Source organism: Panicum virgatum, chromosome 1K (genome assembly GCF_016808335.1).
Source record: "Panicum virgatum strain AP13 chromosome 1K, P.virgatum_v5, whole genome shotgun sequence".
In the NCBI taxonomy this organism is placed as follows: domain Eukaryota; kingdom Viridiplantae; phylum Streptophyta; class Magnoliopsida; order Poales; family Poaceae; genus Panicum; species Panicum virgatum.
Window position 1 is genome coordinate 10,032,182 of NC_053136.1, and position 71,559 is coordinate 10,103,740.

At 49.7% G+C, this 71,559-nt stretch overlaps 2 protein-coding genes and 2 long non-coding RNA genes across 5 annotated transcripts; 1 reads left to right on the top strand and 3 right to left on the bottom strand.

Moving 5' to 3' along the window:
• Window positions 1-14,456: 14,456 nt before the first annotated feature.
• On the top strand, window positions 14,457-18,557 carry LOC120690965 (probable LRR receptor-like serine/threonine-protein kinase At3g47570). 2 transcript variants are annotated; one of them, XM_039974008.1, is made up of 3 exons: window positions 14,457-16,221; window positions 16,525-17,667; window positions 17,911-18,557. In XM_039974008.1, the coding sequence occupies exons 1-3, from the start codon at window positions 14,472-14,474 to the stop codon at window positions 18,306-18,308; spliced, it is 3,291 nt and encodes a 1,096-aa protein (XP_039829942.1). In that variant the 5' UTR covers window positions 14,457-14,471; the 3' UTR covers window positions 18,309-18,557. The 2 variants fall into 2 exon arrangements, with proteins under 2 accessions (XP_039829942.1, XP_039829872.1); XM_039973938.1 differs by having other exon boundaries at window positions 14,457-17,667.
• On the bottom strand, window positions 17,988-18,824 carry LOC120691105. The gene is made up of 2 exons (XR_005682113.1): window positions 18,641-18,824; window positions 17,988-18,419 (listed from the first exon to the last, which is right to left on the bottom strand). It is a non-coding gene; the product is annotated as an uncharacterized LOC120691105 (long non-coding RNA).
• Window positions 18,825-29,121: 10,297 nt separating this feature from the next.
• LOC120652432 (non-specific lipid transfer protein GPI-anchored 2-like) lies at window positions 29,122-29,648 on the bottom strand. The gene is made up of 2 exons (XM_039930249.1): window positions 29,249-29,648; window positions 29,122-29,159 (listed from the first exon to the last, which is right to left on the bottom strand). Exons 1-2 carry the CDS (start codon window positions 29,646-29,648, stop codon window positions 29,122-29,124), a joined length of 438 nt encoding a protein of 145 aa, XP_039786183.1.
• A 1,759-nt stretch (window positions 29,649-31,407) lies between these two features.
• Window positions 31,408-32,996, bottom strand: LOC120691154. Its single transcript, XR_005682129.1, has 2 exons — window positions 32,663-32,996; window positions 31,408-31,992 (listed from the first exon to the last, which is right to left on the bottom strand). It is a non-coding gene; the product is annotated as an uncharacterized LOC120691154 (long non-coding RNA).
• Between the last annotated feature and the right edge of the window lie 38,563 nt (window positions 32,997-71,559).

The following is a 71,559-nucleotide window of genomic DNA, read 5'->3' on the forward strand; positions in this document are numbered from 1 at the left end:
AAATCCACCAGCGTAGTGGCACTAGTGGCTAGGACCAAAAACCTTAGTCGTTGATAGGCGACCAATAATGCACGGCACGAACAGGATTTTCCATGTAAAGTCTCAAAGGGTTGGCAAGCAATAGACGACTAACCTTTGATCTTCCTGCTGCCACGCTAGCTCTCAGTGGCTACATATGTATGCATGGAAGAAAACTGTCACACCCAAAATCTATTATATCTAAATAGGTGAACCCCACTATCTATTTTTCTTGACATGTATGAAGCCACATCATCACAAAATCCCACTATGTTACATGCCACGTCATCATCCACTCACCATCCACTAAGACTTATATCTTCCATCGATCTTCTGCGGGTTTATGCATGCAATGTCTTTTTATGGCACGCGCAGGGCATCACTCGAATTCCCGCAGCAACTTGCGGGAAATTCATCTAGTATGTATTAACTTGTCTACCATAGAAGTACCATAGAAGTTTAAAGCCATTTTTACTGCTAATGACTCCGTAGAGCGCTCCTATCATACCTTTTGGATAAAAGGATTATCGTAGTAAATTTATATTCTTCATTGTAATGACAGTCTAGCTTGGTATCTTTTCTGTTTTTCTTAACACACACACACATGTGCGCAACTGGGCAGCGAATCTTCAGTCTGGGGTCAACGGGTCAAGTCTTTCTCAACTGTTTCGACCACTATTGCAGACAATTGTGGGACCGAAGCCGGCGACCAGAGGGGGGTGAATGGGAGCCGATCAAAATTTCTTCCGAAATTCAAACCGTCGGCCTATATCCCGAAAATCACCCGAGCCCTCAAGCATTCTGGCCAAAGTTTGGAATAGCTATGGAAAAGCTAAACCAACACAAAAGACCTCGAACGAGCGAGCGAAACCACAAAGCAAATCGGAAGCGAATCGAGAAAACTGCAGAACTGATCTGCCTGGACCGGTCTGACCGGTGCGCTCGACCGGTCTGACCGGTGCGCTGGACCGGTCTAACCGGTAGTGCCTACCGGTCTGACCGGTAGCACCCAGAAAACCCCCGAGAAATTGGATTCAAACGTTGAATCCCAAGCAAACGACCACGAAAACTGATGAAACTTGGGGGATTGCTTCGCCCCTACCCCGTGAACATATCCCCAAAAGATCTCGTCCCAAAGATCAACGAAACGTGAGAATTATGGGGGAGATCAAAAGGGATTGGGGTTTTCTCAAACACTTAAGAACTCGAATTCGAACACGCCAGTGATTCCAGAGGGTTTAGGTCAGAGTTGGGAGCACGGGAATCACAGCAAAGAACTCATGGACTCCTCGCAATCAAGTGCACCAAAAACGAAATTGAAATTTCATCAAACAAGGCACAAAACGAGGAGATGGATTGATTCAAATCGCCCAGAGGGCACGAGGAGGTTAGGGCCTCCTTTCCCAATCAAATCCACAAGAGTTCTCACACAAACAACATTCAAATCTACCCTAAAGAGATGAACTGAGGAAGAGGAACACAGGGGCGGCGGCCTGGGGAAACAGAGAGTCCACGAACAGATTACAAAAGCCGCTATTAACCTAACACAAGTGAATGGGTATTTATACCCGCGGGACCGGTCAGACCGGTGCGCTGGACCGGTCAGACCGGTTGGCCTGCAGCACCCCCTGTACATGATCTCATCCGACGGCCGAGGTTCTTTCTTCGAAACGAAGTCTTCTCCGCGATGCCGCCGTCTTGATGAAGATCCAGTCCGCGGTTTTGGAGGGTCCGCGAAACCTGGGTAGATGGCCGGTTTTGAGAAAACCGCCAAAACCTCACGCGCGGGAAGATTCCCGCCTCCACGCCGTGGCCCTAGACGCCGTTCCCGCCTCGGCCTTCTGACGGCCCTAGACGCCGCCCGACGCCCGTCACCTCCTCGCCCGCAGCGAGGCCCTAGACGCCGTCGACGCCCGTCGCCTCCGTCAGTCCCGAGACCGACGCCCGTGCCTCCACGACTTGGCGTCTTCAACCGCCGTCTGCCTCCTTGGTTTTGTGGCGCAAACCAAGAAACCCGCCTTCCGTCGCCGCTTGCGCCCTCGATCCAGGAGTGGACGCCACAGCTGCCGCCCGGTCCGAGCTCCGGTCCCGGCTGCCCTTCACCGCCGTCCACCGCACGGTCCATCGGCCACAGCACCTCCACGGCAGCTCCCCGCCGACACTCGACGCCCGTGTACCTGCAATCCAAAGACCAAGCGCACAATCACACCGCACGGTTGACAATTCACTCATCACAAGCAGGATAGAGTACTCAACATTCCTCAATCTCCCCCTTGATGAGTGCATTGTCAACACACCACCTGAAAGCAGAGAAGTGATAAAAAGAGAAGCAAAAAAGTGAAGAACTCAAGCAAGTGACACAAAGCTCAGAGAAGCAAGACCAGTCACTTACTCAAGCAAAGATCGATCCCCTAAGACAAGGGCAACGGCTCGACGCAATCGATCAAAAGCCAAAACATGACTCCTCAAAGACAGAGGTAACGCTCGACGCAGTCATGCAAGCAGCAGAGGGAAAACGAGAAAACCAGGAGCCAAAACCAAAGCAGAAACTCCCCAAGCAAAGTTTTTCCCTCTCACAAGTGCAACTCTCCCAAAATGATGCACTCTCAAAGCCATGTGCACAACAAGTTTTTCAAAAATCAAACAAGTCTCCCCCTTGTTTGATCACTTCTCTCAAAATTCTCCCCCTTGTTGGCACATGCACACATCAAGTCTAAAAAGACCTAAAGCTCCCCCTGAAGCAAAAACTCGCCCTGAACAAATGCTATGCCATGAATGCAATGCAGGAGGTGTAAGTGAAAACATTCAGGGATACAAAGATATGAGCAACATCTAGTCTCAAGCACGTGTGCTCCATAAACCAGACCTGCATCTAGCTCAACAGGGTATATCAAATCAGTCTAGAGCTAGGCAAGTTCAGTTTAGGAGAAATAAAAGCATCACCCATGATCTAGCACTAACAAGTAGGAAATGTAAATCAGTGCTCCTCAAACTCATACAGGTGAGCCAAAACAGCCAAAACAAGTTGCCAACATTCATTTTTCAATCAATTTTTATATCAAGCAATTCTAAGTGCCAGGGGTTGAAAGCTTGTTATGCTTTACTTAGCAACGAGGCCAAGCCTATGCCAAAAGACAATCAGAAGCTTAAAGCACTCGTTTCAGTCATGCACAGCCTTGCCTGGGTTCTCACAAGTGCAAAGTGAGCCGTCCCGAAAGCTCGATCAGTGCGACAAGCAATCCCACCTGGATCTTTTCAATCCATTTCAAGAACAGTTCAAGCAATTTTATCAGATTTAGATCATTTCAAGTATGAATTGCTGAACGAAAAGTCACACTAGCATGAATAAGATAGCAAAGCATATCAACACGCCCTAACATGCTAGTAGCCAAGACAGGGTGATCATGTTTTCAGATTTTCAAATCAAAATAGCTTAACTCAGATGATGTCATATACACAATGGAGCAAGCTATACATGATCAAGTTTATCAACTCACACTAGCAAGCACTAGAAGATCATAGCAATGTATTCAAGAATGCTAGTGCAAGTGAGACAATGCAAGATGCAAACATGTACAATGCAACTACCAAACCTAGAAAAACAAAGAGAAGCAAAACAAAGACCTACCAAGCTAACCAAAACAAAAGTCAACAATCAAAAGGGGTAGCAAACCCCAAGCTCCCCTCGCAAGCGAGCAAAGGTGTCCTGCTCTAGCGGTTTGGTGAGAATATCTGCAGTTTGCCTCTCTGAAGGGACATGGATTAGATCTATCTGTCCTCTCTCACGGTTGTCTCGCAGGAAATGGAATCGGATGTCTATGTGCTTGGTTCTGGAGTGTAGGACAGGGTTCTTTGCAATGCTAATGGCTGATATGTTGTCTACAAAAATGGGAACCCTACCGAAACTCAAGCCATAATCCTGCAAGGTTTGTTTCATCCAAAGTATCTGGGAGCAGCAGCTAGCAGCGGCAACATACTCAGCTTCTGTGGAAGAAAGCGCTACGCTAGCCTGCTTGCGAGAGGACCAAGACACCAAAGATGTACCAAGAAATTGACAAGTGCCGGATGTCGACTTGCGATCCAACCGACACCCACCGAAATCGGCATCAGAAAAGCCCACCAAAACCAGAGAAGAATCCGCAGAATACCAAAGACCAAATTCAGGGGTGAATTTTAGATACCTGAAGATGCGTTTCACCACCTGCCTGTGGGAGGTGCGCGGAGAAGCCTGGTAGCGCGCACAAAGGCAGACGCCGAACTGGATGTCCGGTCGCGTCGCCGTCAGGTACAGGAGCGAGCCGATCATGCTCCTGTACTCCTTCTGGTCCACCGCCTCGCCGTCCAAGTCCTCATCAAGCGCCGTCGATGTGCTGATCGGAGTCAGCTGAGGAGACAAGTCGCTCATGTCAAACTTCCGCAGCAAGTCTCTAGTGTACTTGGCTTGATGGACAAAAGTGGCCTGAGGAGTTTGCTTGATCTGCAGCCCGAGGAAGAACTGCAACTCACCCATCATGCTCATCTCGAACTCCCTGGACATCTGCTCAGAAAACTTGGACACAAGAGCGTGAGAAGAGCCACCAAAGATAATATCATCCACGTATATCTGAACTAAAAGAAAATCAGTGCCGGATCGCATGAGGAACAAAGTTTTATCAACACATCCCATTATAAAGCCCTGAGCCAGCAAAAAGGTTTTCAATCTATCATACCAAGCTCTAGGTGCCTGTTTCAAACCGTAAAGAGCTTTCTGAAGTTTATAAACACGGTTTGGAAACTTGGGATTTTCGAAACCAGGGGGTTGCTTCACATAAACCTCTTCTTCGATAAAACCATTCAAGAAGGCAGATTTAACATCCATTTGGAAAACTTTAAAACCCTTGGAAGCAGCAAATGCAAGAAAGATTCGAATAGCTTCCAAACGAGCAACAGGGGCAAAAGTTTCCTCAAAATCAATATCCTCTTTTTGGCAAAACCCCTGGGCAACAAGACGAGCCTTGTTTCGAACAACCAAACCATCCTCACCCTGCTTGTTTTTGAAAATCCACTTCGTTCCGATGGGATTACAAGCAGGTGGAGGCTCGACCAAAACCCAAACTTGGTTTCTTTCAAAATTTTCAAGTTCCTCATGCATGGCATTGACCCAATTAGAATCAGAAAGAGCGTGTCCAATATCTTTGGGCTCAAAAGAGGCAACAAACGCTGAATGAGCAAAGCCAGCGATACTTGTTACCTTGGACCTGGTGACTCGCTCGTTGAGATCACCTAGCATCTGTTGATGTGGATGGCGACGCTGAATGTGTCGCGGTGCTTCCCGTGTCGAAGTCGCCTCCTCCTCAACCAAAGCTGGTGCCTCCTCAGGTGCAGCTGGTGTAGCCTGAGTCACCTCCTCGAACAGCCCCCGGGAAGTAGAGGTAGTCGGGTCGGGGCCGTCGTCATCATCCGAGCTCGTGGCAGAAATAGCTGGGTCCACAGCACGCGTGGTAGCCTCAGCCTCGCCATCTGCAGCTTCTTCCTCCTCATCTTCAAAGATGGAGGTGCCGAGCTCATCATCTCCTACAACTTCAAAGACAGAAGAATTGCACGGTGCAGTCTCGTCGAAAGTGACTTCACAAGTCTCTCTGACGATGTTAGTATCAATAATCAACACACGGTACGCTCTAGAGTGAGAAGCATAACCGAGAAAAACACCGTCAGAAGAGCGAGACTCAAACTTATCAAGATTTCCATCTTTCAGCACAAAGCACCGGCAACCGAAAACTCTGAGGTGGTCAACACGGGGCTGGCGTCCAAATCGCAACTCATAAGAAGTCCTGTGCATGAAAGCACGCAAGAAAATGCGGTTGGACACGTAACAAGCGGTGTTAACCGCCTCAGCCCAGTATTTGCGAGGAGTCCTATGCTCATCGAGCATCGTCCTCGCCATCTCAACCAGCGTCCGATTCTTCCGCTCTACAACTCCATTCTACTGTGGAGTGTAGGGAGAAGAATACTGGTGTTCAAGCCCTTGATCACTGCAAAAGGCATCAAAACGAGCGTTTTTGAATTCTGTGCCATTGTCACTGCGGATCGCTCGCATGGCCTGGGGTAGCTCGTTTTTCAACCTCAAGATCAAGTCTCGAACAAATTCGAAAGCCTCATCCTTGGTTCTCATGAAAAAGACCCAAGAATAGCGAGAAAAGTCGTCCACAATCACAAGCACATACCACTTCCCACCAACAGACATCACCCTGGAAGGACCGACAGTGTCCATGTGTAGCAACTCTCCAGGGTGAGATGTCATAACCTGATTAACAGGCGGATGTGAAGCGGCAATCATCTTACCGTGACGACAAGGATGGCAAACAAGGTTCTTCTCAAACTTCAATTTGGGCAATCCTCGGATCAGGCCAAGTGAGCTCAGTCTCGACAACAAATCGAAGCTCAAATGTCCTAGTCTCCTATGCCACTTCCATAAATCAGAAGGACCAGCCATCAAGCAATGAGAAGGGCCAAAAGGAGTTCCAGAGAAGTCAACCAAGAAAACTCGATCGCAAGGTGTAATCCGGCAAACCAAATCTCCCCTGGAATCCAAAACACGCGAACAGCCCTCCTTGAAGCAAACCTCAAACCCCTCATCAAGAAGTTGCGAGACAGAGAGCAAATTAAAACCAAGATTCGAAACCAAAGCAACTTCTCTCAGGGTAAAGCGATCAGAAACTCGAACAGCGCCAAGTCCACGTACCTTTCCTCTTCCATTATCCCCGAACACAATGTACTCCTTTGAGCGCGTCGGGGTGAGGCTGGAGAACCATTTGTCATTTCCGGTCATGTGGCGCGAACAACCGGAGTCCATGATCCACCTGTTCTCCAAGCCTCCGACCTGCACATCAGTAGTGAGACAAAGGGTGAGCAAATGTCTCAACACTGGGGTTAGCAAAGTGAGAAGCAAACCAGTGTCGAGCCATTTGCTCTACAGATGGGTTAGCAAAACCAGACAAAGCGTATCCCCCGTCCCGTCTACCGCGTGACTGACGAACACTACCGCGAGGAAAGCATGGATCCTCAAAACCTCCTCCAAAGCCTCGGTCTCGTGGTCCATAGCCGTACTGAAAACGACCAGGAGCACGGCCGGCAAAGCGACCAACCGCTGGAGCACGGTAACCACCACCGTCTCCCTGACCTCCACCTACACGGCGCGCCCTAGCATCTCGCCTATCACAACGCCGAGAAGGATCATGCACCCGAGCAGAGTACATGTCCGCGTTCAGTCTCTCCTGCTCTCTCCTCACAGCCCGCTTCCTTCTGAATCAAAACTCCTCCAGGTGACCTTCCCTGTCACAGAACTCGCAGTGGTACCTCACCTCACGCTTGGGAGGAGGAGGCCTAGCCTGCAGACGGGGAGGAGCAGCCCTCTTCTTCTGGGCAACCTGGGCTGTGGCAGCAGGGAGCGTGTCGAGGGAGTTCCTCAGCTCATTGGGCTTTGGAACCCAAACCTGCTTCTGCGGAGGTGCTTTCGGTGGTTCTTTAAGCACACCATCCGCGGGGTCAACAAGCGAAGGCTGCGTGCTCGTGCTAGCAGTGTTTCCAGCAGCCTTGCCAATCTTACCATACCACTTGTCAAAGTCTGACTTCGTGTACGTGTAACCGACCCCAAAGCCATCACCACGCTTGAACTGCTTGATCATCATACCCAACTGCGGCTCACTAGCAGAAACCCAACTAAGAATCGCCCTAAGATAGGTATTCTCATTCTCCAGGTTGGCTTTCTCTACCGCAAGATTATCCAAATCAGAGATCAAACCAGGGCAAACAGAGCAGTCAATAGGTGGGCTAGACTCTATGACCTTGGTCTTTCCAAAAGACTTGATCAAAGCGTTCTTCTCCTCTAGCTCCGACCTAAGCGTGGGACAAAGCTTACAAGCACCAAGCAAAACTGGCCTAGACTTCATCTCCTCTAGCTCGCACACAACAGTAGCAAACTTGGACTGCAACGAAGCTAGATCGGACTTAAAGATAGGACACTCCTCGCATTCAAGCACATCGCTAACAATAGGAGCATCCTTAACCAGTTCTAGTTCATGCCTGGCCTTAGCGAGCTCATGAGAAATGTCAGCAAGCGAAATCTTAGCAACATCTAAGTCCGCGATGTTCTCATCATGATTGGCACGGAGAGCAACAAGATCATTCATGTGAGATATGCAGCCAGCGCACTCATCCTCACTAGACTTCTCCCTAGCACAAGCCAGCTCAGCCCTAAGCTTTCTACGCTCTCTAGCTGCTTCCTTAAGCAGCCACTTCTGGTTGTCGAGAGCGGCGTACAACTCCCTAACCTCTGTATCAAGCAGGTCGATCATGGAGTTTACCTCTGAATCGCTCTCGGATCCAGGAGAAGAGCCGGAGTGCGTCGGTGTAGCGTGTCCACCCGAAGACGCACGAGCACCATTGGCTTCGCCCGCCATGGTGCAGAAGCTCTTGCGCCGACCGGCCGCCAAGCAAAGGCCGATGAAGCCGGTGGCTTCCTTGTCCCACTTCTTCTTCTTATTGTCGTCGTCGTCGGAGGTCGGTGAAGAAGAGCGGTCGGTGTCGGAGCTCTTGTCGAGGTCGCTGAGCTGCGCCAGGAAGGCCTTCTCCCGCTTCTTGGCCTTGTACTGGAAGCGCTTCTTGAGCGACTCCTTGTCGAAGCGTCCTCCCCGGTCACGACTGCGGTGCTTGTGGCGCCGACGCTCCTTGTTGGAGCCTCCCTCGTCGCGGTCGCGGTGGCGGTAGTAGTCGAAGGAGTTGTTCTGGCCACCGCCGGACTTCTTGGGGCAATCGGCGATGAAGTGGTTCAGATCGCCGTAGTTGTAGCACCCGGGGTTCTTCTTTCTCTGCCTGTTGTGGTAGACGCGCTGGAACTTGCTGATGAGAAGGCACAAGTCGTCGTCGCCCAACGTCTCCAGCTGCTCATCTAAAACAGAAGGCAAAGAGGCAATAGAAAAGCCAAGAGCAGAGTTAGCGTTAGAGCTCGATCCACCTGGGCCAGTCACAAGAGCGATGCTCTTGGAAGGAGGGGCACCATTGAGCTTGGCTCGTGTCTGGTTATCCACCTCCGTGGCCTTGAGCTTGCTAAAAAGCTCGTTCACCGTCAGAGTCTCATAGCCAGCAGACTCAATGATGGTGTTCACCTTGAGATCCCACACAGAGCGATCAAGTGCGTAAAGCAACTTGAGGGCCTTCTCGTGCTCTGTGTACTCAAGGGCACCAGCAGATCTGTTCGCATTGACCTTGTTCACAATCGACTGAAAACGACTGAACATCAGGTCAATGCTCTCACCCGGCTCCTGTGTGAAGTTCTCGTACTCACACCGGTGAGTCTCGAACAGTCTGGCCTTCACCTGAGGTGTACCCTCGTGGTAGTTCTCAAGGCACGTCCAAATCTTGTGGGCTTCCTGAAAACCCTGGACGCGTGAGAACTCCGCACGAGAAATGCCAGCGAACAAGGCATTGACGGCCTTGGCATTAGCCTCGTGCTGGGTCACCTGAAGAGGCGTGGTCCGAACAGCCAGCACCTCGTAAAGCTGGTTCTTGGTAATCTCCAAGACCTCGGCTCCCATGCTCTGCAGGAAGGCTCTCATGCGAACCTTCCAGTAGGCATAACCCTCGTCGGAAAACACCGGGATCTTACCAAGACTCGCCATGGTCGCCGAGTGGTTTTCGAACCGGTTAAGGTACTGAAAACATCAACCGAGCTCTGATACCAATTGTGGGACCGAAGCCGGCGACCAGAGGGGGGGGTGAATGGGAGCCGATCAAAATTTCTTCCAAAATTCAAACCGTCGGCCTATATCCCGAAAATCACCCGAGCCCTCAAGCGTTCTGGCCAAAGTTTGGAATAGCTATGGAAAAGCTAAACCAACACAAAAGACCTCGAACGAGCGAGCGAAACCACAAAGCAAATCGGAAGCGAATCGGGAAAACTGCAGAACTGATCTGCCTGGACCGGTCTGACCGGTGCGCTCGACCGGTCTGACCGGTGCGCTGGACCGGTCTAACCGGTAGTGCCTACCGGTCTGACAGGTAGCACCCAGAAAACCCCCGAGAAATTGGATTCAAACGTTGAATCCCAAGCAAACGACCACGAAAACTGATGAAACTTGGGGGATTGCTTCGCCCCTACCCCGTGAACATATCCCCAAAAGATCTCGTCCCAAAGATCAACGAAACGTGAGAATTATGGGGGAGATCAAAAGGGATTGGGGTTTTCTCAAACACTTAAGAACTCGAATTCGAACACGCCAGTGATTCCAGAGGGTTTAGGTCAGAGTTGGGAGCACGGGAATCACAGCAAAGAACTCATGGACTCCTCGCAATCAAGTGCACCAAAAACGAAATTGAAATTTCATCAAACAAGGCACAAAATGAGGAGATGGATTGATTCAAATCGCCCAGAGGGCACGAGGAGGTTAGGGCCTCCTTTCCCAATCAAATCCACAAGAGTTCTCACACAAACAACATTCAAATCTACCCTAAAGAGATGAACTGAGGAAGAGGAACACAGGGGCGGCGGCCTGGGGAAACAGAGAGTCCACGAACAGATTACAAAAGCCGCTATTAACCTAACACAAGTGAAGGGGTATTTATACCCGCGGGACCGGTCAGACCAGTGCGCTGGACCGGTCAGACCGGTTGGCCTGCAGCACCCCCTGTACATGATCTCATCCGACGGCCGAGGTTCTTTCTTCGAAACAAAGTCTTCTCCGCGATGCCGCCGTCTTGATGAAGATCCAGTCCGCAGTTTTGGAGGGTCCGCGAAACCCGGGTAGATGGCCGGTTTTGAGAAAACCGCCAAAACCTCACGCGCGGGAAGATTCCCGCCTCCACGCCGTGGCCCTAGACGCCGTTCCCGCCTCGGCCTTCTGACGGCCCTAGACGCTGCCCGACGCCCGTCACCTCCTCGCCCGCAGCGAGGCCCTAGATGCCGTCGACGCCCGTCGCCTCCGTCAGTCCCGAGACCGACGCCCGTGCCTCCACGACTTGGCGTCTTCAACCGCCGTCCGCCTCCTTGGTTTTGTGGCGCAAACCAAGAAACCCGCCTTCCGTCGCCGCTTGCTCCCTCGATCCAGGAGTGGACGCCACAGCTGCCGCCCGGTCCGAGCTCCGGTCCCGGCTGCCCTTCACCGCCGTCCACCGCACGGTCCATCGGCCACAGCACCTCCACGGCAGCTCCCCGTCGACACTCGACGCCCGTGTACCTGCAATCCAAAGACCAAGCGCACGATCACACCGCACGGTTGACAATTCACTCATCACAAGCAGGATAGAGTACTCAACATTCCTCAACAATGGGTAAAGGCCAGCAGACAACTGAAGAAGACCAGCAGTTGACCCTAGATGGGTTGCCTGCACCATCGGGCAATTGCCTGTACGTGAAAGTGGCACGACTTGCAGTTGCAGAGACCAAGTGGACGATGTAAGTGCGATCTACAGATTTTTTTGGTTCAAATTTTCTTGTACCCAATGTCTCATTTGTACCTCAGTTATCTATGAACCTCCTTTCAGTTGGTCAAGTCACCGACCATAAATTGTTTTGTTGAATTTGATAACACGTCATGTTTTATTCAGGATAGTCAAATCGGAACTGTGATTGGGACTGGCCATCATCGCAGAGGTTCTCCTGGCCTCTATATTTCGGACACTTTGCGCCTTCCTTCATCTACTGCCTCCACCGCTCGTGTGCCATCCGTTGCTTCGTCATCCACATCATCCTTTGCGAAAGTGGCATCATCGACTTGGTCATCTATGTGGCTCTAGCATGTCTACATTAATCAATATTGGTTGCTTAGGCCATACATCAATAGAGTCTAGTTTTCACTATAGGGGATGTAACATGGAAAACAGATCCAACTTCCATATTCCTCTAGTGTGTCACATTCTGCTAGCTCCTTTGTAATAATACCGGAGCCATATAGATTGATAATGATTCTGCGAAGCATGAACTCACAAAACATATCTGTGTTGGTGCCTCTTTTACTCGGTCTCATTGTCATCAATAGATAATTGCTCTTCAGTATATGTCATCAAAGTTGCAAGTAGCAGATTTCTTCACCAAAGCACAAACTCGAGAGCAACAACTTCATTTGCTCAAACTTAATGCTTCAAATCCTCCATCTCCGCCTTGAGTTTGAAGGTGGGTGTTAAGTATGGCCTATATACTCTCAAGGGCCAGGAGGCCCTGACTGCCATTGTGCTCTCTCTCTCTCTCTTGGTTCATTCATCGTAAGGTCACAAAAACCATATAGAAGAAGAAATTTTACCGGACGACGACGTTGCTATGGCGCATGAGCAGGCCATGGCTACGACATGGTGACACTAGGCACCGCCTAGATCGCCTCATTCGGATGTTGCGGCTATGGAGGTCAAGGTGTGGGCCAGCGAGCGTGTAGGTGGTGTTGGGGGAAGCAGTGTGCGTTGGGATCTCGTGGAGCACCCTGCGGCGGAAAGGGTCGATGCGGCAGCAGTGCTCAGCGACAAGTTCCTTTGCCGAGAAGGGTCCCCGGGGGGGGATATGACCTATGAACTTTGATATTGCATCTACTTAGTTTGGATGTTGGTATTACTTTTTTCTCACTGTTGCATTAAGCGAGTTTGCATGTAGATATTACGTTATTTTCATTTACAACTGTTCAAATTTGATGTTGCAATTACTTTGTTGGAATGTGTTGTTGCCGTGAGAATCTTTTCAGTTGAAATGTTGCATAAAACATTTGTATACATATTGAATTTGTGTATTTTTTTTCAGTTGAGTACGTTGTTATGAGAATCTTTTCAATTGAATGTGTATTTTTTATGTGTTCACAGCTTATACAACTTGAATGTTGAATACAACATGAGGCACATGTTGCAGCAGAAATTTTTTCACTGAACTTAAACTGCAACGGTATTTTCTGTAGTGAGTTTACATTTGTTGAATGTTGCGGTGGGAATTTTTCTACTAATTTACCGTCCGATGTCTAGTGCTCGGATTGGATGTCCAGGCACTAGCAGGTCTGTTAGATAATTTGCTTAATGGCCGTGCTGACTTGCTCCCTCTTTCTTAAAAAAAGATAAATTTGCTTAAACTAACGAAAGAATACAGTAATTTAAATGATTCGCTTCAATTGCTTGTGATTTATGTCAGAGCCCTTTGACTTTTTTGACTGAATGTGTATTCGAAAAGTTTTTACACATTATGCGTCATGTTGAATGAAAAAATATTTTCACGAATAGGCTATCAAAAATATTTTTTTTACCTTTCGAAATTTCAAATACACATTATGCAAGTCCCGGGCCGCCCTGCTCGTTTGTTATCCCCTCTAGTCCGGACGTGAACTTTTCACGACCAAGAGGAGTCTAATACAAGAATGTTCAAAACGTTCTAAATGTTCCCGATTAATGAATAAATATTTTTTTTCTGCAACACAGTACAAACATAGGCACTTATATACACGCATATATGTACTTATCCATATGAATACTTGCACACGTAACATAACATTATCTCTATGAGCAACTTCGAAAAACTAAGCCGATAGATCTCAAGATTGATAAAATCATCACGGACATCTTACTACCGACGGTCATATCGTCTAGCACTAAAAAAATAGTGTGGGCTAAATAATAAAATAAATTTAGAAAATACAAGTATTCGTAGGTATTCATGCCGAATTGAGGACTTGAAGCACGTTCCACTACAAGCCTAGCTCAGTTCGCGGAGAGTGTTCTGTGAATCGGTCAAGTCAACATAGAGGAATAGGAGAACCTTGACTGGCTAACTCACTATCATGCAGGAACAGGTTTCTTGACCAAAATACAGAGGGTTCACACTTCAATATTACCAAGAGACGACTAACTTTTGGTCGTCTTGTCGATATACATGGAAGAAGAGGATCACACAAAATATACATTATCGTCTTTTGCATAAAAGTCTTACCCCATCATATCTTCTTCCACAGAAAACATCATATTTTGTTAATTGATGAAGCTGTATTCTTTCCTATGGCAAATTGGCAACTCTATAAGATTGTCATGTCTTTTCCTTAGTGACAATACTAGATCAGCTGCCAAAAGTTTTTACATAGTACATAGATTTATTAACTTTAAGAAAAATGCATAGACATATTAAAAAGTTATGACAAGTTATGCATAAAATGCAACTGATATGTCTGGAACTTGAATTTAAGGTGATTTTTTTTCTCCTAGCATAATGGTGACACCAAGATAAATCATATTAAATATAGTGACCAACCCGTGCCCAGAAAGCTATTTTGTTGACCGGGTGACAGACTTCACAACAGGACACAATATGGATGCACGAAAGGACGAAAGGTTAAAGGCAATCTGTATTTATTATATAGTTGATGAATAATCGAGATGGTCTTTGCTGTTGTTGACGACTTGACTACAGATCCCTTTCTATGAAACTTCGTGTGAAGACCATTATTGAGCATCATGCGTCCATGCCTCTTATTATATATGTAAAGAGGAACACAGATATACATGAATCAGAAGATAACAGAACCTTCTCAGCAATGGTGGGCGCAGAGTCTTTCATGCTCGTTCCCCTTTTCCTTTTACTTGTTCTTGCCAGCACCACCTCAGCCTCGATATCTGGAATTGCTACAAGTAACGCCAGCGACCATCTTGCCCTCCTATCCTTCAAGTCTCTCATAAGGACTGATCCATCACAAGCTCTGGAGTCATGGGGAAACCAGTTCATCCCTCTGTGCCAATGGTACGGTGTCACGTGCGGCATACGAGGACGCCGTCGTGGCCGTGTTACGGCATTGGATCTCGAGAATCTCAGCCTTGTAGGCACCATCTCCTCTTCAGTAGCCAACCTTACATTCTTGAAGAGGCTCTACCTCAATAGTAATCGCTTCAGCGGTACTGTGCCAACAGTTCTTGGGCACCTACTGAACCTAAGGCAGCTGAACCTGACAGATAATTCTCTTGATGGTATGATTCCAGCATCACTTTCAAACTGCAGTCATCTTGAGGACATCAGCCTCGAATTCAACAACCTGAAAGGGAAGATACCGGGAGAGCTTGGCGCCTTGCCAAACTTAAGATCAATTCTGCTCTTCCAAAATGAGCTTGAGGGGGAGATGCCTCATGAGCTTGGTTCCTTGCACAATCTCGAGGCACTAAATCTTGGCCACAACAAGATTACAGGAATCATCCCTCAGGAGATCTGCAACCTTGTGAACCTCAGGTTTCTGCACATTGGAAACAACAAGCTAACAGGAGAGATTCCAACTGGGATAGGTAACCTTTTTAAATTAAGTAAGTTATCACTAAGTACAAATCAACTGACTGGTTCTATCCCAAGTTCTCTAGGAAACCTCTCAGCATTGACTGTTCTTACTCTCCATACAAATAATCTAACAGGGAGCATTCCACCGTTGCAAAGTCTTTCATCTCTAAGAGTACTTGAATTAGGAGTTAATGACCTTTCAGGATGCATCCCTTCTCAGTTAGGAAATCTTACATCACTAGTATTTATAGATCTTCAGGAAAACCATCTGACTGGAGGCATTCCAGAATCACTTGGTAACCTAAACTTGCTTGAAACTCTTGACCTGTCGTTCAACAACCTTACCGGTTCCATACCTAATTCCATCGGAAACCTGCTTTCTCTCTCTGAACTTGACCTAAACAATAACCAATTAGAAGGTGCAGTACCTCCTCTTCTGTTCAACCTTTCCTATCTGGAGGTTTTCGATGTACAAAGTAATTATTACCTTAATGGTTCTTTTCCAGTTGACATGGGGAACAACCTTCCAAATCTAGAGCTCTTTCTCATCGATTATAATCAATTCCATGGCCTTATTCCTCCCTCCTTATGCAATTCCTCTATGCTTCAAAGGATTGAAACTGTGGATAACTTATTAACAGGAACAATTCCCAATTGTCTAGGAATTCACTTAAAGAGATTGTCTTCATTAACCTTTGCAAAAAATCAGATTCAGGCAACACAAGATGCTGACTGGGATTTCTTAGCTAGCCTGACTAATTGTAGTGAGTTGCAGCAGTTGGATTTGGGTGATAACTTGTTTGCAGGTGAGATACCATGTTCAATAGGCAATCTCTCCAGAAGTCTGGAATATCTTAATATGGAATACAACAGCATAACTGGAATAGTCCCTGAAGAAATATCAAATTTGGTCAATCTGAGCACACTTCACCTATATGGCAATCATCTGCAAGGTACTATTCCCAACTCTTTTGGCATACTAAAGGGACTGAATGGGTTATTCCTAGGAATGAATGACCTATCAGGACCAATACCTCCAGCTATTGGCAATCTTACTAAATTAAGCAGACTTCATCTTGATGGTAACACACTTAACGGAAGCATACCTTCTAGTCTTTTTGGTTGTCCTTTAGAAAAATTAGACCTTTCACACAATAGCCTTGTTGGTCCAATACCTCAAGAACTTTTCCTTATCAGTACATTGTCTGATTACATGCACATCCAAAACAATCAGTTAACTGGGACATTGCCTATAGAACTTGGGAACCTCAAGAATCTTGGGACACTTGATTTTTCTGGTAATCAAATATCTGGAGAGATTCCGATCTCCCTTGGGGAGTGCCACATGCTGCAGTATCTCAACGCATCTCATAACAACCTTCAAGGGACAATTCCGCTATCAGTAGAGCAGATGAAAGGCCTTTTGGTGATTGATCTTTCTTACAACAATTTGTCTGGGGACATCCCTGAATTTCTTGCTAACATGAATGATCTTTCTGCCTTTAATCTCTCGTTCAACAACTTCAAAGGTCAAGTTCCAAAAGATGGAATTTTCAGAAATGCATCTTCTGCCATGATCATAGGAAATAATGGCTTGTGTGGCGGTATCCCTCAGTTAAAGTTGCCACCTTGCTCCAGCAAAAATGCAAAGAAGCCATCTTTTAGGCTCATTATAGCAATGTCTATAGGCAGTGTATGTCTATTTGGCATGTTTACAATGTTTGTATCCTTCATTTGGAAAAAGAAGACAAAGATGAACCTCCAAACATCAACAATTAGTGAGCAACATATGAGGATTTCATATGCTGAATTGGCCCATGCAACAGATAGTTTCTCATCAGGGAACCTCATTGGAGTAGGGAATTTTGGCTCGGTGTTCAAAGGGCAACTTATGATTAATGAACTACACATGACAGTTGCTGTCAAAGTGCTCAACCTCCAACAACATGGGGCATCTCAAAGTTTCGCTGCAGAATGTGAGACTTTGAGATGTGCCAGACATCGTAATCTCGTGAAGATCTTAACAGTCTGCTCAAGTGTGGACTTTAGAGGCATTGATTTCAAAGCCCTCGTGTTTGAGTTCTTACCGAATGGAAATCTAGATCACTGGTTGCACCAGCCAATTGAGGGAGATGGTGAACACAAAATGCTTGACCTCGTTCAAAGACTAGGCATTTCTATTGATGTGGCTTCTGCACTCGAATATCTACACCAACACAAGCCATTGCCAATTATCCACGGTGACCTCAAGCCTAGCAATATTCTCCTTGATGATGACTTGGTTGCTCATATTGGGGATTTCGGGCTGGCAAGGTTCTACCACCAGGACTCCATGGACAGTCCTGAGGTATCTAGTGCTTGGGCTAGAATGAGAGGAACAACTGGCTATGCTGCTCCAGGTGCATTTTCAATTACTCTACTTTATTACTAGCTTGGTATGAGTATCCAGTAAATAGGCTTTCTCGTTATTTTCACGTGTTGGTTATATTAGTGGGTAGTGTTTAGATGTTCCCGAAATGGCAAAAAAGTGCAACATATCCATTGATTCCATATGCTGCGGAAATGAGTTATGTATAAATATCATCAAATGGACATAACTGAACACATTGTGTTGTTTTGTTGCAATTTCATGTAAAATTCAGAGTATGGATTGGGAAACAAGGTTTCAGCCCAAGGTGATGTCTATAGCTATGGTATACTACTGCTGGAGATGTTTACAAGAAAAAAACCAACAGACAGTGAATTTGGTGAAGATTTCAGTCTTCATACATATGTAAAGATGGCAGTGCCAGACCAAGTGGCTAATATTGTCGACACCTACTTGCTACAAGAAGAAGATGGTGATGAAGGATTAACATCTGACTGTGACAGAACAAAAGATATAAGGAATGCTTGCATAACATCTATTCTGCGTGTTGGAATTTCCTGTTCAAAGGAAACACCAACAAATCGCGTGCAAATTGGAGATGCTCTAAAAGAGTTGCAAAGAATAAGGGACAGGTTTCTCAGGGATTCAAATCAAGGAGCTCCGGGACACTGAAGAATTCCAAGGTTATTCCAGAGTATCATACCTCGATGCGACGTGTGTTACAATAAATCAGGTTGAAGAGGTGTACAGCTTGTTAGCTTTTTAATCAAGGATTCCTCTCGTCTGAAATAAGAAACTATTATGCCCAAGTAAAATGTGGAGGATTATATTCTTTCTTTTGCCATATGAGCATAAATGTATGCCAACTTAGTACATTTCGAGTCCCATAATCTGTCCATTTAATCCTCAATTGGTTTCATATACGGCCTCCCAAAACTAATGAATCCGACACACCCAAGAAAAAAAAAACTACAGAGATCGCTTTGAATGGAAGAGACGCTTACCTTTCATCGCTGACGACGAGACAAAACGCCAATGATAGAACCCGGCCGCCGCCGGCCGCGCGGAGAGGTGCGGCGCACGAACTGGCTCCAGATTCTGAGGACGGGAGGGGAGAGACAAGGGGCCCTGGATGGCTCTGGCCAGAGGCGTTCGCCGGAGCCGGGTGGAGAGGAAAGACCGCGAGCATCGGCGGGTGTGTGTGTGTGTGTGGGGGGGGGGGGGGACTTTTTTATGTTTAATATCTTTTTCTTTTTTACAGAAAAAATATTCAAATTTTTTTTTACAGAAATAGCTCTGGCGCGAAAACTAAAAAAATTACATCTCGGTCCAGATGTTAAAAAAAATTGCATCTAGACCCTGGCGCCCCAGACCTATGTTATTGTTTAGATGTTGTATGGTTCCCTCATCTGATGTTTAGTTTCTTTAACATTCAATGAAGCAGGAAATGAAAAGAAATCATCAATACACATTAATGGAAATTTTAGCGATGGTACCACGCAATTTACATTAACGTCAAACGAAATATTATGCAAGTTAAGTTCATGTGTTCCATACAATTACTCAAACACATAGCCAAACTAGTCTACTCTCCCCTGCGACGATGAGTCCTCCTTGACCGACGGACGAGGACACGGCACCGATAGGTGTCTGTGCTCAACCGCCATCGCGAAAGAGCGGTGATCCGAGTCTACAACCGGGTCGAGCAACTCAGGAGTCGGTGGAAAACCTTGCGCCATACCTGCAATTCAAAACAAAGAAATGCATAAGTGACATCATAAAACAATAGATGCGGTACAAAATAAAACACATAACAAAATTAATAAAAATGTGAAATTAAACGAAACTGGAAGCAAATTGGAAATAGAACTTGTTCATTACCGTCTACTGCCTCTTCCGCGCGCGGACGAGGCAGAAATGCTAGACCTCCGTGCAGCTGAGGTTCTGAAATCTGGAGGTGCTCCATCAGCGGCACTACCAGATGGGCCTGCCTTCGCAGACCCAGGTAAGTCCGTCAAAGGACACCGCTTGTAGTTATGGCCTAGATTACCACAATTAGTACAACATTTTATGGACCGCCCAGCTTCTGCCTCACCAATGCCATTGCGGATACGACGTGTTTTTCTGCGGCCTCGATGAGCAATCATTATTGCAGGATCAGGAATGTACACTTTGTTTGCATTTTCTTGCACATACGTGTCAACCATTGCAAACCCAAACACCTCCTGATTCCATACCGCTGCGATCATGTCCTTTCTGTAATATGTAGAGACAAATGACCCTGGCTCAATACCTGCCTCCCTGCATGCAGCAATGACATACGAGCACGGTTTATGCAGCAGAGTAGGCTTGTAGCAAGAACAATGGATTGTCCCATTCTCAGCCAGAAACCACTCGTGCACCACTCCATTTCTATGCATGCCTTTGTTGGATCTTCCCTTGCATATCACCTCAAACCTGCGTTCCCTTGTTCCCATCAGCCTGATATCGTGTAGACGTGATTTCTTAATCTTCGCATTCATGTACTCTGTCATTTTGTAACCAAACAACACTGATGGGTTAGTCAAAGATCGACTAACAGTCATGTAACGATCTCTGAAGTACTTCGCACAACCGTAGACTATGAATTCAACTATACCAACTAACGGGAGTGATCTCACTCCACGCATAATCATATTGTACGACTCATCGTTGTTTGTTGTCTATATGCCATATCTTCTACCATCTGTGTCGTACAATAGAGCCCATTTATGTTTAGGGACATTGCGAATCCAATCAGAGAAAAAGTCTTGTTGCTGGTGGATCTGCATCATCTCCGACATGCTTTGCAGTCAACCTGTCACCACCTACATCTTGACCCTTCAGAAAGCAACGAACAACCATGGCTGGAGGCCACCCATGTAGCAAAGCACTGTCAATATACATTTTCCAATACTCAGTATTGCTTATCGTCATCAACTCCCAGAGATTGACTCCTTCATTTGCCCAATTGACAAGGGTTTGTACAGACAGAAAGTGAGTCTCGACATTTATTCTCAACCCAATGACCAACCAATTATAAATGGATTCGAAACTCCTTTGTCCTGGTCTGTCAATATATTTAAATGTCCTTTGAAAATTGGTTAACAGAACTCCATTAGGTCCATTCTCAATAGTACCATCGCCGAAATAAAGCGTGAACTGCACCTTGCTGGACATATCTGTTCATAATAGGCATGTTATTTAACTGCTTCAACTATTCTAATTTCTACTTTTTCCTAATATTTTAAATAAAATTAACTAACATTTTCTAATGCTCGATAATATTACCTATTATTTCTAATATTTTCTAGAAATTATTAGTATTTTCTAAGAATTCTGAGTATTTTCTAATAATTTCTAATGAATATACGAATTCCTAAGAATTCTAAGTATTTAATAATATACGGATACCTAGACTTAGTACTCAATAGTGACTATAATAACTATACTAATTACTATAATAACTATAATAACCATACTAGCCTTAAGCCTTAACAGTGACAGTACTAAATGTAATAACTATACTAATTAAAAACAGTAATAACTACAATAATTAAAACAATAATATTGCACGCTACAAATTAATAATCTACGATCGAGAAAAATAATTACCTGAACCTTCTACGGAAGATTTCCGGCAGAGCTTCGCTCCTTTCCTCGCTCTCTACTCATCCCTCTGTCTCTGATCATTTGAGGACGCAAATGAGGGAGTAAGGAGGAGGACGGGGGTTTTATAAGGGGAGGGGACCCTGGCGCCTCCGCCCAGGGCAACAGGCCCCCCTGGCGCCCCCACCCGGGGCTCCAAGGTCTAGATGCATTTTTTTTAAATCTGGATCGACATGCAATTTTTTTTATTTTTTACATCTGGGTTCTGGCGTCCTGGGTGGGTGGGGGCGCCAGACCCCCTGGCGCCCTAGCCCACGGTGCCAGACCCTCTAGCGCCCCGGCCCAGGGCGTCAGGGGACTATTTCTGTAAAAAAATGAATATTTTTTCTGTAAAAAAGAAAAAATATTAAAAAAAACCGTAGGGGGCAGGGCCGCACATAGGACTGGATATCAAGCCAGCTCGGCTCGTTAGTGGCTCGGCTCGTTATGGCTCGACTCGTTATAGCTCATTATACAAACGAGCCAGAAAGCTAGCTCGGCTCGGCTCGTTAGCGGCTCGAGCTAGCTCGTTTGGCTCGCGAGCCAGAGTATAAAAATATTTACATAGAGATGATAACCGTAAATCTGTAAAAAAAAACACATCACATGCATATTTAAAGCGAAATAAATAAAATAATGTGAATTTTACAATGAAAAATATAAGTATGTTATCATCCATGACCATGATCAATCATTATTCGTTGATCGTTTCCACTAATTCATACAATATTTGTTATTTATCTTGGCTCGTAATGGCCAGGGTTTACAAAACCGACCGGTCCGGTCAAACCGCCGCCCTCCGGTAGCGGTTTACCGGACCGGTTTGACTGGAAACCGGTGGAAACCGGTTGAATTCAAATCCAAATTCAAAAGCACATGTGTAACCGGTTCCGACCGGTATACCGACCGGTTTGACCGGTTTACCGGTCCGGTCTGATCGGTTACCGGTGTTTTAACCAAAAAATCCGACGGTTTAAAAGAGGTTTTCCGGTTTGACCGGTTTACCGGCCGGTTTGACCGGTTTACCGGTCGCCATATGCGGTGGGTCTTAATGGGCCGGCCCATTTTTTTCTTTTTCTTTTTTGATTTAACTTCATATGCCTGCAAACTATACTAAATGGACGAATTTTTGAGAAAATTTGACACTATTAGATTCGTCGCACCTTGAAGTATTTTTAGGAATTTTTTTGGAATTTTTTCATTTTTTTTAATTTAAATTTGAATTTTGTATTTGGACCGGTTTGGTACCGGCCCAAACCGAAATCGGGCCGGACCGGTCAAACCGGACCGGTTCCCACCGGTTTGATTAACCCTGGTTATGGCTCGCGAGCAGCTCGCGAGTCAGCTCGAGCTGGCTCATTATAAAGCGAGCTGGCTTGTTATAAAACGAGCTGGCTCATTATAAAACGAGTCGAGCTCGAGCCGAGCTACTAACGAGCGAGTCGAGCGAGCTAGCAAGTTACGAGTTTTTCGTCCAGCCTTAGCCGCACAGGAGTTTGCAGTCGGAGCCTCGTAGGAGTGGGTTGGGCCAGGGGGAAGTTGAGCTTGGACTTGGATAAGGCCTGGATTACTCAATCGAGCCCACGGATGTTCCAAAAAGAAAAGGCTCTGGACCGTCGGAGGATGATGCTACGTCCCCTAACATTTTTTTTAAACGGTATAATAATGCTTGCGTCAGGTGTCCGGACGCAAAAAAAATCGGACATCCTTACCCAGTATATTATGTTGAGGTGGAAATTTTTTACACGTAATTTGTTACAATAGGGAGGACGAGTCTGGTGCAGTGGTAGAGCCTACCGTCTGTAACCGGAAGGTTCCGGGTTCGATCTCTAGAATCTGCATATTTGTGCGGGAAAGGCTTCGCTTAAAACAACCCTTCCTGGATTCCGCGCAGTGCGGGAAGCCTACAGCACTAGGTACGCCCTTTCCGGACCCCGCACAGTGCGGGAAGCCGACAACAACTGGATACGCCCTTAATTTGTTACAATAGGTATGTTTTGATGTTGCAGCAGAAAAAGTGCCGCAACCTCAATAACAAATATTGTGGTAGACTTGTTATATGATTTTTTATTACAATAGGCATGTGATGATGTTACAGCAATAGTTTAAGTTTGCCGTGGGTATATCGTCGCCGGCGATAAAATTGACAAGCATTACCTGAAGAAGAAGAAGAAGTGCTTTCCACCGGTAGTTTTTCTTTCGAGTAAAGAGAGATTTTATTGGTTACTCGTTGAAATGTAACAACCATGAGCAATCAACTGGCTCGGCACAAATTGGGAAGCGGCCACGCCATGGCGCTATGATCAATGGAATACAAAACCGCTCGATAATTGTGATTATCTGTGAAATTTATAGTTACCGATGCTAGTTGGAAATGTAAACCGACTGGAATTTCGCTGGATTTCAATGAAAAATTCAAAAATTTAAAAAAATTCATAAAAAGTAGAGAACTTATTTTTATAAAAAACTAGACATTCTCTTGATTCCAGAATGTTGTCACATGTTGAAAGCAACAATTGTTTGCTTAGGGAAAAATATTTTTATCTAACTACCCGTTACCATCCACTAACCCGTTAACTCTTCCACCACTCATATTTATCTGTGGTCTCACGAGGACCACAATCACTCTCTCTCTCAGGCCCCAGCTCACTTTCCCCAACCTACCTGTCCCTTTCCTCACACGCGCGCAAGCACAAAGCAAGAAAGTGGGTGATTTCAGCTCCGTTCACCGATTTTCGTGCGATTAAGGCCGATAATCAATATATATGCGGCGATTATCGATGATGCTGCAGCTGGGAGCGAGGGAGCTGTGATTGTGGCGTCGATAATCGAGGTAAATCGTTGATTATCGATTTGTATCGGACGATTTTCAGTTCAGTTCAGCTTTTTTTTTTTATTTCTACTCACCGATTTGGCCAAATATACTACATTGGTATACAATATTTCTTGGATGGTTGGTTGTATCACAGATCTAAAATCTAGGCTACAGTGTTAGATATTAGTCCTGGAGAAAAGTTTATTGTTGTACAAAATACAATGTTAATTAGGAAAATAAGGTGCATGCATTTACTTTATATTGTATGCCTAGATGGTACAAATTAAGAGTAAGTATCATTTATTTATAGCATAATTTTAATACAGATATGGTTCGATTTCCCTCTTGTAGGTGAATGTCTTATAATCAGGACTTATTTTGGGAACATGGAGAGAAGATTTTCATTGGCTTCAAGTGCAAGTATTGTCGTGTTGAAAAGGATGGAGGTGCAACCTATGCCACACAAGATCAAGATCATGATCAACCCATGTCACAACGGAGGACGACAAGCAACCGACGTCGATCTGATCCTCGGGAAGGTGATAGCTCCAGCCCAGTAAGTTCAACCTTCAGCTAGCTATCCACGTCCACCCTCCTACCCATATCCATACCCACAACCATACCCATATCCGTACCCACAACCATATTCACACCCACCACCATATCCAAGCCACTTCATTCAACTACCGGTACATCTTGGCATGAGCACTAGTTGTCAGATTGGTGAATTACATGTATGTATGTATCTATATTATAATTTCATCATTATGTGTTCCCCTCTTATTTGAGTTCATTTCAATATTTAGGAATATTATTATGGATATCACACGTACCAGCAAGAAGAGACCGAAGAATGATTAAATTGATATGCCGAATGTCTTCATGTATGGACTATGTGCTTGCTAGTTTGTATGTAGTTTCTATAGACTATGTACTCTTGTTTCTATGCACTATGATGTTTGTATGAACTATGCACTCTTTTTGTTTATGTGAACTATGAATTTTGTATGGACTATGCACTCGTTTGTTTACATGGACTATACACTCGTGGTTTGTATACATGTGCAAATTCATGTGCTTTATGCAATTTCATGGACAAAATATGTAAACATGTTTATTTCTTAGGCAATCCCATATGCAAAATTGTGCATGTATGTATAATTTATCTAATATAATATAATACATAACTTAAAAAATTAAATACTATCAAACCTTTATATTTTTTCCACTACCAAAACACATTTTCAATAGGCGAAGCGATAAATCGTTCGGTTTGCATCGATTATCGATGATAAATTGTCGATTTTCAATTTTTTTTTTGAATTTGGGTCCCTTTACCGATCGGTTTTGGCGATTTTTCACCGATTTTCAATCGATTATCGTTACCGGAGCTCACTGATAAATGCTGCATCGCTGGTAATGTAATCCTTGCTGTGATTTAACCGCTTTCCATTTGCACAAGCACATTCGCTACTCTTTCTCTCTCTCTTTACATGGCTCAACACGAGATCTGGCGGCCTATACTAGCAGCCCGCATGGCCTCCTGGATGATGGAATGGCAAGGCATGTCTCACCGTCTTCGCCTCCCTCGGTACTGGACAACCATGGAGCAGTCGAATTCTAGAATCCATCAACATTTACTTTGATACATCCCGCCATAGGAGGTTCCCATACCTGCTTCTTCAGGGACTCACCCTACTTCCTGCTTGGAAGTTGGAACAGACTCCTCACAAACAGTTGGTTGTTTGCCTCTTCCATTCTCCCCTTTCTGCTGTCGGACCGACAACAACTCTTCACCGTAGCTTGTCAATAGTTTTCAATATTTTTCCTCAAAATCTGTTGTTTACCAACTCCCTAAATAGGTATGGAGAGACAAAAAAAAAGTCTATCTCCAATAGTTCCCAATTTTTACTCCAAAAAATAAGAAGTTGTGACCCCCACAAGGATAATTCTGCGGAAAACGGTGCGGGGGAGGGGCGATCGGGAGGGGAGAAGTGGTGCGTATATTTACGCAAAAGGGAGACCAATTTGATAATTGTTAGAAGATGGAGAACTAGATTGGGAAACTATTGGAAAGTGCTTTTTTTCTTTTTTTTCAAAAAAATAAGAATGGAGAAGAGAGACTGAGAACTGTTGGAGGTGAATTTGACTGAGCCCACGATACAAACTCCCTTGCCGTGAAAAGAACCAAGCCGAACTTTGCCAAACAAACTAACAAATCCTAACAAACCGTTCACGAAAAGAAGACTCCTAACAAACGAAGCACACGGTCCTAACAAGTTAGCAAATATCTGAACGATGGACTTGGCGACGAAGCTGACCCTTCTGTTTAATTTTTATCTCTATCTCTACTACTACAAAAGCAAATAATATTTTTTGGTCTGTCAATCGGAATCCTAATCGGAGTCTTGATAAATCAATCCCGGAACCTGGACAATAATTAGAATCTCAACCGGAACTCGGATGTCTCGTACAATCACAGCACGGCATATACATCATGAAGTGAATGAACATAAAGTTGATAGTATTACGTAGATCTATTATATTACCCGTAGCAAATAAATAGAGTACAGTCTGTGCAGTTTCAATTAATATATTTTGCATATCATACGTGTGCACACACTTACCCCCTAAAAGGATATGTATGAGCAACTCGAAACTATTCGGTCCATAGATCTTGAACTCACCATATAGGTTTCTCTCTATGAACGAACGTGTCGCCTACCAACGAACAACATAGTTAAATTTTGGAGGAAAATGATTTTGGAGGAAAATGAGAGAACCCATAATGAGTCGTCTAAACTTGAATCCGGATACATAACTTCTGCCACAAGAAGAATAACTAAGCTACACTACTTAGCTCGTGACAGTCTGCCAATATAGGTTAGCAATTAGAAATCAAGAGAAAGTGCCCATTAGCCACAATGTAAATCATGAAAGGTGCCAACCAGCGACATACAGGCAATTAGAAAACATAGATGCGGCGATACTGAAGCGTAATCTTATCTTTGATTACTAGAACTCAAATATGAGGAATGTGAGTACTCTATCCTGCTTGTGATGAGTGAATTGTCAACCGTGCGGTGTGATCGTGCGCTTGGTCTTTGGATTGCAGGTACACGGGCGTCGAGTGTTGACGGAGAGTTGCCGTGGAGGAGCTCGGGCCGGGCGGCAGCTGTGGCGTCCACTCCTGGATCGAGGACGCAAGCGGCGACGGAAGGCGGGTTTCTTGGTTTGCGCCACAAAACCAAGGAGGCGGACGGCGGTTGAAGACGCCAAGTCGTGGAGGCACGGGCGTCGGTCTCGGGACTGACGGAGGCGACGGGCGTCGACGGCGTCTAGGGCCTCGCTGCGGGCGAGGAGGTGACGGGCGTCGGGCGGCGTCTAGGGCCATCAGAAGGCCGAGGCGGGAACGGCGTCTAGGGCCACGCCGTGGAGGCGGGAATCTTCCCGCGCGAGGAGTTTTGGCTGTTTTCTCAAAACTGGCCACCTACCCGGGTTTCGCGGACCCTCCAAAACCGCGGACCGGAACTTCGTCGACGTGGCGGCATCGCAGCAAAGACTTCGAGTCGAAGAAAGAAACTCCGCCGTCAATCAAATCTGTACAGCGGGCTGCTGCAGACCCGACCGGTCTGACCGGTCCCATGGACCGGTCTGACCGGTCTGGCCGCAGCAGCTGGGTATAAATACCCCCACCAGCCCGTGGCTGGTTGAGCCTCTTGAGTCTTTTATTTTCTCTTCATTTTTCCTTCTCCCTGCCCCTGCTCCAGGTTAGAGCCAAGGACTCCAACGCAAAGGGAGGTTAGATTATAGCTAATCTCTTCAATCTAGAGGAGAGGGTGGATGATGGTGTGGTCGGCTCTAGCCTTTGTATAGGTGAATTCCTCCGTGATTTATGAATGAAATTGACTTGAGATTCACCCGTGTGTGCTGAGCTTTTCGTCCCCCCTTCCTCTCTTACGTTTTGGGTTTCAATTATCCTCTTTTGGTGTGTTTTGTGTTCGGAGGAGACAAACCCTTGAATTCGTGGTTTGATGGACTCTTTGTGACGATTCTAATCCCTCTAGCCAAGTGCTAAATCTACTGGAATCAAGAGTTATCACGAATTGGAGTTTTTGGGTTCTTGAGAAAACCCTAATTCTCTTTGATCTTCCCTTGATTTCTCATGATCTGTTAATCTTTTGGGAAAGATCTTTTGGGAATATGTTCACGGGGTAGTTGCGAAGCTATCCTCCAAGTTTCGTTGGATTTGGACTTCATTTGCTCGATATTTGCTGTTTGAAGCTTTGTTTGCGATCTGTCTGGGTGCAACCGGTCTGACCGGTCTGGGTTTTTGAACTCCAGCCCGACCGGTCTGACCGGTCGGAGAGAGCGGTCTGACCGGTCCGAGTCTGCTAGGTCTGCAGATTTTCTCGTTCGCTTCCGTGTTTTCTCTCGCACGTTCTAGGGGTGTTTTATGTTGGTTTAGCTCTTCCATAGCTATTCCAAACTTCACCTAGAACCCTTGAGGGCTTGTGGTGATTTTGGGATATAGGCCGACGGATCAATTTCGAGAGAAATTTTGATCGGCTCCCATTCACCCCCCTCTGGTCGCCAGTTTCGGTCTCTCAAAATCACATCCCATAAACTAAAGAGAGCAAGTTATATTATTGATCATATCGTTTAATAGATTCTCCTGACACAAAAGCTAACTCGATCTTACTCCTACTATCACACTGGGTAACTAATAAGCTATTACTCCTTTTCCTAAGAAGCATCAATTTTTCAATCCACTAATCTAATCTAAGCATCAATTTTTCAATCCACTAATCTAATCTATTCCAAACTGAACTTCTTAATCTTCAACAGCCTGCTGCTACTGATGATGGTCCTCCGGCAAAACATAAACACATATATGGCTTTATCAGAACACTAACCCTGGCATCATCATACGATAAAAATTGCTAGACCAAAAAGTATATATGAGACCAAGAAAAGAAATTAGATACCTTTGCGGCAGGAGGGCTAGGAGGCATCAGGCATCAACGGTGGCACCGGTTCAGCTGCAACGACGAAACCAAAAATTCATCTTAGATTAGAATGCTACACAAGCAATCATGCATGGCTCAAGTCAGACACAAACACAACTCACTTTCGCACTCGGAGAGTGCTTCCACCGGCAACGCGACGCCGCAGGTCGACGGGAGGTCGGCGAGGCGGCTGAAATCCGTGTTGGCCGGCATGAGGTTGTCGATCTCCCCGTTCTTGGCGTAGCACAGGCACATGGGCGCGTCGTCGACCACCCACTGGAGGCCCTTGCAGCACCCGCTCGAAGGCTCGGCCACGCTGCCGTCGGTGAGGAAGTCCATGCACGGGGTCATCACCATGAACCACGAGATGCAGTACGGTGTCGCCGGCGGCTCTGACGGGCTCGATGACGGCGCCGGCGACGGGGTGGGCAAGACCCTGGTGGCTCCCGAGGGCTGTGGCGTGGTGGCGACCAGGAGAGCCAGGGCGAGGAAGAGGTCGGCGATGAGCTTGGAGGATGCCATGGAGGCGGCGGCTTTTTTGCGTGAAGGTGTTTGGTGCGTGTATGGGAGGCGCGGCGATGGGTATGCTGCATGCGGGGCTAGGTGTTTATATAGCGAGGCCACTAGAGATATTTTTTGTTTAAATGGCACCGGGCAGATAAAATTTGTTAGGTTTTGGTGATTTCGTTGTGATCGTGGCTGTTTGTTTGGGGAGTTGACGTCAGATGATATTCGTCAGGTTCTCATATATTAACGAGATATACGGTACTACTACATATAGAAAAAAAAGACTAGGAATAAGTTTTGTTTAAATAAAATGTTGATTATTCTGTTCCGGAACAATTTCTATCTTTGAAATATTTTATTTCATCTCAGAATATTTTATTTTATTTTGGAATAATTTATTTCTGGAATTTTTATCTCCACCGACCTTGTGTGATGGCACAACATCTAATCGCACGTGCAATAAATAGACGTCCCCCAATTTGCTGCACCGCTTATCAAGCAAATTACATCAAATCCATAGCAAGTCCGTAGTGCATCTGCATAGTTTGTTACAGAATGCAATTGTGCCTACCCTTCGAACGAAGTAGAGTGCCACTCTTAGGATTCAGAGAACAGAGAAGTCAACTCTACGTACATTCAGAGCATGTTTAGCATCACAATGCACTTTCATATATGTAGAACGCTGAACGCCTACGGAGGGCACAAGAATAGAAAATGTCGAGACAAAAACAGGGGCCGGCCAACTGATTCTACACTCAGCCAGTGCACAACAGTAACGAAACCCAGTTATCACCGGCAGCCGTTCAGCCCCTCTGGCGAGCTACGGACTGCAAGAACAGTAGTTTGTCTTGCACATTTACAATCATAAAAAGCACGCAAGCTAAGATGATGATACAGTTACATCCAGTGAAGGAGAAAGAAAAAAAGAGTTGACGACATACAAAGACGACGCACAAGTAGCTTGTACGTAGCACTTGAGTTTATAGGAGAGTCATGCTGGACACTCCATCAGGTTGCTGCTGCATTGCAGGGGCGTCCCTGGCCCGTGCGGGGCCTCCAAATTTGAAGGGCCAAAAAAATATGAAGTATATCTTATATATGGAAAAAAATTTATGCAGCTGGGATGCAAACCTACATGTTTGCATCCCCTCACAACTTGGTGGATGGGCACACGTGCAGTCCCAGACGGTTGGTTCCACTGTGTTCGGCTCCATCTTTCCGCGGTACTACACGTGGGTCCATTCACCAAGTTGTGAGGGACTGCAAACATGTAGGTTTGCATCCCAGTTGCAAAGAATTTTTTCCTTATGTATAGGCTTCAATTTTGTTAATTTGCAATTCAATCCGTAGCAAAACGAGATCCAAATTGCATCCAGAAGTCACATCGTATCGCTGATTATCGATCGTCCGACTCCTAACCTTCCGCTCGGCGGCCGCCTCGGTGCTCGGCTCGATCACCAACACCGAAGGCAAAACCAATGCTGCTTCCTTTTCTATTGCGCACTGACACTCGTGCCACTCTTACAGAGGCAGAACATACTCGCACCTGGCGGTGCCACTAGAACATACTCGCGCGGTGCCACTCTTACGGAGGCAGAACATACTCGCACCTGGCGGTTATAGTGTCGACTCGCCAACATTGGTCGCCAGATGCACGGCCACGAGCCACGACAACTCCCAGACGGTTACCAAATTCTAAAGGCCGAGTAAAACTTAAGAGCATCGTATTATTTTTCTTTATTTATCATTTAATTATATTGATGATTAAAATACATATATTAATTTTATTCTTTCCATTGCAAGTCATATCGTTGGCAAATCAGTCTAAAAAATACAAAGAACAGGTACAATAATTCCTGAAATATTCCATTTATATGTAATACATTATATATATATATATATCATATATGTTATATTGTTCCTTATTACTATTGTTTAATTTTACTAGACCACTAAGTCCATGTTAATATTTCGCACTGAACCCCCGGTTTGGCCGGGACGCCGCTGCTGCATTGCACCTCACAATGCGCGTCGTCGCGAGCTTATTTCTGTAGGCAACAGAACAATTTGTTGCCAGTAGCTTGGAGCAAATGGAGCAACTGATAAGCTCAGATTCTGGAGAAGCGCGGGCTAGCCTAACACCCCCGCGGCAAAAACTCAGCAGGGCGCCTCGCCCACGCCCGCAGCGCCGTGCCATGCGCAGCCTGGCATCTCACCTCCTCCGCAGGGGCGGAACTTGAGACGCCGTTGGTTCATCCGGCCGGTGCCTCCTGGCCCGCACCTTTAAAAGGAAGGCAGGCAACCAGAGCGTAGGTACGAAGGACCTGTAGAATATTTTGCCGCCCAAGAGGGCGGCACCCTGCGCACGAGAAATAGGAATTAGTTTCCATTTCATGAAAGTGAACAGGAATAGTAAAATCTGCAACTGTAGCTGAGGCAGCTGCAGTCTATGCGGTGACAGCAGTGATGATCCTGGCAAATGGAGTGAAGTTTTAACTTTAATGTAATTAACGATGATTCAAACACCCTTGAACAAGCAGCTCGTGTACTAAATTACTAATAGCTCAGGCCAATCGCATTTTGAGTCCCATCCTTGCCATTGATCAAGTGCTCAAACTCTTCTTCCGAGCCTGACCCTGGTCATGGTAAAGCTCATCCATCAGGCCACTCAGTTCCTAGGGTGCGGCTGTTTGCCCAGCTTAGGTTTCATCATTCCGAGCCATTGCCCATGCAAAAAATTGAGATCTGTCATGGAAGGATTGCCGTGTTATTTGCACAGAATATTTGCTCACTGGATGCAAACCAATAAGATGGTTCCAGACTTCCAGTTGTTTGAAACATATGCCTCAAGACTCCCCCTTTCCAGTTCAGCACAAGAGTGGCCACAAATATGAGCAATCAGTTTGGATTGGGGGCGCCAAGGATGTATTCATATGACATGAGTGAGGCCTTTGTCTCCATTATTTTTTTTCTTGTTTCTTTCTTTTCTTTTTCCTTTTTTTTTTCCATTTTGAAAACATGGCACGCACCTTTTATAAACGCTTCCAGCCAGATTCCTTGCCTAAAGGTCAAATATTGACTATGAAGGTCTCAAAACAAAACCAAATTGGCTATGTCAAGTATTAAAACACCAAGGACGTCCAGCGGTCCAGGGAGCCAGTCAATTTTAGACTTTCAAGTGCATCAACTCAGTGTCTCGGGCCAATAGTTGATCGGTGCATCAAATATCTGATTTCCCTCTTGCAGAGGCAGTTTCAAAAGTTCATGAAGTCATGCATTGGCCCGCTTGGTCCTTCATTTCCAGTATGTCTTTGTTGTGACAGATGCTTAATCTTGGTAGGGACTCAACTGACCAGACCTATCCTGCTATGCATGCAGAAATGAGCCATTTGGTACACAATCGAGCAAAAATGTTAATCAAGTTACTACCTTTATGGTTATCGTCTGCAAGTGTTTCCAAACAAAAGGTACATCCGGACATGGTTATTTATTTTGAGAAACTGGAGCAAGGGATGGTTATTTATTCTGAGAAACTAGAGCAAGGGATGGATGAGATTTGTACCTCGTTATGCATTTGGGGGGTCCAACCGGGTTTTCTCCTGGTGGATGAAGAATGTATAAAAACCACCGAGCACAGTTGCTCCTGCCATTGCCCACACCAGCACCTGCACAGGAAGTGGCATAATTGCTGCCACCTTGTATGAGAAGGCAGCAGTGAGCAACGTCGTGAGTAACCATACAGCCATCTTGATGTGCTCTCGCCGGGGTGACTCTGGTGGGGTCCTCTCATACTGGCGTAGACAGTAGAAGAGCGAAAAGAGGACAAGGTAAGAAAAGACCACAAAGAAGATAGCTCCAACATCTCCATTTGACCTATACACGGCCATGAATGAGTTGAAGGTTAGGAACGCAAAACCACTGATCGTCAACGGTGAAGGCCATGCTCCCTCATGGTCCTCCACTCCTGGCTGCTCGATCAGGGCTTCATCCATGAACTGCTTTTGATGCTTTGAACTCATAATAGTGCTTTTGATGCTTGATCAGTGCAAATCTGCAGAATAGAGGCAACACGAAATATAAGGCATTCATTTGGAGACTGTCATCTGACAAAAAGGGGGGAGGCATTTAAAATTCAGTGTTAGGTAAGTGTTTGTGCACTGTTCATAAGCCAGATGCACCTTAATTCCATTTGTAACAGTCAATTTTTTTCACAAGTTCAAATTTGAAATGTCAGTAGAATAATGGATGGTCATCCTATTAGGAACTACTAGACCTCTAATTTCAATTGCTACTTTGGCTGATTATGTTTTGAGGAACCTATTGCAGATTATATGAATTCAAACAAATATTACTGTAACATAGAAAAATGTTTCTTTAATAAACTGTAGAAAAATACAACCAATCAGTGTATAAGCTTGACTTTGATATTATCCGACTACTAAAATACATAGTCTATTTATTCAAGGTCTCTGTTTTGCCGCCATGCATTTTTTTTGGCTATTACGATAGACATATGAGCACTGTAACATGAATTTGACATGAGTTTAGCTATAATAAGTCACGGAACAGTTTTGTAGTTGATAACTATGTGACTTAAACCACTCTGGACCTACTAGCTTCAACCATCATGTTGAATTTTTGGTTCCATCTAGACTCTAGAGTTCCATGACCCATTGTTAAATGACAAGCATAAAGTATTTTCTCCAACTTTCCAGATTTCCCTTTGTTTCCTTCTCTTTTTTCCTACTACTGACTTTGTGTCCTTCAACTTCATTGCAACAAGTCGACAACACTAAGGTGGCATTTGGTTCAACTTTAGGAGCGGTAATATTAATGTAATCGGAAAGCAGAGCTATCTGTTCCAGTTTAAGGGATAGTGGCATTTGTTTGGTTGGACCAGTGAATAGTCAAGGCAGCGAAAAGTGGGACGTAATTAGATAACACAGGCAGGCAGGCGGTATCGCTGTCCGAAGGGCCGTATCCGGTACCACGCTAACTGATTACGTCCGTGCCGAACCAAACAACATGCAACGTGATTCGACGCTGCTGTGAACCGATGATGGAGCAAAATGCCTAAACCAAACATGTCATAACTACTATAAGAACTGTATAACAATTAGTATCTTTGCATTTAATCATGTTTATTTAATTAGAATACCTCCACAACTTTCATAGCAAGTAGCTGCAGTTTGTGGTATACTGGTATCTATTACTATTGAGAGAACAATCCAAGGAACGTCCCTGATTTGTATGGCAGGTGGGCTCATCATTGCTTTGAAGGATGAGAACTTTAGCTCTTGACTATGTGTGTGTTTGGAAGGTGAGGAAACGGAGTATGTTTTGACTGTCTAGCTGAACCCAACTTCTATTCTTTTCCAGGCTTCTAAGTACCTACAACAATGGGTGATGCTGCAGAGATGATGAAATAAGGAGATTTTAGAGTCAAGAATAACAAGCAAAGCCTCTGGCACTTCAGCTCAATGCGAAGCAGAATTGAGATGATCCACTAGAGAATTGGAGTGGGGTAGTGTAAGCTGATCAGGCTGTTATGCTTTCTTCTGTTGTGAGATTGCCCATGCCTCTGCAGAGAACTGTGTAGTTTGTACTAGTTCTCTTAGGATGGTTTACAGACTTGTTCCTTTTGCCATTCTTTATGTTTTGCAATAATTATTGTTTGGGCAAAATTTTAGTAGCAACGGAATCTGGAAGGAGGACCTTCGGACTCAAATTATTTTGAGAATATTTCTTGTCTGTTATTACACGCTACTTACGATGGCTCAAATACTATAAGCTAATATCGAAGCATAGACTGATAGACAAGTAAACCTAGCAAGCTAAAAGTTAGCAGCCAAGCATATATATACAAATTGGTTGTGTTTACTAAAGACACAAAGTAATTAAATTTTGAGTTAGTGAAAAGTTTTGATGTTAGACAGACCACTGCTTTCCTATCCCACTTTACCTAAAATTTTAGTGATGATAGAATAAAAATTTAAATTATTGATGAAACATTTTAAAGCATGGATCCTCACCATCTGAATGCTCCAGAAAAACCTGGAAAACCAATCAAAGAAATTTTACATCCATATTATTTCTTACGGAGCTTCAGCTAGCTCCGTACATCAAACACTGTGTTTTTGTTAATCATTCGATCGTTTATAGCTAGAAACGACTCCTTATTTGCGAGTTATTTCCATAGCTGCCCATACAAACCTTTTTAACTTATTCCTGGGATTTTAGTGATTTATTTCAACTTGGAACTGAAATCTAATTGCGTGGATCCTGGTCCTCTACCCTCGTACACAAACATGCTCAGAGATTAGATCCAGGTCACCAGATTTCCGTGAACGAAATGGTGTGGGGACTGGAGACACTCTTGCCAATGAGGGCGAGAAAACAGCTTTATGTAGTAAAAGGAATATGTTCTTTCATCTCGTGCGATCTATTGGAAGAGCTCGTACCGGCGGGCGATGCGGCGGCGGTGTCAATAGGTGGGCGTTCGGGTTACCCGAAAAATTCGGGTCGGGTATTTCGGGTTCTCTAAAATTCGGGTTTTCAGAAATACTACCCGAAATTTGTTCTAAAAAATCAATACCCGACATTTCGGGTACCCTAAAGTTCGGGTTCGGGTTCGGGTTTACCCGATATGCCCGAAATCCTCCAATCCCCCGAGGTCGATGCGTAGCGGCGGCCGGCGAGGGCGGCGCCGTGGCACTCGGGACCGGCGAGGGCGGCGTCGTGGCGCTCGGGACCGGCGCGTGACCGCGTGGAGGGAACGCCGGAGGGAGGGAAGGAGGCCGTGCAGGGGAGGAAGCCCGACGACGACGCCGATGCGGCCCGACGACGACAGCGAGGCGGGGAGGGAGGCGGGCGGCGCTGGATCTGCCCGCGGGCGGAGCTCCCTCCCTCGATCCGCCGTGCTGCTGCCAGAGCTACGAGGCAGGGGTCGGCACAAGGAGGGGAGCTGGGGAGGGGAGGGGACGACCGGATGCCGGAGCCCGAGATCCGCTCGCCGCACCGGAGCCGGCTGGACGCGGCTACTCCGGCTCGCCGCTGGAAGTTGCGGCCCTGATCTGCCTCCGCACGCGTGCGGGAGCCCGAGATCTGCCTCCGCACGCGCGCGGGCCGCTCCGCTCCGCCGCGCCGACATGGGGGAGAGAGAGAGAGAGCTGCGCGCCGTGGTCACCAGCGGCGCCGTGGCCACCAGCGGCGGCCTCGCAACCTCTGTGCGAGTGGTGGTAGGGGGTGGCGGGGGTCGGGGGCGGACAACGCTCAGGAGCACGGCCGCCGGGTGCGGCGCCGGAGGCAGGGGGTGGGAGGAGCGGCGCCACGGTCGGGATCGAGAGAGAGAAGGGGGAAAGGGCGGGACGCGCGAGGGGAAGGCTCGGAGTCGGAGACGGGATCGAGAGCCGAGTAAATATCTGGGCTGATTGGAATCTCGGGTTTGTTCGGGTGTTCGGGTACCGGGCTCCTAAACCCGATTTACCCGAAATAATTTCGGGTACCGTGACTTACTACCCGAAGTAGTGTTCGGGTTTATCGGATTCGGGTTTTTCGGGTTCGGGTTCGGGTTCATCGGGTTCGGGCTTCGGGTATCGGGTAATCTGCCCAGCCATAGCGGTGTCCCAGCACTTGCCCGAAGGAGCACGCGGTGCCGAGGAACGAGGGAAGGAACAGCAATGAGGGAGAGCCCTAATCTCCCAGGACCGGAGATCGCGCGACGCCCACGGGATTGAGGACCGAAGCGCCGGGAAGACGATGACTGAGAGGTGTGGGAATAGTCGGTTTGTAGAGGGGTTGTCGATGAAAACTCCCCTTGGCGCTTGAGTGGATTTATAGCCGCGCGGCGCAGCTCGCTGGCGCGTCACTGTCCATATAGTTGTTAGGACCGGAGGACCGACTAAGACCGTCGCGATTCGGTTTGTTTTACGGATTCGGTTTGTTTCATTCAGTTTGTTTCGCGGATTCAGTTTGTTTCAAGATCGTCCATATCGGTAAAAATCAGTTGGACCGGTCGGTTACCGGACAGTTTTTTTTATAGGCTTCATATGCTCCAAATTAGATAAATAATAATATATTCATTTTGATTATTTTGACGAGCTCTTTGCAATTGTGAACTTTATTTTAGCATTTGAGATTGTTTTATAATAGTAAATATTTAAATTAATTTTTTTAATTCATAAATGCTTCTTTTTATGCATATTTATTTTTGGTATGTCACCTAAAACAACTCTAGACCACCAAAACTTATAAAATTTATTAAATTAAGACACATCTTACTATGATGCATTATAAAATATTATTAATTTATTATATTATTATATATTGGCTATCATATTATTTGAGTTAACAACCACAAACACACAAAATAATAAATTTTTAGTATCTTTTGTGGACTTTTGGCTAAATTAGTTGGAATTTGTTTATATAATTATGTTATTTAACAATTTATTTGTGCATGCGGTCAACTCTATGTTGCTATTTATCTATTATATATTATAATATTGTACCTATTTGAAAGTTTTTATGGGCGTTTCAATTCTCCGGTCCGAAACTATCGAACCAACGGTTCAACCGGTTCTTTATGGTTGGACCAGTGAACCAGCGAGTCGATAGCCTCACCGGTTCGATCTCCGGTCCGATCCTAATAACTACTCCATCCATTCACTTTTGATAGCTATATTTCATCTTGACACAATGACCAAGGAAAATAACCTTACTTATCATATAATAAATGCAACACAGACTTTTTTGTTGGTCCTCCAATGTTTTAACTAGAAACTCCTCGTTACTAGTGTTATTTATTGTCACAGCTCATGCCAATAGCAAATATAGCTATCATTTATAAACATTTGAGTTTTTGAAAGGATAAAGTCCATTTTTGACCATCCAACTCTTGCCCGAGTTTGATTTTGGCCATCCAACTCCAAAACCGGGTAGCCTTGACCATCCAACTCTCAAAACCGGTCACATTTGGCCATCCTGGTGGTTTTGAGTGTGGTTTTGCTGACGTGGACGCCACATAGCTATGGGGCCCACCTGTCAGCCCTCCTCTCCCCCCTTCTCTCTCTTTCTTCTCTCCTCTCCCTCACCCTCCCCTGTTCTATGCCACGGCAGAAGCCGCCGGCACAGGTGGCCGGCGATGCCTGACGGCCAGGCCACGCCAAGGACGACGCCCCGACCAGCCTGCGCCCGCCACCGCCCTGTCCCATCGCCTCGGCCACGTCTCGGCCATGCGCGAGCCCTCCCGGCGCGCCGCACGCGGCCTTGCCGGCCACCACGACGAGCGTTGCGCCCTTCACCCCGCGTCCTCCCCTACCCAGCTCTCCCCTCCCTCACTTGCTTCGCGTCGACGCCTCCCGCTTCCCTCTCCACTCCTCTTCCCTCCCAGAGCCAAGCCGAGCTCCTCTCGGAGCCCAGAACGGCGCCGCTGCCCGCTAGGCTGCCGCGGGAGTAGTGTCCGGCTAGCGAGCGAGCGCGGCCCGTGGCGCAGCGCCCACGCTCGCGGTGCACGCGCGGCGCGACGCCGCAATGGCTTGGCGCGGGGGTAGGTGGCCAGGAGGCTAGTGGAGCTGGCAAAGGGCACGGTGAAGCTCACCGGCCAAGCTCAGTGTGGGGAGCGGCGGCGAGGAGGCGGGTCGACGACGTCCGGCGGCGGTGGCGATGGAGCTCCGCTGAGGACGACCTGCGGTAGGGGAATCAACCGGGTGAGGACTGGAATCGGGCGAGGAGAGGACGGGGAAGCTCCATACGCAAGAAATTGAAGGAAACCTCACCGGAGACGACGAATTGAGGGCGGCCGGCGGTGGGGGAGAAGGTTGCGCCGCCACTGCCCCCTGCTCTCCCGGGATCGACGGCGGCATAGAGGAGCAGGGTGGCCCGCGTGGCAAGCAGGGGCAGGGGCAGAGACGCATGGATGGCACCCCGAGGTCCTCGAGAAACGCGCGGGAAGGCGAGCGGGCGGCTCCTCCGAGCGGCGGCGGCGAGTGCGGGTGGCGGCGGCGGGGAAGCCTCGAGCTCAGGCCATGGCCGGGGCTCGGCGCGTGGCGGCGGCCTGCCCTGCCAGCCCTGCCAGGACCGCTCGAGCTCCGCCGCGGGCCCTCACCGCCGGCCTGGCGAGCTGGAGAGGCACGCGGCGGCTGATGCAGGGTGAGAGGAGGGGGAGAGGAGAGAAGAAAGAGAGAGAAGGGGGAGAGAAGGGCTGACAGGTGGCCCCACCGCCATGTGGCGTCCACGTCAGCAAAACCACAATCAAAACCACTAGGATGGCCAAATGTGACCGGTTTTGAGAGTTGGATGGTCAAGAATACCCGGTTTTAGAGTTGGATGGCCAAAATCAAACTCGGGCAAGAGTTGGATGGTTAAAAATGGACTTTATCCTTTTTGAAATATAGCTATCAAAAGTGAATAGAGGGGTATATCACTATTCCAACGTAATCAACTGATGGCCCACATGATAACGATGTTTTAAAAAAAGAGTCTGATTGGTTGCTACCGATTTTTACCATATCAAAGCATGCTAAAAGGTAATAGATTTTTCCATGTCAAAAAAAGTAATAGATTTCGCCTGGTGCCGGCGGATAGCAGTGCCATGTCATCCATCTAAAGTAGTTGTTCTTTTTTTATTCATGGGCTTTCGCTCCATTCAATGCTCACCGGCGATGTGGAGCAATAGGAGCAGCAAAATCGCTAGTCGCCCACTTAAAGCTGGTGTTTTGCAAACTGCCTGTTCTATTATCTCTTCTCTCTTCTCACTTAGCCGGATAAGATTTCGCCCTCTACTTGTCGGCATGGATTTAAATTTCGTTCGAATTTCGCGAATTTCGGCGTTTTTTTCCGTTTTCGCTAGTTACCGGGAAACAAATTTCGGTGATATTTCGCCGAATTTCGTTTTAAATTTGAAAAATTCAAATAAATTTATATTAATTTTGGTCAAAATTTGGTGAATTTCGGCGAATTTCGGAAACAAAATTTCGTTTCCGGTGTTTACCGGGATTTACTTTCAAAACGGGATTGTAAACTCTGTTGTCGGCCATAATACTTGCTCTAAACAAGCAGGTAGGACTTGTTTAGATTAAAAACTTTTGATAAAATATCATATTAAATATTTGGACACATAGGATATTAAATCAAATCTGTTTATAAATTTTTTTTATACAGAATTGTAAATCGCGAGATGAATCTAATAAACCTACTTAATCTATAATTTGCAACAGTAATACTCTAGTAACCATTCGCTAATTATAAATTAATTAAGTTTATTAAATTCATCTCGCGATTTACAACTTATTCATATAAAAATATTATAAATAAATTTTATTTAATACTCTAAAATAGAAAAAAAATCAAAAAATTACGAAAAAAATCTGAACACCAAAACACGGCTTCCCGTGACTTGCGGCATGCAATTTTTCCCGTCAGTATCACTGCCTCGTCGTTACTCCGCGTCCTCTAGTCCGTGGTGCGCGGCACGTGGGGGCTCCTGCGGAAGTGCGATCGAAGGATCCAGGAACTGGGGAATGGGGATGCCCTGCACGCCACACGCGGCAACAGTTGAGAGTGCACGGCTGCACGCGGTGCCAGCCTTTTTCGTGGAAACATCGCGTCCATCTCGATCGGGTACGACCACGATTTTAAATCTTTCGCTATAACTATTTACGTCATGATTCCGCTATTTAAATTTATGTATAATTTAGTTGCTATAGTGCACTATAGTCTAGTATAGACTTATTTAACCCATTATTTTTCAAATCCAACCGCTAAACCCCGCTATCTAGAACCATATGTACAACAAGTAAATCCGTCCGATATACCGCCATCCTCTGACGTCTCGTCTCCTTCCTTCGTCGGTGCTGCTCAACATCGGGAGGCGAGCCACTGCCCACGCCTGCGCCCACGGCGATGGGCCGGGGAGGAAGCCAAAGGCAGACGGAGGCCTGCTGCCTCCTCCAGTCTTGGAGCTGGAGGTTGAAGTTAGAGTTGTGTGAGAGAAAAATACTATTGTCTGGCTCGTGGCTGGAGGTTGGAGCTGGAGTTATGTAAGAGGGAAATACTGTAGAAGCTGGAGGCTGTCCACCAGCCGAACGGAGGCATGTAGCTTGAGCGGTTCAGCTTTGAATGGAGAAGAACGGCGGCGCCGCCGATTGAATTGGACCAGCACCATCACCTCGCCGGCCGGTCGAGATGCAGCAGCTTGATGCTGAGGGCGAAATCGAACCTCCTCGACCTCGATCGATGCCATGGATAACAGTGATTGAGGTTGAGCAACCAGATCTGGAGATGGCTTGCCCAGGGCTTCCAAATTGCGCTTGCTGGCGATCCCGGCGACCGCCATGGGTGGGACTGCCGAAGCCGCAAAGAGCTCAAAAGGCTATATAGGCTCCGTTTAGATTGCAAACAAAATTTTTTTGAAAAGGAATGTTGCTATTTCGGAGTACTAAATAAAGTCTATTTATAAAACTTTTTGTATGGATGGATTGAAAATCGCGAGATGAATCTAATGAGCCTAATTAATCCGTCATTAGAGGTTGTTTACTGTAGCACGATATTGTCTAATTATGATCCAATTAGATTTAAAAGATTCATCTCGCAATTTCACCCGGAGATTATGGAATGAGTTTTATCAGTTATCCACATTTAATACTCCTAACTAGTAATCAAATATTCGAAGTTACTGTAGAAAAAAGAAATTTTTGGAATCTAAACGGGGCCATATTCCGACGGCACGGAGAAGCGCATTCCTTAGCGCTGGCTGGAGCCAGCCGCTCCAGCCAGCCGAACGGGCTGGGTGACAGTACCGTCAACTCGCTCATCAAATTATTGGAAGTGCCGTGGGTTTCGTGTAGGTCCGATTGGTTGCAGGGGCCATCACATCAAACGAAAATTTTGATATTTAGACTACTAAATAAAATTTATTTATAAATTTTTTGCACAAAATGAATGCTAATTCGTTAGATGAATTTAATGAGTCTAATTAATTAATAATTTGTTATAGTAATTATCCGTTAATTATAAATTACTTTATTTTATTATTAAATTCATTCCGCGATTTAATTTAGAGATTCCGCAGTTAGTTTTATAATTAAATTTTATTTAATACTTCTAGCAACAAAATTCTCTTTGATATGATAGGAGTAATATTTAGTTCTTTGAAACCAACCCCAAATAATAAGCGTACCTCGACTCCTTGAGGTGTCCCTTGTAACTTGTTCGAAGCTGATAGCCTGATAAGGAGTAGACTCCAACAGCTCGAGTAAGGATCAATGCAAACTGCTAAATGTTGGTTTAATTTTAACTTGGACTAAATTACACCTTGGGACTCAATACAACTTTTAATAAGTGACAAATCATGTTTGCTAATATTTTGTGAATGAATCATGTATAAGCTTATCCCTCAATCTAAGCAATCTTTTTTATAGATCCAAATAAATACGTATTTCATGAATCCCAGTATTTTTATAAATTCATATGATATTTTCCTAGTTCAATTAGTAGTCTTGTTGAAATATTTTCATATTTTAGCTTCCTATGTGATTTTAAGTTATGGAGTTATTATGCGATTACTAAGAATTTTGAACAAAATACCTCTATAATAATTCCTATATTGAGGCTACAACCTCCCTCCCCCTTTTCCTCTTTCGGGCTAGTTTGGATACTCAAATTCTCTTGGAATTCTCGATTTTCCCAGCGTGAGCGATCCATAGGGATACCATTTGTGGTTCTCCATCGATGTTTTGTTTTTCCCTACGTTTAGGTCCCATTGCTTTCAAATTAGACCTAAATGCTTTTTAGAAACTTTCTCTGTGTAAATATGAAAGTGATCAGATGCTCGTAGTCTAAGGGGAGGAGGGGGTAAATTAGGCAATCTAAAACCTTAACATAAGGTTCCAACTAGTTTGCACAAAAATTTAAACTAAAATAAGTTATCTAAATGTGCAACTACGATTCTTCTACTATGAAATCCTCATCCTAAAAAGTTATGCAACCTATAGCCAATCCTAACTTGGTCTACTCCAAAATAGTAAAGTCATACAAGTTGCAATGTAAAATACGGAAGATTAAAGGGAAAATTCGATTCATGCCACCACAACTCCGTGAAATTGGGTTTCACGTTCAAAATTATGCCACTCAATGGCATGGATTTCAACATGAAATCCAACTTCAAGAAGTTGTAGTGGCATGGATCCAACTGACCCAAGATTAAATAGGGATGAGAAGAAGCAAACTCTTGACGCAAGATTTATCCCGTGGTTCGGTTAGCCACAAAGTCACTCCTATTCCATGTTGTTGAAGCACTCACTAAGAGTATCACTTTCCGGTAACCAAGTCCCTTTCGGAGCTCTTTTTGACTTCACCACCAAGGCAATGTCAACTCACCACGGTCACCTTTATCCCGTTTTCTAATAAGGAGCTTCTCCACGAAGGACGGGCGTCTTCACGTCCCCCGCACAAAACCGTCGACGTCGGTCCACACCAAACTAGAGGGTCGAAGACGTGCCGGCGAGCCACCAAGAATTCAAGGAGGCCGGCGCACCGAGATACAAGGGTTCACTCTAGAACCAACACACAAGGCTCCACACTTTGCACTCTCACTCTTTCAAGAGCTAATCCTAGCACTAACACTCACAAAGGTTGTGCATAATCTAAGGATTTGATCACTAAGTACTTTAGTTCGCTTGGAGGTGTTCTTCAATGTGTATAGGGTCTCTCTCAACTCCAGCAACTCCAAAATGGCTGGGGGATGCCATATATATAGACCACCAAGTCAACCTAGCCGTTTGTAGCCGTTGCCCAATTTTCTGCGTGGCGTCGGTTCATCCGGTGACAGGGCATCGATTCAACCGGTCACACACAGGCTGCTACTAGCCGTTGACCTTCTGACGCGCTGATTGCGGCTGACACAACACCACCGGTTTAACCGATGCGATGCACCGATGACTATCGGTTCAACCGATGCTGAAGAGATTGCCTCTACTTCCCTGCAGCATTGACTCATTGCACTGATGCTTTTCTTCGATGTTCTGTCGGTTTAACCGGTGCTGAAGAATTGGCTTCTGTGCACTTGACATGCTCTCTGAGTAATGGTACAGTGAATGCACCGATGCTTCCTTATACACCATCGGTTTAACCAGTGCTGAAGGCTTGACTCCTGCGCGCTTGACATGCTCTCTAGGCAATAGCATGGTGAATACACCGATGCACTTTTATGCACCGTCGGTTTATCCGGTGCTACTGGGTTTTCTTCATTTGGCTCAGTATTGCACGTCAAATTTCACCGATACCCTTGCATCGGTCTATCCGATGCCTGGCGGTTTAATCTGTGCTTAGTCATCGGTTAAACCCGTGCTTCTGTTTTCGGCAGAACTCTTCCGATTCAGCATTTTTTTGAGTTCTTTCTTCGTGTTTTGCTTTGCTAGGGCTTTTCACTTCATTCTTGGGACCTAGATAGATTCACTTGACGAACTTGTTAGTGTTATCGCCATAAATTAACAGGGTTAATTAATAGGCCGCGAGTGAGTTGGGCTTAATGAAGAAATTGAAGAAGGCTTACGAATCGGCTCCTGCGTGAGCATTTGGGCCATGTGGGCCATGTATCCTTAGATTTAGTTCAGATTGAGTTAGAGATAGAGTCCGATATGGACACATTAGTTTAGATTATTTCCCAAGTCTCCGGACTATAAATATGTACCCTATGATATTCGTAAGAAGGGAACATCATCACGTTTTGCAACAACACCTTGGCGCAACGCCGCCCCTAATTCTAGGGTTTCATCCAAGTAAGCGCCATGCTGCCCTGATCGTCTTCTTGCGATCAGGGCAGCATTGTTCTTGCCTTTACTTTGGTATTACTCGTACTGAAGCGTTTTTTATGGTGAGTAGTACTAGTTATCTTGATGTTCGTAGCATGATTTTTAGTAGATCTATCATGTTCTTATTGTTTACCATCTACGAATATCATGTTTTCTCTATGCATTCATGCTTGATCTTAAGCTAATTCTCGTCGTAGAGGATTTGTTGCGTAGAGTTGACACCTTGCTTCTTTTCTATCTAGTAGATCCAATCTGTTACGGTTTGTTTTTATTTTATAAGGATTAGCTCAATATCTGCTAGGTTAGGCCCTGCAAACGGATTGGATGTTCCGGTGATGTAATAGACGCTTTATTTTAGCCTTGATAGGGATTGTTCCGGGAATCGACTCTTGCTAGTTCTTAGGCCTCTGTTTTTTATTATGGTTTAGTTATCTGTTATGTTCGCTAGGCCTAGTTACGTGTAGGATGTTCCGATCTAGCGGTGAAGCTTTTACTGTCATGGATCGAATCAGCTAGATTTAATTGAAGCAAGTTTTTTTCATAATTATTTGCTTTATTCATCAATATCCGGATAGATGCAGATTCAATCTGACACCGGGACTCGATCGGCTCCTTAAAGCCGATGCAAGAGTCGTCCCGGGGAGCCGACCACGGCTCGGACTAATATTTACATGTGTTTGTGCATGCAGGCAAATCGTTTAAAGCACGTTCGCACCTTTCTGATCGGGTATAGGTCAGGTGGCATGCCTTACATTCTTCGGAATCTTCGGCGTGTGCCGGATTGCGGGCCGTTGTCCGAGGAAGCAGTGCCTGCCAGCGCCCCGGCGACCTCCCGGCTCTTCGTGTTGTCTGTCGCTACTCGCCGGTGGGTTTTGACCGACAACACATTCTGGCACGCCCGGTGGGACATTCATCAACAACAACGCCCACCGCAGAGGTGACTAGACCTCAAGACCAAGCTCCTGTTCTGCCGGTCACCAAACCTGTCACCTATGAAGAGCTGACTCCAGAACACAAAGCCGATCTCATCGGCTCCTTCGAGAGGACCCGCAACTATGGCATCAGGTGGAAGGGGTTCTCACCAGAGGGCGCTCTCGACAATGTTGATCTGTCTGTGCGATCAGAGGAGCGCACCAGGGCTCTATGCCAGGAGATGAACTATATGGTGGCTCATATGCTTCATCGGCACTCAGAAAGCCTGGTGAACGAGCTTGAGCGCGTGGCACATCGCGTTGTCCAGGAGGTGATCAAGAACCAGTACTCCTCATCGGGACCAGTCCTGGGGAGTCATAGGGGGGAAGCTGCATTGCAATCTAGGCCGCCAGTATCATACTCGCTCGCGACAACAGGACATCAAAGCTCACCGATCTACGTCGTCTACAAGATCGGCGGTGACCCTGGAGAAGGCCAGTTCCTGAACGAGCCACCTAAGGAGATCCCGCATGGCTACACGTGCGTGTACATACCTGACAATAGTAGTGCAACACACGCGGGACATCTGGTGGGTACTGGAGCCTCAGGAGCAGACGCAGAGAAACAGGCATGGCTGGCAAATTACGCTACCGGGCCGAGTGCTGAACCCTCGGCCCCAGGAGTTCTTAGTGTGGAGCAGGTCAGTGCAATACTAAGGGACCAGTTTGGCATCCTGCCCAAGAGAAAGGCGATCGGCTATTTCAAGCCATATCCAAGTGATTATGACTTGATCCCGTTGCCACCCAAGTATCGGCTCCCAGAGTTCACCAAGTTCAGCGGATCAGAAGGGGCCAGCTCTATTGAGCACGTGAGCCGATACCTAACGCAGCTTGGGATGATCTCAGTGTCAGATCCTCTAAGGGTCCGTTTCTTCTCCCAGTCTCTCACGGGTTCAGCTTTTGGATGGTATACATCACTGCCCCCGGATTCGATCCGGGCTTGGAGGCAGCTGGAAGATCAGTTCCACACCCAGTATCATTTAGAAGCTGCCGAAGCCGGGATTGCGGACCTCGCCCAAGTCAGGCAGAAGCGAGGGGAAAATGTCTCAAAGTACGTACATCGCTTCCGAGAGGTCAAGAACCGATGCTACTCATCGCGCATCACAGAGAAGGAGGTAGTTGATTTGGCAGTTCTGGGACTTGCTAAGCCGATCAAGGATCTGGCTTTTCAGTTGGAATTCACCTCGCTGGCACACATGGTACAGAAGCTTACGGCGTATGAACACTACCACCCTGATCTGTACAGGAAAAATTCAAGCGCCATGTATGGCCCAAGCAGGTGATTCCGATGATTCTATTGAGGAACAAGAAGTAGCTGTTGCAGAGTGGACCTGGGGGGCAAACCCCGTCCCGTGCAAGTGGGTCAAACAGAAGGGGCTTGTGAAGGGCTTCGACTTTGACGTGGCCAAGGCAGAGCAGATATTCGACTTACTGCTCAAGGAGAAGCAGTTGAAGCTCCCAGAGAATCACAAGCTGCCAACGACACAAGAGCTGTAGGGGAGGCTGTACTGCAAGTGGCACCACTCGTTCACCCATGCCACAAATGACTGCAAGGAGCTACGTCGGCTGATCCAATCGACTATCGAGCAAGGCCGATTAATTCTGGCCCAACACACGATGAAAGTGGATAGTCAACCATTCCCACAAGCTAACATGGTAGAGCTGTCGGATCTTGGACTTGAGGGCCAGAATTTGGCGTTTCAGATCAACATGGTAGGACCCATCCGCCGTCGTGTCGAGCAGAGGAAAGAGGCCGTTTCTGGCAAACGGCCCCAGGATGAACACGAGCCGAAGCAACAACATGTTACTGAAGAACAAGTGTGTCACATCCACAATTAGCTCTCATCTTCCAATCGGCTTATGGAAAAGTACCAGTATCAGTACAAGTTGCGCCGCCGATATGAATCGGAAGAGGAGGAGTATGAGCACCGCACAGGGAGGACACTAGGGAGACGCCAGGCTATACGCAACCACTGGCATTGCCCGTTCTTCAGGTACTGTTGGAATTCCGGCATGAGCTGATTGCCTACTATAGATGATTGCTTGGAGTGCAGGCCTCGGGAACGCCATCCAGGCGAGACTTTGGTGTTCCAGCGCTTGGGGCCCAAAACACGTCACAACAACCATGTTGAGCGGCCATCCAGAGATGATTTTGAGCTAGAAGAAGAAGACAAGTATCATCATCCACGGTGGTGTCCTGACGGGCTCAGCCGCTCACAGAAGCGACGAGTGCAGCGCCTACGCAATCTTGAAAAGGCGGAGGCAAGGTACCTTGACGTGCTGAGGAAAGCACGTCCGGATCTCGCAGAGCAAGTCACGCTCCCGAGAATGGTGGAAAGGCGTCCTCCAAGGAGGGAGTGGCGCCCCAAGCAGCCAAGAGCCGATGAGAAGCCATCGGCTGATGTGAACATGGTGTTTGTGCTCCCATCGGAGTTTCGGGCACCCCAACCGGAGGAATTGGCCATCGCGCAGCTGGATCTCGGCCCACAGCCGACCATCTTCGAGAAGCCCAAGGAGAAAAGCTACAAGCACCTGAAGGGATTGTATCTCAAGGGCCTCATCGATGGCAAACCTGTGAACAGGATGTTGGTCGACACTGGCGCCGCAGTCAACCTGATGCCGTACTCAGTGCTGCGCCGGTTGGGTCGTTCCACTGCTGATCTTATCAAGACCAATGTGATGCTCAATGATTTCAACGGTCAGCCATCGGAGGAACAGGGTGTCCTCAATGTGGAGTTGACAGTTGGCCGCAAGACCGTGCCAACATCGTTCTTCATCGTCAATAGTAAGAGTACATACGCAGTGCTGCTTGGGAGGGATTGGATTCACGCAAATTGTTGTGTTCCTTCCACGATGCACCAGTGTTTGGTCCAGTGGGATGGCGATGAAGTGGAGGTGGTCCGTGCAGATGATTCCAGCGAGGTTTCGCTCACAGACATGAATGCCTGGGATGCGTAAGGGCAAGAGCCGATCTCAGGGATCGCTCTGGAAGACTGTGATCGGATTGAAGCGACAAAAAATGGGTTGAGGCTGGTCTTATCCACTGGCCTCACATAGTAGACACATCCTGGCAAGCTATGGAATCCTGCAAGGTTAGAGAGGCCGGTCCCAGCGACCGGCCCCAAAAAATGAATAATATATACTTGGGGTTACAATTGTTACATCATGTACGAACAATGGCCTTTGCTGAGCATTCAAGTTTGAATAATAACGGAAATGTGGGAACGGCCAGCCCGTGCGGTTGGCCGGAAAATTTTTCTTGTTATCTCCCTGTGTTTGCTGTCGATGTCGATCTTTCTAACAGCGGCAAGTTAGGGTACGGGTTTACGTCTGCTGACGATTTGGAGGAAGTCGATATCGGTCCCGGGGATAAGCCGCGACCGACATTTATCAGCAAAAAGTTAGGCCCGATCTTGCGTGAGCAAATGATAGCACTGTTGAAGGAGTACCGGGATTGTTTCGCATGGGATTATACTGAGATGCCCGGCCTGGATAGAAACATTGTCGAGCATAGGCTCCCGCTTAAGAAGGGGTTTCGGCCGTTCCAGCAACCAGCACGTCAGATGAAGGCCGAAGTCCTAGAGGAGGTTAAGAAAGAGGTGCAAAAGATGCTGGATGCAGGATTCATCAGGCTATGTCGGTATGCGGAGTGGATCTCCAGCGTGGTCCCTGTACAAAAGAAAGATGGCCGATGGCGAGTTTGTGTGGATTTCAGAGACCTCAACAGAGCAACGCCAAAAGATGAGTATCCGATGCCTGTTGCAGAAATATTGATCAACGCAGCAGCTAGTCATAAGATGATGAGTTTTATGGATGGTAATGCCGGCTACAACCAAATTTTTATGGCCCCAGAGGATGTACACAAGACCGCGTTCAGAGTACCAGGTGCGGTCGGGTTGTTCAAATACTTGGTCATGACCTTTGGATTGAAAAATACCTGTGCAACGTATCAACATGCCATGAATTAAATTTTACATGATCTCATCGGCAAGTTGGTAGAGATCTACATTGATGATGTCGTGGTCAAGTCCACATCGGCTGGGGGACATCTAGAAGATTTGCGTCAGGTCTTGGAGAGGACTCGAAGGTTTGGGCTCAGAATGAACCCAAAGAAGTGCGCCTTTGGTGTCTCAGCCGGTCAGTTCTTAGGATTCCTGGTGCATGAGCGGGGAATCGAGATCGGCTTGAAAAGTCAAGGAGCTGTAAGGACAATGAGACCGCCTACTACGAAGAAAGATTTGCAGAAGCTCATCAGCAAAATCAACTTTGTCAGACGATTTATCTCCAATCTGTCTGGGCGCATCGAACCGTTCATGGGTTTGGTGAAAATCAAGTCTGATGCTGAGTTTCGCTGGGGGGCAGAGAAACAGAAAGCTTTCGATGAAATCAAGGAATATCTATCGAGGCCTCCAGTGTTGGTTCCACCCCGGCAAGATAGGCCTTTCTACGTGTACCAGTCCATGGGTGACACTTCCATTGCTTTGGTGTTGGTTCAGAAGCACAACGGCCAGAAGAGGGTGGTTTTCTACCTCAGCAGGCGCATGTTAGACGCCAAGACCAGGTACCTTGAGATCGAGAAGCTTTGCCTCTGTTTATTCTTTACATCCACAAAGCTTCGTCATATTTTGCTCTCGGCGGAAACGATTGTCATCTGCAAATTGGATGTCATAAAATATATGCTGTCGGCTCCAGTTCTGAAAGGCCGGCTCGGAAAGTGGATGTTTGCATTATCGGAGTTCGATATCCGATATCAGCCTGCGAAGGCAGTCAAAGGACAGGCACTGGCGGATCTCGTGGCAGACAGGGTCAGCACCGATATAGCTGCACTGTTTATACGTGCCTGGGCCATGTTTTTTGACGGATCAGCATGCGATGATGGATGCGGAGTGGGAATTTTGTTGGTGTCACCTCGAGGGGTGACTTATTCTTTTTCCATCAGGATGACTGCTCCATGCACCAATAATTTAGTAGAATATGAAGCTGTGCGCAGAGGGATGGAATTACTCCTGGAAGCTGGTGCAGAGGCAGTGGAAATATTTGGAGATTCGAAATTGGTGATTTCTCAGCTCACGGAAGAATATAAATGTGAGAGCGAGGCTCTTTTCCCAATATGGATGCAATGCCGTGAGTTGATGTCACAATTCAGGTACATTAATTTCCACTGGATACGCAGAACTCTGAACAATGAAGCCAATGATTTGGCACAGATGGCTTCCGGTTACAAGGAAACAGCCGATGTGGTCGATGTGGAGGTTCAGTTTCTAGAACCTGGAGACTGGAGAGCCGATATCTTCAATTATTTGATGGATTCGGCTCGGGGGGGGGGGGCACCCAGAAGGATAAGACTCAAAGCCATGAAGTATGTTCTGATTCGGGACGACATGTTCTACAGGACTTTTGAAGGACTGCTGCTTAAATGTCTGGGACCTGCAGAGTCGAATCGGCTCTTGCATGAGATTCATGAAGGAGCCTGCGGTACTCATCAATCGGCTCACAAGATGAAATGACTGATTAGGCGATCGGGATATTACTGGCCTACCATGTGTCGGGTGCCACAATTAGGGACACCCTAATTAGGGTACTAAGATCGCTTTTAAAACACGAATACCTGTTAAGGCAACTGGGCCCACGAAGGCCCATAGCCTGCTTCCTGTTCGGAAGAAAGGAAAGGACTCTAAGAAGCCCAGCATGCGGCCCATTCCCATCCCCCTCGAACTAGAAGAACGATCTCCGCTTCGCTCGAGGGTCCCTCTCGGGCCCGCTGGGCAATCTCCGCCTCGCTCGAGGGTAGTGGATCTGCCCTCGAGCAGGTGACTCATCTCCGCCTCACTCGAGGGTAGCGGATCTGCCCTCGAGCAGGTGACTCATCTCCGTCTCGCTCGAGGGTAGCGAGTCTGCCCTCGAGCAGGTGACCAATCTCCGCCTCGCTCGAGGGTAGTGGATCTGCCCTCGAGTAGGTGACTCATCTCCACCTCGCTCGAGGGTAGCGGATCTGCCCTCGAGCAGGTGACTCATCTCCGCCTCGCTCGAGGGTAGCGAGTCTGCCCTCGAGTAGGTGACCAATCTCCGCCTCGCTCGAGGGTAGCGAGTCTGCCCTCGAGCAGGTGACTCATCTCCATCTCGCTCGAGGCCCTCTCACGGCACAAGGGACAAACGGCCCCGCCGCCCAACCGACCGCCGTACAAAGGCATTAAAGGCCAGCCACTCCGCCACGGCTCAAATGACGGGCGGCGCCAGACCGCCGCTCCCGCGGTGGATGTGACCGACGTCCCATCCGCTGACCCCGGTCACCGCTCCGCCACCCCGGTCGCTGTAGCAACACTGTGGACATTCAATGCGGGGCAAGACAAGTTGGCGCCGCCCCCGTTACTGTTCTGCCGACATCAACCATCCGGACTCACCTCCCGCTGGGGAAGGGGTCCGGCGATGTCACGTGTCCTTCCGAGAAGGACGCTCTGCACGCACGGGCCGGGACCCCGGACCTCCCCCTTATGGGGTCCGGGACTTCCACGCGCTCCTGGACCTTCTAGTGTGCACGCCCGCACTCCGACCAGGGGGTCCGGGACCGTCCCACGCCATTACTACCGCCGGGACACTGCAGGACAACCGGCGCAATCTTCGCGGGACCAAGGACGGAACCCAGGACGACAACGACGCACGCCGCCTTCCCACAGTACACTTTCTGCAGTGTTCGACCACAGTACCCCCGTGATTTAAGGGGAAACGATGACTTCCATATCCCCACTCATGTGCACCGCCCTTCCTTGTGACTATAAAAGGAGGAGGTGGGCTTCCTTAGGCGGGGTTGGCAGCAGGTTCTCCGTTTTTCTCCCTCAGAAAGGCCTCAGCACTACTGAGCACTCACCTCAACCGACTCCACTCCTAGCAGAGACTTGGGAGCTTCCCTCCCTCTCTCGCTTTGCTTGTATCCCCTACTACAAGCACTCCGGGTGCAAGATAATACAGTGCCCTCGCACACCCCCTTTGCTGGATGTACGGCCCCGCGGCCGGAACCAGGATAAAACCGTGCGTTATTGTGTTGCCTCTTGCATCATCATCTGGGACGAGGAAACACGCAGCATTTACTAGTTGGGATTCAGGCCCCCTGGGTCGGAACACCGACAGTTGGCGCGCCAGGTAGGGGCACTGCGTGACATTTTCTCTCTTTTTCCCATTTGATCTCCAGGAATGGCGAGCAGATCCAACCCATACCCTATGGGTGTTTCGGATCCGTTCCCAGCGGGACGCGGGATCTCGTTCGGGAGTCTCGAGTTCAGGGCAACCGGCAACGGTTACCTTATGCAGCTCCTCTCTCCCGGGCGCAACCCCATCGCTCCGACTTCGCCAGCCTGGCGCAACAGGCGCTCGGGTCAGCGTTCGCGACAAGCACGCACGGAGCGGCGTCGTGCGGCACGCCACAGCTCCCCCACGTGGGTTGAGGCTGGCATGTCGCAACTCAGCATCACGGCCAACGGGGCCACCGTTTCGTCATCACGTGCCTCGGCGTCATCTGCGCCGACATCGTCACCTGCTGCAGCACTAGTGCCTCCCGGGGGGAACTCGACTTCGGCGTCGCCCTTCCCCTTCGGGATACGCAACGCTGCCGCCCACGCCTCGTCAACCAGCGCTAGCTTCATCGAGCATGAGGATCTGCCGGGTCATCATCTTCGGTCGATTCGCAGCCCCATCGCGTCGTCCCCTGACGAATCCTACCCCGAGACGGCGAGCTCGATCGCCGACGACGTCAACTTCTTCATGAACAACTTCGCGGCCGAGGAGGCCGAGGACTACTCCGAGGTCTACGACCATGACGCTCTTCGCTCGTTCCAGCTGGCGACGGCCTACTGCCTCACCTGCTCCGAAGACTCCAGCGAGGGGGATTTCGATCCTTCCCGGGAATGCTTCATGGTGGACCTTGCGGGCGAGCAAAACGACAACGCCCCAAGCAACGACGGGGAAGCCGGGGCGGACGCGCAGGCAAAGCAACCGGTGAACCCGCCTGCAGCACCTTCCTCGTCAAGCTCGGCGGCGCGACAAGCCCAGCTGGCGCAGCTCAAAGAGCTTCAAGCCAAGCTCGATGAGCAGTGTCAACAAACCCAGGAGCTGCGCGCCGCACTCGAGCAGCAGCGTACCATGCGCGGTACACATGCCCAGGCGGCGGGACGTGTCGCCCGGGAGCGCAACATGGCCGACGACAACGTCGACAAATCGCCGGAACTGAAGACGGCGGGGGAGAAGCTCGTCGCTGCGGCTTACCTACTCCAAGCTATGCCCGAGCCATCGACACCCTCGGGTCGCAACCTGCGCCGCGAGGCACAGGAGCTCATCGAGCAAGCTGCCGTGCAGCAGGCCGAGAGTTCTACGTCTCGCATGCGCTCGAAGGCCCCGGAGCAGTGTGATGGGACTGCGCACCAGGACCGTGAGGTTTCTGTGCACACACCTCCAGCGGGGAGGGGCAAGGCAGCCGTAGTGCCCGCTGCGAGGGCACCCTCGGTGCACGAGCGCATCGGGAGAGTTCCCGTAAGGGAGCGAATCCGTGACACTCGCGGACACGCCGGCGACGGCGACGCCCGCAACATCATCGACGGTAGGAGGTACACCCCTCGACGGGGTAGACGCTTCGACCCCGAGCACGACAGGGGTGAGTCACCGGAGCCTCCGGGCACCCGGGTGTTCAGCCGGGAGATTCGAACCGCGCCTTTTCCCCCGCGCTTCCGACAACCCAACACCCTCGTCAAATACTCGGGCGAGACTGATCCTGCAGTCTGGCTTAACGACTACCGCCTAGCATGCCAGCTAGGTGGCGCGACGGAGGACGCGGCCATCATCCGCAACCTTCCTCTCCATCTTGCTGACGCCACACGAACGTGGCTCGAGCACCTGCCTGCGGGCCAGATCCACGACTGGGCCGACTTGGTCCACATCTTCGTGGGCAATTTCCAGGGCACGTACGTGCGCCCTAGGAACTCCTGGGACCTCAAAGGGTGTCATCAGAAGCCCCGCGAATCCCTGCATGACTACGTGCGGCGCTTCTCCAAGCAGTGCACCGAGCTCCCCAGCGTCACCCACGTCGAGGTCATTAACGCTTTCCTCGAGGGTACGACGTGCAGGAATCTGGTGCATGAGCTCGCGAGAAGCCGACCCGTTAATACCAACGAGTTGTTCGACGCTGCCACCAACTTCGCCGCCGGCGAGGAGGCTGTTGGTGCCATCTTCGACGACAAATCAAGCAAGCGCAAGGACGATGCGCCCGCGGAGGGCGGCAGCGTCAAGCCCAACGCCCCCGCCAAGAAATTGAAGCGGGGGAGGAAGGGAAAGAAGCTGGTCCCACCAAACCAGCGTGAGTCGGGGCGGGCGGAGGACTCCGAGGAGGCCTTCGCTGCCGCCCCAGACCGCAAAGGTCCTCGAGGCCCCCTCGAGGTGGCGGTGGCCAGTTCGACGACATGCTTAAGAAACCGTGCCCTTATCACAAGGGGCCGGTCAACCATACCCTCGAGCAGTGCGAAATGCTCAAGAAGTACTATAACCGCGTCGCACATCGCGACGAAGACAAGAAGAAGGATGCGGGCGACAAAGGTGGAGATGACGAGTTCCCCCCCAGTGGAGAACGCCTTCTTCATCTTTGGAGGAGCAACGACGAATATGACTTCTCGGCAGCGCAAGCACGAGCGCCGCGAGGTCTTCTCCGTCACCAAAGCCACGCCATCCTACCTCGACTGGTCGAAGGATACCTTTGCCTTTGGCCGCGAGGACCACCCCGACTACGTCCCGCATCCGGGACGGTACCCGCTCGTTGTCGACCCCATCATCGGCAACACCCGCTTCTCCAAGGTGCTCATGGACGGAGGCAGCGGCCTCAACATCATGTACGCCCCAACCTTGGAGCTCATGGGGATCGGACTAGACAAGCTTCGCCCCAGCAAGTCGCCATTCCTTAGCGTTGCGCCGGGGAAGCGAGTCCAACCCCTCGGCCAGATCGATCTGCCTGTGTGCTTCGGCACAGCAGCCAACTTCCGCAAGGAGGTACTCACTTTCGAGGTGGTGGGATTTCGAGGGTCCTATCATGCCATCCTTGGTCGTCCTTGCTACGCCAAGTTTATGGCCGTCCCCAACTACACCTACCTCAAACTCAAAATGCCGGGTCCAAAGGGCGTCATCACCATTGGCTCTTCGTTCGAGCACGCCTACGAGTGCGACGTTGAGTGTGTTGAGCGCGCGGAAGCTCAAGCGGAGGACGAGGCCCTCGCAGCCACCCTCGACAAAATGGCGAGCGAGGCCTTAGACTCCACGCACCGACACGCCGGGAGCTTCGAGCCCGCCGAGGGTATCAAGAAAGTACCCCTCGACCCAAGCCGCTCCGACGACAAGGTGTTGCAGATCAGCGCCACCCTCGACGACAAATAGGAAGTGGTGCTCGTCGATTTCCTCCGCGCCAACGCAGATATCTTTGCGTGGAGCCCCGCGGACATGCCTGGCATACCGTGGGAGGTCGCCAAGCACTCTCTTGATGTCCGACCCAACTCCAAGCCGGTGAAGTAGCGCCTAAGACGCTTCGACGAGCTCAAGCGCCGGGCGATCGGCGAGGAGTTGCAGAAACTTATGGCGGCCGGATTCATCAAAGAGGTATTCCATCCCGAGTGGCTAGCTAACCCAGTATTAGTGAAGAAAAAGAGTGGGAGCTGGAGGATGTGTGTAGACAACACTAGTTTAAATAAGACATGTCCGAAGGTTCCCTTTCCTTTGCCACGAATCGATCAGATTGTAGACACTACTGCGGGATGTGAGCTCTTGTCCTTTCTTGATGCTTACTCCGGTTACCACCAAATCAAGATGAAAGAGTCCGACCAGCTCGCGACTTCTTTTATCACACCTTTCGGCATGTACTGCTACGTTACGATGCCCTTTGGCCTCAGAAACGCCGGAGCCACCTATCAACGGTGTATGCTCCACGTTTTCGGAGACCATCTCGGGCGCAGCGTAGAAGCATATGTCGACGATATCGTTGTGAAATCCAGGAAGACGGACGACCTGGTTGCTGATCTCAGGATCGCATTCGACTGCCTAAGGGCCAAAGGGGTAAAACTAAATCCTGAGAAGTGCGTATTCGGGGTGCCTCGAGGCATGCTCTTGGGTTTCGTTGTCTCCCAGCGGGGCATCGAACCCAACCCTGACAAAGTCTCGGCCATCACTCGGATGGGACCGATCCGAGACTTGAAGGGGGTACAGAGGGTCATGGGATGCCTAGCGTCCCTTAGCCATTTTATCTCGCATCTCGGCGAGAAAGGCTTACCCCTGTACCGACTCTTGAGGAAAACCGAGCGCTTCACGTGGACCCCCGAAGCTCAAGAAGCCCTCGAAAGGCTGAAGGCATCGCTCACTCGAGCTCCCATTCTCACACCGCCTACGGACGGCGAGCCCCTCTATCTGTACGTAGCCGCGACGACCCAAGTGGTCAGCGCGGTGATCGTGGTCGAAAGACAAGAGGAGGGCCATGCTCAGCCCGTCCAACGACCAGTGTATTACATCAGCGAGGTGTTGTCTGAAACTAAGACACGCTATCCACAGATCCAAAAACTGCTCTACATAGTGGTTTTGGCTCGGCGCAAGCTGCGCCACTACTTCGAGGCTCACCCCTTCACCGTGGTCTCATATTTCCCCTTGGGAGAGATAGCTCGCAACCGGGAAGCCGAGGGTAGAATTGCCAAATGGTCTGTGGAGCTGATGGGAGAGACACTCACTTACGCCCCTCGCAAGGCAATCAAGTCCCAAATCTTGGCTGACTTCGTGGCTGAGTGGACGGACACTCAGCTACCCCCATCGCAAATCCAGGGCGAATGCTGGACTATGTACTTCGACGGGTCGGTGATGAAAACCGGCGCCGGTGCCGGCCTCCTCTTCATCTCACCCCTCGGCGAACACATATGGTACGTAATCCGTTTGCATTTCCCTGCTTCGAACAACATGGCGGAGTATGAGGCCCTCCTTGGTGGCCTCCGCATTGCCGTCGAACTTGGCGTCAAACGCCTCGACATACGCGGGGACTCTCAACTTGTCGTCGATCAAGTCATGAAGGAGTCTAGCTGTCATGACCCGAAGATGGAGGCGTGCTGCAACGCAGTACGCCACCTCGAGGACAAGTTCGATGGCCTTGAGCTCAATCATGTCCCGCGCAAGTATAACGAGGACGCCGACGAACTGGCCAAGATAGCTTCAGGGCGGACCACCGTCCCCCCGAACGTCTTCGCTCGCGACATCTCCAAGCCCTCCGTCGAGTTCAATCAACCGACGGAGCCAAGCCCCTCGTCCGCCGGGCCCTCCGGCGGGAACCCCCCGGTGGACGGGGTCGAGCCCATGGACTTTGACCTCGGGACCACCTCCTCGGATGAGGCCGAAGCAATGGAAGTTGACGAGGCCCCCACTTCGCAAGACTGGCGCGTCCAGTACCTTGACTGGATAGTTCGAGGGATCTTACCCTCGGACCACGCTCAGGCGCGACGCCTCGCCAGGCGGGCCAAGTCCTTCGTCCTAATCGACAATGAGCTACACAAGCGTGGCCCCTTGGGTGTCCTGCAACGATGCATCCCCATCCCCGAGGGCAAGGAGCTGATCCGCGACATCCATGCTAGCGTCTGCGGCCACCACGCCGCGCCACGCACCCTCGTGGGTAACGCGTTTCGGCAAGGCTTTTACTGGCCCACCACGGTCGCCGACGCCACTGACGTCGTACGGACTTGCGAGGGTTGCCAATTCTACGCTCGAAAAACACACCTCCCGGCTCATGCCTTGCAGACGATCCCCATCACATGGCCATTTGCTGTGTGGGGACTGGACCTCGTCGGTCCGCTAAAAAAGGCGCCCGGGGGCTTCACCCACTTGCTGGTGGCGGTCGACAAATTCTCCAAGTGGATCAAGGCTCGACCCATCGGCAAGATCAAATCCGAGCAAGCAGTCCAATTCTTCACTGACATCATCTTCAGGTTCGGGGTCCCGAACTCGATCATCACCGACAACGGCACCCAGTTCACGGGCAAGAAGTTCTTGGCGTTCTGTGACAGTTTCCACATATGTGTGGATTGGTCGGCTGTGGCACACCCACAGACGAACGGGCAAGTGGAGCGTGCCAACGGCATGATCCTCCAGGGACTAAAGCCAAGAATCTTCAACAAGCTGAACAAGTTCGGCCGGAGGTGGCTCACGGAGCTACCCTCGATCATCTGGAGCCTGAGGACGACCCCAAGCAGAGCTACAAGTTTCTCTCCGTTCTTCCTCGTCTATGGCGCCGAGGCCATCCTCCCCACCGACTTGGAATACTGATCACCAAGGCTCAAGGCATATCAAGAGCAACAAAACCAGCGAGCTCGCGAAGACTCGCTGGACCAAGTGGACGAGGCTCGAGACATGGCGCTCCTCCACTCTGCGCGCTACCAGCAGTCCTTGCGAAGGTATCAAGCGCAGAGGGTCCGGCGCCGAGACCTCAACGAAGGGGACTTGGTGCTAAGGCTTCGACAGGACAACAGGGGCCGCCACAAGCTCTCACCTCCATGGGAAGGACCATACATAATCGCCGAGGTGCTCAAGCCCGGCACGTACAAGCTGGCCAATGAAAAAGGCGAAGTCCTCACCAACGCTTGGAATATACAACAGCTACGTCGTTTCTACCCTTAGCATTTCAAGCTATTTCTATATTGTTCGTAATCGCATTTTCAATTTCCCGAAATAATAAGGAAGCACACTTCACTTATCGCTTTTTGGGAACCTTCCCGACCCTCGAGGGCTCGGGCGCGCACGAACATTGAGGTACGCTCGGCTTTCCCTCGGCAAAGCCGAGCCTCCCTCGGGGGCTACTACGGGGGGAACCCCCGAACGTCCCCAAAAAGTCGCCAATGTTTTTTCGAAATATTTCCGTCTCGACCCTAAGCTTCTCGTATCCTTGGAACAAACGGACGCGAGGCTTAAGCAACTACGGTACGGGGCTGGCCGAGTCGTGGGGCCGCCTACGCCTCCGGGATACGGCACCCCCCTCACCACCCTACGCCTACGTTGCTTATGAACGCGAACTTCCTCGCAGATGTTTATCTAAGTCGCATACGAAGAACACGGAAGTAAAGTAAAGAAACACAGGCTCGAACACACAAGGCCTCGACGGGCCACACATTCAAATTATGAAATCTCTTATACTCATAGGATGCGATAACAAAGTGCGACTATGACATAAACACTAATCTATTTACATGGGCTTCGAGGCCCAACTGTTCTACAGGCTACCATCCCCCCCTTGCGGGTCTTCAGGGGCGTCGAATTCGGCGATGGGAGGGATGTCCGCCTCGAGCTTCTCGGCAAGGACAGTGGCGAACTCCTCCGCGGCCGCGTCGGCTTCATCCATGATGGCCGATGCGGCGTCCGCGTCAGCATCATCGGGCACGACGTACCCCGACGACACCCTATGGAGATCCATGAGGTAATGCGTCGAGGCCACGGCGAGAGCCCGCAGGACACCGAGGCGGAAGGTACTCTTGGCGTGTTCGGCAATCAGGCCGCCTAACGCGCGCAGGCGGCTGATCACCGAACTGCCCGAGACGGCACCATCCCCCTCGAGCTCTTGACACACACTCATGGCGGTCTGCTCCAGCTCAGCAAACTCCATCTGTGCTGCCGTGAGTGTGGTGTGGACCGCTTCCTTCGCCGCGGTCTCATCCGCCACCTTTTGCCTCAGCTCTGAGCAAAGGAAATCAACATTAGCCATGAAAGAAAGCAAATCGACGAAAAATCGAAGGTACTCACCCGCCATGTTCTTTTGCGCCTCCTCCCTCTGGGTATGGGCAGCCTCCTCGAGCGAGGACAAGGAGGCTTCTTTTTCCTTAAGGCTAGCCCCCATGTTCTGGAGGGCCACCTCCCTCTCTTCGAGGGCCACACCCTGTTCCTGGAGGGTCCCGGCGAGCGCAACCACGGCCACCTCTTTGTGGAGGAGCTCGGCTTTCTGCTGCTGAAGAGTGGCGCTGAGGCGTTGCACCTCGGCGCTCTGCGCCTCAGCCTCCCGAGCTCTTTCCTCGAGCGTCGTCCGAAGGTGCTGCAGCTCGGCAGCCTGCGCCTCGGCCTCCCGGGCCTTCTGCTCCGCTGTCGCCCTCTGGGCATTCCGCTCATCGGTGACCCGCGCCAGTTCCTCCTCCAGCGCCCGCTGACGCGCCCCCAGATCGGCCATTTTTGTATTGGCGTCGATGTTTTTGAGCACCAGCTCGGTGTTGTGTTGCCCGAGCTGGCTCATCTGGGAGTACAGCCAGTTCATCTCGACGCTCTTTTGGCGCGAGATTTCCCTCAGCTGCTGCAAGGGGGGAGGGCGTGGGTGAGGACGCGTAAAAGCTAAAACCGAATCCGAGCAATTTCCGGGGGGAAATATTTACCTGGCTGACCTGGTAATCCGCGTTCTGATGGAGCTGATAAGCGCGGTCGAGGGCCTGCAAGATTTCGCGCCCGACGCCCATCTGCTTGTTCCAGGCCTCCTCTTCCTCTTGCTCCTTGCGGAGGAACTCCGAGGGGACCCCGGACGGAACGATCGCCCCGAGATGGCCCCCCTCGGACGTCCCCGCCTCGTGCGTGCCCGCGCCGGCCGACGCGAACTCGGCAATGTACACGGCGGCACTTGCCGCGGCAGCGGGGTCGATGTCCATCGAGTCCCTGTACTCCTCGCTGCTGTCTAGCAGCTCCACCACCGCCGTCGCGCCCTCCTGCGCCGTCGGCACGGGTACTACCGCAACGATACCCTCGTCCCGGGCCTCGGCGGTCTCCAAGATGGGAGCTCCTCCCACCCCTGGCGCCTCTTGCGCCGTCTCTTCGTCCGCGACACCCTCGCCCTCAGCCCTCGGGGGCTCATGGACGAGGGTATCCTCCTCTGCGCTGCCGGCAGGGCACTCCTGCTCGCCCCCGCCAGCTTCTCCTTCCGTATCCGGTCGGGCGGCGCGGGCCGCGTCGCCCTGACCAGCCTCAATGTCGATGGCCGCCTGGGCGGCGCCACCGACACCGCCCCTCCGGTCTCCTCGGCATCGTCGGCCTGAGCAGCCGCTTCGGCGCCACTCTGGCCGGCGTCGCCTTCCTCTTGTGCCCGAGCCTGCTGCGCCGCCCGGGCCGAGGGGGCCGCCGCCTCGAGATCCACAGCAGGCTGGGGCTGTGGTGCCGTGTGCGGTGTGCTGCGCGCCCCGGTCTTGAGAGCCTTGGCCGGGGCGAGCTGCACCGCATCTTTGGGAACGGCCCCGGGGCTGAAAATCAAGAGACGCGAGTTGAGCAGGATCGAGAAATCCACCAGATACGCACAATAACGAAATCCAAAATACTTACCCAGATCGAGCACTCATGCTCCGCTTCCTCGTGGCGCTCCTTCGAGCCCGAGCCATCGAGCCGTCCCTCGAAGACTGCCCCGACGGCGCCCCCCTCGTGTCAGCCCGGCGGCTCGAGGCTGCCAGCACGGACGACTCCTCTCCCGCCGCAGCCTCGGCGCCACGGATCAGCACCTGGGGCGCGGGCGTCTCCTCGGCGGCCGCCGATGGGGATGACTCCCGCGCCGCAGCCTCGAGGAAGGGATTCGCCGATGGCCCCCCCTGCGGCCCTCGGCTCCTCTGGCGCCACGGTCGCTCCCTCTTCTTCGTCCCACAGGTAGAACGGTGGGGGGCTCACGCGCGCACCTTCCCCGTCGCTCCTCAGAGCGTGGTCCTCGGCATCCGAGGCCTCCTCCTCGTCCTCCTCCGAGGACTCAGGTGTGGCGGGCTGCGGTTTCCCCTCCGTGCGAGCGAGCTTGCTCGCCTTGTCGTGCCTCGCCTTCCTTTTCCTTTTACTCTCGGCCTTTGTCTCCGCCGCGTCCTTCCGCCTCTTCATCTTCTCCGCGTGGAGGCGATTGATCAGGTGCTGTTCTGGGACGGGAGGCCTCGAGGTACCGCACCTCAACCCCTGCAGAACACGCCCGAAGGTGGGGTCAGGAAAAGGGGACTATACAACGCACGACGAATTCGAAACCCAAAACTTACCAGAGAAATGTACCCCGGCTCGGGGCGCATCTTGATCCTCCAAAGATCCTCGGGATTTTGGGGGAAATCCGCCACCGCATACTTCGCCCTCCGGGCGGCGTTGGTGTGGGAGAGAAGCTTGCTCGATGTCCTCGAGCCTTCAACCTTGCTCCCGGGGGCGAGCTCGAAAATCGGCAGGGCCCTTTCCACGAGAGGGATAACCCTCTGCCGATGGAAGTTCGCGATGACGGCCTCTGCCGTCAGCCCCTTCTTCGCCAGACGCACCAGCGCGTCGGTGAGCCCCTCGAGTCTGTCCTGCTGTGCTGGGGGCGACACCCCCAATCCCACTTCGGCGGTCGCTCACGAAGAACCTTGCCGGTGAACGCCGGGAGCGCGCCATCGAAGTTCCGAAGGTAGAACCACCCCCGGCTCCACCCAGCGTTGTTCGTCGTCATCTTGTTGTGGATGTAGAGGTTCCTCCGGGAGTGGCGCACGTGGAAGGTCAGGCCGCCAGCGCGCGCGAACCGCCTCGGCTGGCCGCGCCCGCTCTCGACGAAGAGCTCGCCGCAGAACAGATGGATCCAAAGATCCCAATGCACCTCTACCCCCAGGTACCCCTCGCAGACGGCGACGAAGACCGCCGCCTGTGAGATGGCATTGGGGCTGAAATTGTGCAGCTCCGCTCCGTAATGATCGCACAATGCCCGCATAAACCTGCTGACAGGGACGCCGAAGCCTCGTTCGTGGAGGCGCACGAAGCTTACGACGTAGCCCTGCGGGGGCTTAGGCTCGGTCTCGTCTGGGTGCAGGGAAATCCATGCTGGCGCCCCCGCGTCGGGGTTCCGCAGCAGCAGCCGGTCGGCGACCAGCTGCTCCAGAACCGCGACGGTGGCGGAGGACTTCCCCCACGGCAAGGGCTCCTGGATGTCCGACATGTCTTCATTTCGAGAGGGAATACGGGAGCAAAGGGCTCAGGGATGGCTAAGGATTGCTTTCTCTCCCTCTCCTTCCTCTTCCTCCTTTCACTCTTGGCTGCGGGCTTAGGATGCAGGGGAGGCAGAGAAGGCGAAGTGGGATGAAGGCGAATGGCCAGGTGAGCCCAAACAACCCATCCCTCTTCATTTTATTTCACCGCGACGGGCGCAGCCGCAGCCGCGGCCCAAAATCTACCGCATTGAATGCGGTAGATTTTGCTATCGCTGACAGCTGGGCCCCACGACCGCGGGGTCTCCCACGCGCGCACGCAGCGATAAATGCGGCACGGTAACCGGCGGGCGCGGCGCGACTGTTGCGCTATCCCATCCGTCAACCGCCGCCCATGCCGCTTCGCTTGCCCGAGGCGGACGCCTGAAAAGGCGCGCCCACGCCGTGCCGCCCAAATCGGGCCACGTCGCTCGCTACCGGCGGAAGACCCGCGCGCGCGTGGCTTGCGACTCTGCGACGTTTTCAGACCATGATGGAATAGTCCTTCATAGGGTCTCTTTACCCTCGAAGGAATCGCATTTCGAGGCCTTACTAATTAGGGGGTCGAAGCCTGGCCCTTCAGGGGGTTCGACAGGCGCCCCAGATCACCAGAGTCAGGGACTGCAGGGATGTGCCGTACAAGCTACCCTCGGACGCGGAGTTCGAGACATCCTACGCAGTGTTTAAGGCCAGTCGAGGGTGCCTAGAAGGGGGATCCCATCGAGGGAGAGCATCGAGCCCTCGAACCCTACCGAATGGGTTCGAGCCCCGCCTAGCGAACCCTCGCGAGCGCTTTATGAGACGTGTCTATGGACCACGAGCCGACCCCTATCGAACGGGGCACGGACGTCCGCTTGAACAACCCGCTAATAGCTCACAGAAGCAGCCATAGCTCGCGGCCCGGGCATGGGTAGCATGGTGTGCTTCACCCCTCCTCCCTGCGGAAGGGCGACGAGGGTCGTAATCAAAGTCGAGGGTTCCCCTGAACGCCTTCACACGGGCCTGGGCTCCGGGGCTCCCCGCACGCCATGGTACAAACCACACCCTCAAATAAATCGACAACCGTCACTTATGAAGCTCCACGCGTAAACCGAACCCACCGCTATTAGCGTACGTCCCCCTAACGGCTAAAGCTGAACGCCAGATCGCCGTACCAGCACTAAGAGTGCCGAGGCCGGCTGAAAAAGTGCCGATGCCGGCTGAAAAAGACGCTGGACGACCATCCCAGTAGAGCTACCCAGCGGGACAACGTTTATAGCCCTTGGACGAGCACAAACTCTCCTCCAAGGCCTCGGGGGCTACACCCGCGGGTGCGCTGACGCGCCCCCGCGAAGGTGACTTCACACATATTCGAGGGTCGTGACTCTCTGTACACCCCTATACCCTCGGTAATCCTCCCCGCAGAGGAGAAAGGGGACTTTATTGCTCAAATGCAAGTAAAGATTACAAAGGGTCACCGGCGCGAAGCCATCGAAAGATACAAACACATTGCCACCTACGTGGCAATTTTCCCTGTCTTGGGGAGGGACGAGCGACGAAGAAAGGCACCAAGCCCCTAGCTGACGCAGCAGCGAGGCCGCTAGGGATGCGAGAAGCGACCCCCAGACCTCACGGATCCAGCGGGACGCTCTCCTCGCAAGCCTTCTTCTAGCGTCTCCTCCACCGAAGACCACGCGGGGGGTCGAGCTGGCGGATAGCGCCCTCCGCACCGTCTCCCCGAGGGCAACCTCGTCGCCTGGGGGGACGATGCAAAGAATAGCCGCCCAACCTGGCACTAACGCCATGGTCAGGCGCCTCCATCCCCCTTCAGGCTAGGGGACATCACAGGAGCAGGACCCCACGGGCCCAATGCTCTTCTGCTGATCCCACTGAAGCTGAGGGATGGTGCGCACGCCCACTCCGGTCTTCCCCTAACGCTCGCAAGCATTCTTCTAGCGCCAAAAGCCTAAAAAAGCCAGGCCACCCCATCTGGGGGCCGATCACAAAAAGGCAAAGGAAACATTACAAGAATTGGGCAATGCTGGAAGAAAGAGTTGGGAAGCTGGAGAAGAAGGGGAACCCCACGACCCCTATTTATAGCTGCGCCGGGCACAAAGCTTCAAGCTTATCAAAGAGCGGAGGCTTGTATCGCCCATGACGAAGCGGCGCTCCACGAGCAAAGGATGTCCTCGGTCCCCGCACCGAGACACGACCAAACGAAATAAAGAGGAGCTAAGCCCCTGGACGCTAAGCAGCGCAGCATCGTCTCTGATCGGATGCCCTCGAATGGCGCGCCACAAAGCAACCAGGAACGCCGGGGCCAAGGCCCTACGTACGGGACGGCGCGATGAGAGTACCAGCTGCCAAGCAGTGGGTGCTACCGTCGCCCTGGCCCCCCTCAACGCGCGGACACGTCTTGTCCTTTACGCAAACAAACGAAGAGGCGCGCGCCTCGAAGTACTCCCCCCCCACGGGCGTACTATCCCGACCGGTGTGTTGTCACATCCGCCGGGCCCGCGCTCAGGCGCGCCCAGCAGGTGCACGACTTTGACTAAACACATCAAGGGGGAAATTGCGGAAACACCCTTTGGCCGAATCCATCAACTCGACCAAAGCCTCGGGGGCTACTGTCGGGTGCCACAATTAGGGACACCCTAATTGGGGTACTAAGATCGCTTTTAAAACATGAATACCTGTTAAGGCAACTGGGCCCACGAAGGCCCACGGCCTGCTTCCTGTTCGGAAGAAAGGAAAGGACTCTAAGAAGCCCGGCATGCGGCCCATTCCCATCCCCCTCGAACCAGAAGAACGATCTCCGCTTCGCTCGAGGGTCCCTCTCGGGCCCGCTGGGCAATCTCCGCCTCGCTCGAGGGTAGTGGATCTGCCCTCGAGCAGGTGACTCATCTCCGCCTCGCTCGAGGGTAGCGAGTCTGCCCTCGAGCAGGTGACCAATCTCCGCCTCGCTCGAGGGTAGGGGATCTGCCCTCGAGCAGGTGACTCATCTCCGCCTCGCTCGAGGGTAGCGGATCTGCCCTCGAGCAGGTGACTCATCTCCGCCTCGCTCGAGGGTAGCGAGTCTGCCCTCGAGCAGGTGACCAATCTCCGCCTCGCTCGAGGGTAGCGAGTCTGCCCTCGAGCAGGTGACTCATCTCCATCTCGCTCGAGGCCCTCTCACGGCAGAAGGGACAAACGGCCCCGCCGCCCAACCGACCGCCGTACAAAGGCATTAAAGGCCAGCCACTCCGCCACGGCTCAAATGACGGGCAGCGCCAGACCGCCGCTCCCGCGGTGGATGTGACCGACGTCCCATCCGCTGACCCCGGTCACCGCTCCGCCACCCCGGTCGCTGTAGCAACACTGTGGACATTCAATGCGGGGCAAGACAAGTTGGCGCCGCCCCCGTTACTGTTCTGCCGACATCAACCATCCGGACTCACCTCCCGCTGGGGAAGGGGTCCGGCGATGTCACGTGTCCTTCCGAGAAGGACGCTCGGCACGCACGGGCCGGAACCCCGGACCTCCCCCTTATGGGGTCCGGGACTTCCACGCGCTCCTGGACCTTCTAGTGTACACGCCCGCACTCCGACCAGGGGGTCCGGGACCGTCCCACGCCATTACTACCGCCGGGACACTGCAGGACAACCGGCGCAATCTTCGCGGGACCAAGGACGGAACCCAGGACGACAACGACGCACGCCGCCTTCCCACAGTACACTTTCTGCAGTGTTCGACCACAGTACCCCCGTGATTTAAGGGGAAACGATGACTTCCATATCCCCACTCATGTGCACCGCCCTTCCTTGTGACTATAAAAGGAGGAGGTGGGCTTCCTTAGGCGGGGTTGGCAGCAGGTTCTCCGTTTTTCTCCCTCAGAAAGGCCTCAGCACTACTGAGCACTCACCTCAACCGACTCCACTCCTAGCAGAGACTTGGGAGCTTCCCTCCCTCTCTCGCTTTGCTTGTATCCCCTACTACAAGCACTCCGGGTGCAAGATAATACAGTGCCCTCGCACACCCCCTTTGCTGGACGTACGGCCCCGCGGCCGGAACCAGGATAAAACCGTGCGTTACTGTGTTGCCTCTTGCATCATCATTTGGGACGAGGAAACACGCAGCATTTACTAGTTGGGATTCAGGCCCCCCGGGTCGGAACACCGACACCATGCTTGAAGATTGCTTCAAATATTACAAGGGATGCCAGACATGTCAAAGATTCGGCAAGATTTAGATGGTACCGGCATCAGTAATGAATCCTATTATTTAGCCATGGCCGTTCAGCGGTTGGGCCATGGATATGATCGGCCAGATTAACCCACCGTCTAGCAAGGGCCACCAATGGGTGTTAGCTGTTATAGATTATTTCACGAAATGGGTAGAGGCGGTACCCATGAGGTCGGTGGCATCAAGAGATGTGATCAGTTTCGTCAAAGAGCACATTATTCATAGATTCGGGATTCCTCAAACCATTACGACTGATGGAGGATCGGTCTTTATATCGGAGGAATTTAGGAAATTCGCTGATGATATGGGGATTAAGCTGATCAGATCATCTCCATATTATGCCCAGGCTAATGGACAGGCTGAAGCATCCAACCAGAGCCTTATCAAGCTGATCAAGAGAAAGATCGATGAATATCCTAGGCGCTGGCATGAGGTGTTGTCAGAGGCTTTGAGGGCATATCGTATTTCATGTCATGGATCCATCAAGACGTCACCGTACCATTTAGTCTACGGTCAAGACGCTGTGTTACCATGGGAGATCACGGCTGGACCAAGGCGTGTTGAATTCCAGAATGATCTGACGACTGAAGAATATGCGGCCTTGATGAGCGATAATGTGGAGGATCTTACAGAGCTAAGACTATGGTCACTTAAGAAGATTAAGGAAAATAAGTCTAAATTTGCTCGTGCATACAACAAAAAGGTCAGGCCGAAAGAATTTCAGGTTGGAGACCTAGTTTGGGAGGCAGTGTTACCATTGGGAACTAAAGATAGAAAATATGGCAAGTGGTCTCCAACTTGGCACGGGCCGTACAAGGTTGATCAGGTTTTGCCTGGAAATGCCTACATGCTTGAAGAGTTGGATGGTGTCAAGTTTCCTGTGGCGGTTAATGGCCAACACCTCAAAAAATATTTTCCGAGCATGTGGGAAGGCGACTAACAAGAGCCGATGAGATCTATCTGGCTGCATTGTAATAGGCCAACACGTTGAGTTGGCCAGTAAAAAAAATATATGATAGGCCAACACGTTGAGTTGGCCAGTAAAAAAAAACATGAGAGGCCAACACGTTGAGTTGGCCAGAAAAAAGAAAAAAAAGAGATAATATATGAGAAGCGAGACAGCCGATGTGTGACCATCGACTTAAGATGTTTTAAACAGTTACAAGTTTCAGGTTAATAGGCAATACTAAATGTTTCTTGAGCCTATCTATTAGTTCAGGAATTCTTCTATGGCATGGATGGCTTCTGTGCGGACGGCGTCTGCTCGTGCTATGATTGCTTCGTCATTCTTGTCATCGCCTGTTACTATCTGCCGACTCAAGGTGCTTATCTCTGCAAACTCTGCTTGTATCTGCTCGGCTATTTCTTGGGTTTCTTGCCTGGAGTTTGCAATAGAAGCTTCCTCGGCCTGGATGAGTTTCTTGGTGGTGCGGACCTTTTCTTCGAGTTCTGCCAATTCTTTCTTCAGGAGACCGAGTCGGTTCGTGTTGGCAGACACGTCATTTTTGATATCTAGACTTGCCTTCTTCTGGTTGAGGGCCTTGCACTTTTGAGCAATGTCAGCTTTCAAAGAGACTTGAGAACGACGTGCTTCTATTCTTTGTTGTGCTCTATTCACTTCTACCCAGAAGAATGGAAGATTGCTGGCTGGCCAGAGCTTGATTTGTAGTGGCTCCGGGAGTTGGGATTCTATTTTCTCGAAGATATTCTTTATTTCGCTGGAATCACCAACTAGAGCAGTAATTGGAGCAGAGAGCAGACGCTTGATATTCTGAAGCTGATTTGTAATTGTAATCGGCTGCTGTGGTGACTGCACTTCTGCATTCGGTGCATTCAGAGCCATTGATGCTGGGTCAAAGGAGAGCATGTCTGAAATATTGAAGCCCTGCCGATATAATAAAGATTAATGGAGTGATCAGCTGATTTAAATCGGCTCATAAAGTTACCTGTTCTGAACAAGAAGTGATGATCGGTTCAAATGCGGCCGATCCAGTTGGTTTGGAGGTGACAACAGGGGCTTCGATTATGTCGGCCTATTCATCATGCACATCCGTCAGAGCATTGGAAGTTTCAGTTGCTCCAGTGTCAGCTTCATGAACGATGACTTCGTGTTGTACTGAGCTACTATTATTAAGGATGTCTTCAGCTGTGTCCTGAAAATAGAATTACAGTCAACCAGAATACATATATACGCAATAAAGAAGAGATTTTAGAAAGATGAGTTACCTGGTTGGTGTTAGAATCTGATGGACTCGGGGAAGCATGTGCTGATTTCTTGATGACTCGCCTCGTGATCATCTTCCTTTTCTTAGTCTGGACTCGGGGGGGGCAACACTTGCAAAGGTTTGTCTTCGTTTAGAAGCCGACTAGAGTAAGTCTGGCTGAGCAGCCATTATTACTTTCTTCATTGATGGTGATCCCTTGCAAAAGAGGACATCAGGAGCAGTTGGAAGAAAGTGAAATGGTTCCTCGTTATTGGTCACGGGTTCTGGATCATCTTGTTGCTGTAAGCAGGGTGAGCAGGATTAGTCAAGAAAAGGGATAGAGGACTCAGAAAGGATAAGTGCACAGATTCAGTACCTCTTCCTCGGGGATTATATATTCAGGATCAATTTGCTGTAGTCGAGGACCTAAAGCTTTTTTGAAAACATGAGTTTCCACATTCCCCACCATGTGCAGAAGTCGATTGATGAGGGAGTGAAGGACAGATCGGCTGGTATTGGAATGTGGAGGTTGTCAAACATGCTGTAGCATCTTGAACTGGGGAGACCATCAGGCAGATCGGCTCTACTCTCCACCAAGTGGTGAATATGGAAGAGGGGAGGGACTTGTCCTAAGGCAAATTGCAGAGCTGCTATGACTGGTTGATAGGTTTCATAGCCTGGTTTAATAATTCTATTGGAAGTACTTATGCCAACAGGGAGGAAACCAGGTCGAATCATCAGGGAGTATAGATGCCGAGTGCTGTCATCATCGGCAAAATTATCCAGTC

Coding starts and splice junctions, on each gene's coding strand:
- LOC120690965 (XM_039973938.1), top strand. CDS start 14,472: ATGCCTCTTATTATATATGTAAAGAGGAACACAGATATACATGAATCA. Junction 17,668..17,910: donor AACTGGCTATGCTGCTCCAG/GTGCATTTTCAA, acceptor TGTAAAATTCAG/AGTATGGATTGGGAAACAAG.
- LOC120652432 (XM_039930249.1), bottom strand. CDS start 29,648: ATGGCATCCTCCAAGCTCATCGCCGACCTCTTCCTCGCCCTGGCTCTC. Junction 29,160..29,248: donor AGCACTCTCCGAGTGCGAAA/GTGAGTTGTGTT, acceptor TCGTCGTTGCAG/CTGAACCGGTGCCACCGTTG.